At 35.0% G+C, this 72,089-nt stretch overlaps 2 protein-coding genes and 2 pseudogenes across 3 annotated transcripts; 3 read left to right on the top strand and 1 right to left on the bottom strand.

The window, feature by feature from the left end:
- The first annotated feature begins 19,529 nt into the window (after positions 1–19,529).
- On the top strand, positions 19,530–26,657 carry LOC120184869 (annotated as a pseudogene).
- A 14,358-nt stretch (positions 26,658–41,015) lies between these two features.
- On the top strand, positions 41,016–49,935 carry LOC120184866 (imidazoleglycerol-phosphate dehydratase 1, chloroplastic-like). 2 transcript variants are annotated; one of them, XM_039189235.1, is made up of 9 exons: positions 41,016–41,338; positions 41,443–41,564; positions 41,654–41,758; positions 41,836–41,928; positions 42,216–42,290; positions 42,477–42,539; positions 42,666–42,775; positions 42,881–42,913; positions 49,925–49,935. In XM_039189235.1, the coding sequence occupies exons 1-8, from the start codon at positions 41,083–41,085 to the stop codon at positions 42,906–42,908; spliced, it is 852 nt and encodes a 283-aa protein (XP_039045166.1). In that variant the 5' UTR covers positions 41,016–41,082; the 3' UTR covers positions 42,909–42,913; positions 49,925–49,935. The 2 variants fall into 2 exon arrangements, with proteins under 2 accessions (XP_039045166.1, XP_039045165.1); XM_039189234.1 differs by lacking the exon at positions 49,925–49,935 and having other exon boundaries at positions 42,881–43,287.
- Positions 49,936–61,695: 11,760 nt separating this feature from the next.
- LOC120184870 (FRIGIDA-like protein 4a) lies at positions 61,696–64,626 on the top strand. Its single transcript, XM_039189236.1, has 3 exons — positions 61,696–62,658; positions 63,637–63,812; positions 64,074–64,626. The coding sequence occupies exons 1-3, from the start codon at positions 61,764–61,766 to the stop codon at positions 64,563–64,565; spliced, it is 1,563 nt and encodes a 520-aa protein (XP_039045167.1). The 5' UTR covers positions 61,696–61,763; the 3' UTR covers positions 64,566–64,626.
- Positions 64,627–67,298: 2,672 nt separating this feature from the next.
- Positions 67,299–67,754, bottom strand: LOC120184868 (annotated as a pseudogene).
- Positions 67,755–72,089: the final 4,335 nt, after the last annotated feature.

Raw genomic sequence — 72,089 nt, 5'->3', positions numbered from 1 at the left:
AACACTCAAGGATAAATACAATTGAGTACAAAAGTGTTCTTGAAAGCAAATGAATATTGGATGAAAAATAGGCTTGAAATACTCAAACTTGAGGTTTGATGCTTTCTCTTTGATTCTCTCTTGATTCTAGTTGATTGATGTTTCTTGTTGTTGATCAATGGCTCCAGAACTTGTTTAAATACCCCTTGAATCAATTCTGAACGTTGGTGATAATTAGTGGGGATAATAGAGCCGTTTAAGTGTGAAAACAATTAATTTTTCTAGGTGGAGCGTCTCATGCATCGATGCATGATCAAGTATGCATCGGTGCATTCGTGTAAAATTCAAATATTTTGACCGTTGGAACACTTGATGCATCGGTGCACCAAGTGTGCATCGATGCATGAAATGCATTCGATGTTTGAAAAATAGCCTGATGCATCGATCATGGCTTGTGCATCGATACATCAAATGCATTCGATGTTTTGAAAATATTCAGAGTACATCGATGCATGGAGAGTGCATCGGTACATGGAATTCATTCGATGTTCAATTAATTCATTGATGCATCGATGCATATACTGATGCATCGGTGCATGCCTTTGAATAATTGATTTAAGGCTTGTTTTTGGTTCAAAATACTTTGTGAAAATTGTTTCAAAAATAGTTTAAGTACAAATCACAATTTTACACATTTAGTAAGGATTAAAATTGATCTTGAAAAACTTGGAGTAATAATTTGATATTCGGTTAATTGAATCGAATATAAAATTGTAAAATCATTTGTAAAATCTTAAAATTCATTTAACTTAATTTGTTATATCGAAATATCAAAAATGTTTTCAACAGTAGGTAATTACAATCGAGGCAATAACAATCCATATTCTAACACTTATAATGCTGGATGGCGTTAGCATCCTAATTTTTCATGGGGAAATCAAGGAGCCCACAATGTTAATCAACCTACTCGGCAGCAGAATCACAATGAGCCTCAAGGTTACCAAAATGCTATGCCATGGCATAATGCCAACAAAAGAGCTTCATCTTCAACAAGCATGAGTTCATTGGAAGATACAATTCAAAAGTTCATATCCACTATGAAGACAATGCTGCAAGACTATTCTACTTCAATTAAGAATCAAGGAGCTTTACTTCATAGTCAAGACACCCTACTTCAAAGCCATAGCTCGTCTCTGAGAGCTTTGGAAGGTCAAGTTGGTCAGATTGCTACGGCATTGCAAGAGCGTCAGCAAAGACGTTTACCAAGTGATACTGAAGTCACTAGAGAACCTGGAAAAGAGCACTACAATGTGTTAACTCTTAGGAGTGGAACACAAATCAATCGACAAGTCAAGGATAGTGGGCCACAACATGATGATTCTAATCCCACTACTGAAGTTGAATTACATGATGATAGAGTTACTGAGAAGGACAAGGAGGAGAATTCTGCTAAGATACCAGATTCTGATGCCAAGGCAAAAGCAAATTCTATTCCTGCAGCTAAGGAAGCTAGACCTCCCCCACCCTTCCTGCAAAGATTGAAGAAGCATAATGATGAAGTTCAGTTCAAGAAGTTCGTGGATATTCTTGATCAGCTCCATATCAATATACCTCTCTTGGAAGCTGTTGAACAGATGCTGATGTATGCCAAATTTCTGAAGGAAATCTGTACCAAGAAGAGGAAAGTAGAGACTGTTACCACGGCAACAGAATTTTGTTCTTCATTGAGTAAGTTGCCGCCAAAGAGAAATGATCCGAGCAGCTTCATTATTCCTTGTTCAATTGGAGCTAATTTTGTTGGAAAGACACTGTGTGATCTTTGTTCAAGTGTCAACTTAATGCCGAAATCGATATTCTTGAAGCTTGGCATAGGAGATGCAAGACCCACCTCAGTTATTTTACAACTTGCCGACAGATCCCATGCGAAACCTGAAGGGAGAGTCGAGGATGTCATAGTAAGGGTGGATAAGTTTGTGTTTCCAGTCGACTTGTTAATTCTGGACTGCGAAGTTGATGCCAAGGCACCAATCATTCTGGGAAGACCTTTCCAAGCCACTGGACATATCTTGATAGACTGTGAAAAAGGTGAACTCACCATGAGAGTGGCTGATCAGTGTGTGACTGACAATGTTTTTTGAATGCTCAAATATGTTGATGACACTGGAGAATGCCAAGGCATTTCTTAATTGAACTCAGTGATTGAAGAAGAGACTGAACATCTTTGCCAGAACAATTTTATTCAGCTAGCAGAAAATGAATGTTGGGTGGATGATGAAAGCTTATTGGAGTCCGACAACTTTCTAATTTTAGAGGAGGAATCTAGCTTACTACAAGCTAGGTCAGGTATAAATTTTGAACCTTTGAATTTTGATGAATTTATTCCTCCTAAGCCTTCATTAATGCATCCACCCACTCTAGAGTTTAAGACTTTGTCAGGGCATCTTAAATATGTATACTTAGGTAGCGATGAGACTTTACTGGTGATTATTTCCGCTAACCTTACTGCTAACCAAGAGCAAAGTTTGTTAAGTGTGTTGATGCAACATAAAAAAGCAATTGGTTAGACTATGGTCGATTTGAAAGGCATCAGTCCCACGATCTGCATGCACAAGATTCTGCTTGAAGATTGCCATGGAAATTCAATAGAACCACAAAGAAGACTCAACCCTGTTATGAAGCAAGTGGTGATGAAATAAATTCTGAAATGGCTTGATGCTGGAGTGGTCTACCCTATCTCAAATAGCTCATGGGTGAGCCCTGTCCAATGTGTTCCGAAGAAAGGAGGCACGATGGTGGTTACTAATCAGGATAATGAGCTATTACCCACTCGTACTGTGACCGGATGGAGGATATGCATGGACTATCGAAAACTCAATAAAGCTACAAAAAAGACCATTTTCCTCTACCTTTCATTGACCAAATGTTGGATCGATTAGCCGGAAAAGCATTATATTATTTTTTGGACGGGTACTCGGGGTACAATCAAATTGTCATCGTACCAGAGGACCAGGAGAAGACTACATTTACTTGTCCCTATGGCACTTTTCATTTAGGAGGATGCCTTTTGGACTCTGTAATGCCCCGGCAACATTTCAGCGCTGTATGCAAGCCATATTTTCAGACATGGTTGAGGATTTTCTGGAGATTTTCATGGACGATTTTTTTGTTTGTGGGGACGATTTTGAACGATGCCTCAATAATTTAGCAAAAGTTCTCAAGAGATGCGAGGAGGCTGAGTTGGTCTTAAATTGGGAAAAATGTCACTTCATGGTGACTGAAGGCATTGTATTAGGCCACAAAATTTCTCACAAGGGTATTGAGGTTGATAAAGAGAAGATTAAAGTGATTGAAAAGTTGCCACCACCAACTTCGGTCAAGGGCGTAAGAAGTTTTATTGGACATGCTGGATTCTATAGAAGGTTTATCAAAGCCTTCTCCAAGATTTCTAAGCCCTTATGCACATTGCTTCAACAAAACCAACCCTTTGTGTTTGACGAATTATACCTCGTCGCATTTACTGAGCTGAAACGACAACTGATCTCGGCACCCATTGTAGTCCCTCCCGATTAGACATCACCATTTGAGCTGATGTGTGATGCAAGTGATTATGCCGTAGGAGCTGTTCTGAGGCAACGCCGAGGTAAAAGGTTTCATGTTATTTATTACTCTAGTCGTACTTTAAATGAAGCACAATTGAACTACACCACCACTGAGAAAGAATTACTTGCCTTGGTATTTGATTTTGATAAATTTAGACCTTACCTAATAAGCACTAAAGTTACTTTTCACACTGATCATTCGGCTATAAAATACTTAGTGAACAAAAAGGATGCCAAGCCTAGACTTATTAGGTGGATCTTACTTTTGCAAGAATTTGACTTAGAGGTGGTAGATAGAAAAGGAACTGAAAATCAAGTTGCTGATCACTTATCTAGGCTAGAGAACAATTCTGAATACCATGACACTGCATATATCCAAGAGGAATTTCCTGATGAGAAAATTTTATATGCCACGGCAATCCCGTGGTACGCTGACCTTGTTAATTTTCTTGTTAGTGGAATTGTGCCTTTTGATTTGAATAGTCAGGCTAAAAAGAAGTTCAAGCACGATACAAGGCACTATTTTTGGGATGAGCCATATCTGTTCAAGCATTGTGCCGATCAGCTCATTAGACGATGTGAACCTGAAGAGGAGCAAAGTGATATTTTGTACCATTGTCATTCGGCCCCAACTGGAGGCCATTTTGGTGGAGCAAGGACTACTGCTAAGGTCCTGCAATCAGGCTTTTACTAGCCAACTCTGTTTAAAGATGCCCAAGCATTTTACAAAGGATGTGATCTATGCCAACGGACTGGAAACATCTCCATACGACATGAAATGCCGCTGCAAAATATTTTGGAGATAGAACTGTTTGATGTGTGGGGCATTGATTTTATGGGACCATTCCCATTTTCTGAAGGAAAATTATATATCTTGCTTCCTGTGGATTATGTGTCAAAATGGGTGGAAGCAATACCAACATCAAGGAATGACTCCAAGACCGTACTCAAGTTTTTGCACAAATATATTTTCACTCGGTTTGGAGTACCTCGTGCTATCATTAGTGATGAGAGAACCCACTTTGATAACAAGTTGATTGCCAAGGCATTGAAGAGATATGGAGTTCGACATAAGATTGCCACGACATATCATCCGCAGACAAATGGCCAAGCAGAGATATCTAATCGAGAGATCAAGCAGATTTTAGAGAAAGTGGTGAACCCAAGGAGTAAGGATTGGTCACCAAAGTTGGATGAAGCACTTTGGGCGTACAGAACTGCATTCAAGACTCCTTTGGGGACGACACCCTTTAAGTTGGTGTATGGTAAAGCTTGTCATCTCTCGGTTGAGCTTGAACACAAAGCTTATTGGGCCATCAAGCGATTAAATTTCGATGCTCAACTAGCTGGGGAGCAGAGATTACTTAAACTTAACGAAATGGCAGAGTTTAGAACACAAGTATATGAGAATGCTCGGATATACAAGGAAAAAACCAAGAAGTGTCATGACCAGAAACTGATGCCACGACATTTTCATGAGGGGTAACAAGTCTTGCTTTACAACTCCAAACTCAAACTCTTTCCTGGGAAACTCAAATCTCGATAGTCAGGACCATTTGAGGTGCATTATGTCTATCCCCATGGAGCTGTTGACATCAAGAGAATAGACAACGGGACAATCTTCAAGGTCAATGGCCAGCGTCTGAAAGCATACAATGGAGTTCCACCACCACACAACAAGGACGTGTTACATCTGTACGATATTGAAGCGTTCCCAGAGGAGAACCAAAATTCGATGCCACGGCATTGAATTTGTGTCTGTGCATAAATAAAAATTTAAAATTTAAGTTTTTCTTTATTTTTATTTTTATTTCATTTTGTAATTAATTTTTGATATGATTTGTAGGTTTGATATGATTTGTAGGGACCATACCGTGCAAGGAGAGGTTACCAAAGGGAGGAAATGACAATGCATTAATTAGAGAGATATTCTTTTGATTTGTTTTATTTTATTTAATTTAATTTCTGACATTTCTTTTTCTCTTTCCACAGACTTGTCCTATCACCATCATTACCTTTTGGCAGTTTTTCTTCTTCCCCATACACGCATAACCCCCTCCACCCACTCAATACTCTCTTAATTGTCCTATCACACCTTTTCCCTCTTAAATTTTTAACTTTTTCTTTTCTCTTTCTTTTTTAATTTTTCTCTTTCATTTTAACTTTTACTTTTTCTCTTTCTTTTACTCATCTTCTTACCTTATTCTCTCCATAGCCAAAATACATCCAAGTTTTTAAAGCTTTCAAAAGTTTCTTCCTTTATCATTTTTCTTGCTTCATACATACACGAAAATGGTGCGTTCAAGACCGGCTCCAACCGATACTACCGCTTAGCAACAGTTCGAAGATGACGAGGCCAAGGCTCGGTTCCAAAACTTCAAGAACTGAAAACTCTTTTTTGAGTTAGGATTTATTTTTACCGAGGAAACCAATGGTGGTTTTAGACCCGATGTTATAGACATCGTGACACCATTCAAGTGGAAGAAATTTGCCCGTCATCCTGGTTCGGTAAATGCCTCGGTGGTTAAAGAGTTCTACGCGAATATTTCCAAGCCCAACCAACACTCTATCTTCATCCGAGGTAAGCAGATTCGTTTTACACCCACTGCGATTAACTGGTATTTTCATTTACAGGATGTAGTAGACAGGCATGCCACGTTCAAAGAGGAGGTTGATAGCACCACATACGATGGGGTCTTGGATGACCTTTGTTTCGAAAACACTGAGTGGAATGGGCGTCAAACGAGTCGATACTCGGTCAACCGAGAAGGTCTTTAGCCGCGCGCCAAGTTATGGAATCACTTCCTTAAGCATAAACTCATGCCCACTTCCCACAACACTACGGTATCACTTTCATGCTTACTGCTTTTACATTCGATAATAGTGTCCCGTCCTATTGATGTTGGGCGTATTATTGTTCAGCAAGTTCATGACTGCTTAAGTAAAAAGGCAAGTGCTTTAGTGTTTCCTAACTTAATTACTGCCTTATGTCGTAAGAAAAAGGTTGAGGAAAATGCTTTTGATGAAATTTTACCTGGATTATCGGGCATTACTAGAGCCAGACTCCCACTGCTATTAGGACTTGAAAATCCTAAATCTAAAGAATCTGCTCATGAGCAATCTGCAGGTACTACACAATCAAATGTCGAGGCAAGGCTAATTGATCTCGAGGAAGCTGTGATGCAGACTCAGACACACATGCATGCTTTACACGGTGATATCCGTAACTTCTTTGGATAGTGAAGCATAGAGATGTTGTGGTGGAATCAATGTTTCAAGAAATTATTCCCTACGGTCAACGGAATTTCCCTGGCTTCCCAGACGAAATTCTGCCGGCATTTAATGTCAAGGCATCTCCAGAGCCCGAATAAGATGCAGCCGATCCTCCCGCTGATGATCCGATTCCTGTTCCGCACCGTTCTGAAACTCCTGAATATCTGCCCACTGTCCCTGTCGAAGAAACACCCAGCCCTGTCCCAACACCCAATCCTTCTCCTGCACCACGTAGTGGTCGACGCACCAAGACCACGGCTGGACGCATTATGCGTCATTACTCCACTTCTTCCGAGTCTAGCCCAGCACCAATATGCAAGCGCACCAAGTAAGGAGCTGCTAGCACCTCTAAGGCACCACCACCACGCAAATATTGAGGTACCTCCTTTGCATTCATTTTAATTTAGTTGCATTTCATTACATAGCATTTAGTTTATATTTAGTTTAGTATAAGCATTGAGGATAATGCTTCCCTTAAGTTTGAGGGAGGTATTGTTCTTGGTAGTTCATATGCATGATAGCATTAGTAAATGGTAGGGTAGTTAGATAGAATGTTTTTAGGATACCCGATGATGATGATTTTGTTAGGCTAGATTCTGAATGTAAATGACTGTTAAGAATGATAGAACTCACTCTAGGGCTTGATGCTTTGTGAAAATTTTACACGATTTGTATGCTTTTTATACTTAGAAAATTTAGAAAAAAAATTTATGAAAGAACTCTAGTTAGTTTTGGCATTGAAATATAGTTTTGTGCTTAAAAGAAAAAAAAATCAAAAACAACTCCCTTGGAAAGGAAACTGTGAATAAATGCTTAGGCATAGCTGTAAAGGGACACTCCTCTTTGTCGTGGCATTGCCTGAAACTTTCTTTAATAAATGGCAGCCTTATGCATATGAGTGAATGAAAGTAGTCACGGGATAACTCTACTTAACTAGCTCGGGGATAGAAGGTATGCTCCCTTTCATCTAGAGTGTAGGAGAGTAGGTGTGATGAGCTGACTCCCTTCATAACAGCAATTAAAAAAAAGTTCAGAAAAAAGGGAGTAAAAATGTGCTTAATGAATAAGTAAATGCTTTGGCAAAAACTAGAGGACTAGATTAGAAATTGTCTAAGTTTGCTAAGTATAGATTGGATACAATAACGCACACACACTACCACAAAGGATCTTGACCTAGGGAAAAGTACTTGAATTCTTGATAAGTCTAGCATGTTGAAGCCTATTTTTTCTGAGGGTTGAAATTCAATTTTATCCTATTATCTTACTGTCGAACATTGCCATGACATTTTACTTATGTAATTGTTATCCATTGCTTGAGGACAAGTAATAGCTTAAGTTTGGGGGTATGATAACTTCCTAAAAAGGCTACTTTTAAGGCCTTTTTCACTTAAGTTATTGTATGTTTAAAAGCTCATTTTAGGCATTTTAGGATCATGTAGTTGCATATAGTTGCATTTGTGGTGGTAGTGTTATTTTATTTCTTAATGGTGCTGCTTGAGGAAAAGGTGCAGTTTGTTTGTGGTGTGCAGGGAATAGCAATAAAAAGGATTCTTTTGGAAGCAATTCCGCGGCATCACATGATGCTAAAGCAGAATGAAATGCCTCGGCATTTCTGGCGCAGAAAAAGACAAAAAAAAGATATTTCTACACAAGGACAGCTGGCACTAGACAGCTGTCTCTGCACGTGAAAGACTGTTGTAACCGCCTGCCAGAGCTGCCAGAGGACCACTTCCACTTGGAGGATAAGGTTCATGCACAACATGTGATTTTAGGGGTATCAGGGGTATTTTGCACCCAACATCACCCAAAAACCTCATCATTACCCTAGATATTTTTTTATTATATATGACACCTCATGGGAGAGAGAAACGAAGAACGCACACTGTAGCAAAAATCAGATTTTTATTTTTCCTTTTCCCTTCTTCTTCCTTGGGATATTCCTCCATTGATAAAGCTCCAAGGAGTGGCGAGCTAGGAGCCAAAAAGAGCTAGCGAGCTAGGTGGTTCACGGTGGCCGAGAGGAGACCTCTGGTGGCGCGTCGAAGGCTTCTTCTCAACTTCCCTTTTTATTGCTATTTTATATTTATTTGTGGGTTGTTGGAACAAATATTTTCATGACTTTGTATTTGGATATTTTGAACCCCACCATGAACTAACTTATTTGGTGGTGGTTGATTTAATGGTTGTTTGAACTTTATTTTTAATGGTATATTTAAGTTTATTTTGGTTCTTTATTTGCTTTGCTTATGAATGATTCGCCATCTAGGCTTGTAAGAGGCATGGAAATGTCCATTTCTTATATGAAGGTTAGGTATTCGGAAGAATCCTAGACTAAAAATACTTGTAAGTATTCGAAAGAAACGCAAAGATAAGATCCTCATAAGCAATGAGTTATAGTATTTTCAAGGGGCTTTGAACCGGCCTAGGAATATTATGACTTAATCCCTTAGATCTCGGAAGAGGCTAGGATAGGATTTCAACGACTAAAAAGGGTGTCTTTATCAATAGGGTAGGCTGGCCAACATCGTTGAGTAAGAGCAGATGCCTTGGCATCCTATTCTGTTAGGTTCTTTTGAACACTTTATGAAAGCTCTGTCGAGTAAGTAAAGACAATGTAGCTTAAATATACTTGAGAAATAAGTTTAGCATCCTTAGATCAATCCCTACTATTCATTCTCTTGGAAGCTTGTCACGTAAGGATTATTTTATTTTTATTCTATTTTATTTTTATTTACTGTTTTTACCATTTTTCATTGCCTTGACATTTCACCATACTCAACATTAAACATCCATCATTGCCATTACATTTCCATTTGCTACACCATCAGACAGTCACCCCATATCCACCAGCATACACATGGCAAAAACTTGTTCGTGTGTTGTGAGTACTATAAATTATACGCAAATAAAGTGCAAGTATACACAATCGCTCAAGTAATATAATGATGAGTGAGTATCATCTCCACAGGGATTGGGTGAAATTACAAAAGTCTAACCAAAGCAGTGCACTATTCTATCTAAGTATAGTTAGTCTTGATATATACAAATGTCACGGCAATGTAAATGTGTATGCTGATGGATATGGAGTGATGGTCTAATGGTGTAGCAAATGGAAATGCAATGGCAATGATGGATGTTTAATGTTGAGTATGGTGAAATTTCAATGCAATGAAAAATAGTAAAAACAGTAAATAAAAAGAAAATAGAATGTAAATAAAAAGAAAATAGAATGAAAATAAAATAATCCTCACGTGACAAGCTTCCAAGAGAATGAATGGTAGGGATTGATCTAAGGATGCTAAACTTATTTCTCAAGTATATTTAAGCTACCTGGTCTTTACTTACTCGACAGAGCTTTCCTAAAGTGTTCAAAAGAACCTAACAGAATAGGATGCCAAGGCATCTGCTCTCACTCAACGATGTTGGCCAACCTACCCTATTGATAAAGACACCCTTTTTAGTCGTTGAAATCCTATCCTAGCCTCTTCCGATATCTAAGGGATTAAGTTATAATATTCCTAGGTCGGTTCAAAGCCCCTTGAAAATACTATAACTCATTGCTTATGAGGATCTTATCTTGCGTTTCTTCCGAATACTTACAAGTATTTGTAGTCTAGGATTCTTTCGAATACCTAACCTTCATCTAAGAAATGGACATTTTCATGCCTCTTACAAGCCTAGATGGTGAAGCATTCATAAGCAAAGCAAATAAAGAACAAAAATAAACTTAAATATACCATTAAAAATAAAGTTCAAACAACCATTAAATCAACCACCACCAAATAAGTTAGTTCATGATGTGGTTCAAAATATCCAAACACAAAGTCATGAAAATATTTGTTCCAACAACCCACAAATAAATATAAAATAGCAGCAAAAAGGGAAGTTGAGAAGAAGCCTTCGACGCGCCACCGGAGGTCTCCTCTCGACCACCGTGAACCACCTAGCTCGCTAGCTCCTTTCGGCTCCTAGTTCGCCACTCCTTGGAGCTTTATCAATGGAGGAATATCCCAAGGAAGAAGAAGGGAAAAGGAAAAATAAAAATATGATTTTTGCTACAGTGTGCGTCCTCCTTTTCTCTCTCTCATGAGGTGTCATATATAATAAAAAAAAATATCTAGGGTAATGATGAGGTTGTTGGGTGATGTTGGGTGCAAAATACCCCTCATACCCCTAAAATCACATGTTGTGCATGAACCTTATCCTCCAAGTGGTAGTGGTCCTCTGGCAGGCGGTTACAGTAGTCCTTCATGTGCAGATACAGATGTCTAGTGCCAGCTGTCCTTGTGCAGAAATATCTTTTTTTGTCTTTTTATGCACCAGAAATGCCGAGGCATTTCATTCTGCTTTAGCAACATGTGATGCCGCGACATTGCTTCCCAAAGAATCCTTTTTTCTTGTTATTCCCTGCATACCACAAACAAACTGCACCTTTCCCTCAAGCAGCACCATTAAGAAATAAAATAACACTACCACTACAAATGCAACTATATGCAACTACATGATCCTAAAATGCCTAAAATGAGCCTTTAAACAAACAATAACTTAAGTGAAAAAGGCCTTAAAAGTAGAATTTTTAGGAAGTTATCACACCCCCAAACTTAAGCTATTACTTGTCCTCAAGCAATGGATAGCAGTTACATAAGTAAAATGTCATGGAAATATTCGACAGTGTGACAGTAGGATAAAATTGAATTTCAACCCTCAGAAAAAATAGGCTTCAACATGCTAGACTTATCAAGAATTCAAGTACTTTTCCCTAGGTCTAGATCCTTTGTGGTAGTGTGTGTGCGTGATTGTATCCAATCTATACTTAGCAAACTTAGACATTTTTCTCTTTGAAAATGGTCTCTTGACACCCATTCCTCCTAATACTTATTTGCATCCAAATTGGAAAAATATCAAGAATCCATGTAATTACCATTCTGGAGATTTTGGTCATTCTATAGAAAATTGCATAATGTTGAAATTAAAGGTTCAGAACCTTATGACAGAAGGGTTACTATGTTTTGAAAATAAGAAACCTAAGCTCCTCATAAATTCAAAGCTGATTGAGAAAGAGAAATTTTCAAGTCATCATCTCTTTCAAGACGATGGTCAAAAGTCAAACGTTCAAAGCAAACATTTTCAAGAAGGCAATAGTAAAGAAACGGTCATATTAAGGGAATATCTACCCTGTTTTCCTTCAATTTCAAGTAGCAAGTTATATGCCAAATTATATGAAGCCCAACTTATTGCCCCGTGTCTGGCTAAACCTTTGGTACCTCATTACCCAAGATGGTATAATAAAAGGGTCTTTTGTGAGTATCATGTCGGAATATGAGGACACTCTATTGAAAATTGTGGCAACTTCAAACGACGAGTTCAAGATTTTTTGACTCATGGAATTATAAAAGTGGATGCCAACAGTCAATCCATTTTGATCAAACATTTGGAAGTCAACCCCAAGAATAAAGTTGATAGTGTCAATAGAGGACCATGCAAAGCTAAGAAGGATGAAGTATGTATGGCAGATCTAACTCTCGATACCTTTCTTAAGCTAAAAGATGATGCAAAAATAAGAAATTAAAAAGCAAAAAGAAAGGTAATTCGAGACTGGCCTACAGGTTTGGAAAGACCCATATCAGAACTTCTGAAATCAAGGGAAACAGGGGATAATTTAGAAAATGCTACTTCAGGTATAGTTGCAAGAAATATCCAGAATCAGGATACAACCATCGTCACCAACGAAATTGAACCTAAAATGCAAATTAAGCCCAATTACCAGTCAGGGAAGGTAATAAGGAAATTTGACCAGGAAATAGCTCAAGAAAAAGCTGAGATTTGTGTACCTAAAAGCTTATCCAAAGAAGCTACTCAAGAAATGATCAAGAAATGGGGGGCAAATATAGACAAAGATTATGGTCTGATTATACACTCGACATCCAAAGAATAATGGGGCAGTAGAAGTTGTTATCTACCACTATTGCACCTTTAATTTTGTAAACATCTTGTTTGGATATGTTTTTATTCCTTTCTCCGCCTTTTGAAATAAAAGTGTGTTGATTTTAAGGTTATTAGCATTGAATCAATCTTGTAATCTTGAAGTTCTTTGAATATCATTAGATTAAAAACTCTTTACAATTAGAGTTATACATTTTTGGCAAAGTATCAAGATTGAAATACCAGAAAAAAAGGAACTTGACCTTACCTCAGAAGAAATGCATCCCCCAAATACTACCTTTCCATAAATATGAGAGAGCTTTCTCCAATGTAAAGAATTATACAAAAGGCTTGGTATTGATATTTAGAAGCATACAACGTGGGGCATCTTTCATGACATTGAAAAATTGACTAGATTACCCTTTTATTAATGAGATTCAACAAATCTAGTCTAAAATCAGCTGCTGGTAAATTAAAATTTGATAATGAGATTTTCCGAATTTTATTTGACACATAGACTATAACAGGTTCCCTGTAAAAAGTGAGAGTCATATGTAAATAGCCCAATGATGGCTAATGTCAAATAAAGCTGAATTCAGTAAGCTAAAATGGCAAAAGAAGTTGTTATAAAGTGAAATAAATACATGTTACAGTCTATTTTACACACGTTCACACAAAAATTTCATTATTAGATCGATGTTTTCACACTACTTTGAATAGGATCAAAGATTTTAGAGAATCAAAGATTTTAGAGAATTGAAATGGAGGTACTTTAAAAGGTCTAGTAATTGTTATGCTAGATTGTGTCATTTTGTATGCATCCGGTTAAAGATACCAAGTCAAGAAAGTGAGGCATGTTACAATGTTCACAAAAGAGCGAGAGATGAGTGACATCTTCACTAAGATGCAACCATAGAAAATAGGAAAGCCCACCTGAAACTAACCTCTCAATCTTGATACTTGTCAAAGAACTATAACTCTGAAATAGTAAAAGTTGTTGATTTTTTCGATATTATTTGAATTCATGCTTATGATTTGATTTTATTGTGAACCTGTAAGGGACAATATTTTACAAAATTCTTTCATTCATTGATAAGAAAGGAGGAAGAACATTTTCAAATAGGATGGTCTCAAATAAGGAAGAATCTTGAGTCAAGTTGATCTTACCTTCATTGAAAAAATGAGTAAGGCCAGAATGATGAAACATTTCACATTTTTGAAAGCAAGTGGCCTGAGAAATCAAATATTTGAAGAATTGGACCTATAACATTCCTTTGTGACAACTTGTCAAGAAAAGATGATTACCTCATTTAAAAGAGGAATGATAGCATTCAAGATCAAGAGATTTGACACCAAGAGAACTACGAGTATCCACGATGGGGCAGTGTTAAAGTTGGAAAGTTGGACCTTGTGAGAAGCATGAGATTTAGATCAAATAAACTTTAAAAGTGAACCTTACGAATCAACAAAGGTTGGGGTATATTGAAGACCCATTCCAGTCAGAAATAAAATGTGGGGCATGCTAAAGGCCCATTTTATACAAAAATGATTTAAACGGGTATTTTGAACAATCACAACAGTAGCATTTGTATTAGCAAAATACTAGGGCATGATGAACTCTTATCCTTCTAGAAAAATCATTCACCTAAAATAGAAAGGTATAAAGAATGAAAATGGTGAAACAATGACAATAGAGTTGATCATACATTACTATTTGTCCATCATACGATCACATCATCCCCACAGAAGTCACAGGAAATGATGAATGTGTGGTCAAATGTTCCTTGAAATGATGCTAACAATTTAAAGTATCCCATTTGTATTTTTACTGAAGTATCACTGTGACATCATATAAAAGCTTCGAATATCATATAAAGAAGGCATTGGTTGAGAAATATAGTCAGAAATCACAGGAAAGGATAAATGTGTTGTCAAATGTTTTATGAACCAGTGATTATGGTACTGAACCAATGTTGCGATCAGGTGGTTGACCTAACATGAAATTTGTCTTCAATTCCAAGGTTAGAGATAAGAAATGATGACGATTTCTTTCCACAAAAAGAACGTTGGAACTTTAACAACAAGAAACTAGTGGAGCCAACTAAAATTGAACGATGGGTTGTTGTTAAGCATCTTGACATGATATGGTTTGAAGAACCTTGTTCGAGATTTGATTAGACGTGGAGACATGAAAAGAATTAGGATAAATCCTTCTTGTGATGTGTTTCATGAGTCAAATCAGAACAGACGTGGCTGATATCCTGATTAATTTTTATTGGATTTAACATATATATCTACATTCTGCAAGGATGATGGATTCTATTTTTAAAGATGATAGATTCTCTTTTCAAAGATGAAAGCTTTATCGGATTTCTACTCAAGTTCAGATAAAGACAGATGGTTTTATCAAAGAGAAGTGAGGCAACCAGGTCATAATCCTGAGTATGGAAAAAGCCCATAAATGAAACAGTTCTTCTGAAGGCAAAAGAAGACATGAAGATATAAGTTGACCAAATGGTTATTCATAAATGGGAAGGGATGATCAAGTGGAAGAAGATCAAACTTTGGAGTCAAACGAAGATTGATGCATTCATAAGAACATCATTTGTATAAAGATCATGTATTTCATTGATACATTTGATTGCATTTGCATAAATGCATTTCTTACATAAAGATGCAGAGACAAAATACCTTACGAGTATAAGGTAAAATCTTGAATACATGAAACATGTTTGGAGAGGCAAACATCTGAAGAAGAGATAAACACAATCCATATATAAGAAGTATTGGGGCATGCCCAACCAACAAGTTGTTTGAAGAATGATAAAATGAATTTCAAAGTTTCTCATTCAATTTCAAGAAAATGAAATTTTTGAAAATATCTCAAGCAAACACAAAAGCAAATCTGAACTCCACGAAAGAGTAGTGGAACATATTTTTCAGCAAATTATAAAATCTTCACGGAAGAGTAGTGAAGTAAAAGCAAATTTGAACTCCACAAAAGAGTAGTGGAACAGATTTTTCAGCAAAGTATCAAATTCCACGGAAGAGTAATGGAAGCAAATTCAATTTTGAATCTAATATTCACAGAAGAGTAGTGAAATTAGATTCTTGTCAAGTTAATCATTTTCAAACTTCATGAAAAAGTAATGAAGTAAAAGCAAATCTGAACTCCACGAAAGAGTAGTGGAATAGATTTTTCAGCAAAGTATGAGAACTTCACGGAAGAGTAGTAGAGTAAAACAAGTTCGAGTTTGAACTTCACGGAAGAGTAGTGAAACATATTTTGTTTAAGTTATTCAGATGAAAGCTTCAGAAAAGAATAATGAAGTCATGCAAATTTAGCCTTCACGAAAGACTAGTGAATCATATCATTTTCAAGTCATCCTCAACCTTCACAAAAGAGTAGTGAAGCAAGAACAAGATTAGATCAAAATTCGATATCCATGAAAGAGTAGTGGAACGAATTCCCAGCAAAACAAGAGGTTCACTCGATGAAAACTTGTCTTATTATCTGTGCTTTATTCTTGTTTACACAAAAATAAGCAAAGAGGGGCAGCTATCGACGGTCGTTTTCGTCCGAGTGATATTTATTATATATGTTTATTATATACATTTACATATAATAATAATATTATTATTATTATTTAAGCCCGAAGGCCCGGTTACAAAGAGAGGCACACATGCCCAATTCAGATCCAGGCTTAGCAACCCGAGCCAGGACCGTATCTAGTAAGCCCAACAAGGATACCCATTAGCTGCTAGGGTTTCATCTCAACTCCAGCGCCGCCAGAAGCTCCCAACCGAATGATTAGGAGGCAAATCCCACAGTCATCAGTGCAACCAGTAGAAACCCTAGGGTATCATTGCGACCCTAGGGTCTATTCCGGCCACCGCCTTCCACAGCTCCAACTGAAGGTTGCTATGTCGTTGTCACCTCTCTAGAATCCAGTAGAGTTCTCTTGAAGCCTCTAGAAGATCAATATCAGTCGTACAACGCATCACTCTAGGTGAGTCACCGCCATAGCCTTGGTGACTCACCGGAGTATACCTTTGTGATCGGTCCGAAAAAAGCATCATTGAGCCCTATATAAGGACTCAATCGTTTCTGCAAAGAAAACAACAACAACAAACCGAGAGCAAGATAGCAAGCAAACTACCCAATACACAGCAACCTAAGTCCAGAAAAATATAAGGAAGAGAGTGAGAGAAGTCTTACCTTCATCGGAGCACTCACGTATCTCCACACACCACCGGAGAAGTTAAACTTCGAAGGTATATTTCCTTATATCTATTGCAATTTAGGGATTTTTAAAGGGAAAGGGTACTGGAATCGTGTTTAGGGAAAAAAAAGGAGTTATTTGATATATTTTGTTGATATCCGACCACCGTGGATGGTGGTCGGCGGTGGCAGATGACGACGAAATAGGGCGACCGATCGGTGACTGGCTACTCTCCGGTGGAGAGTTTAGAGAGAAGCGAGAGAACTCTCTCGGTTTAGAGAGAGAGAGAGAGAAAAACGAGAGAAATATGAGAGATGGTCCTTAAAGGACCGACGTCGTTTTGGGATGGTATCTTTGTAATTTTTTCATGGGTAAACTATATGTGCGATCCCTCTGATTTTGTAATTTTGCAATTTGGTCACCGAAATCAGGTTCCTTCAAATTTTAATTTGGTTTTTAAATTTTAATTATTTATATTTTAGTCACTATCATATTTATATATATTTAGGTTAAATTACATGTTTAATCCTTAAATATTAATAAATTTATATTTCGACCTAGATACAATAAATAAGGGTAAATTACATAATTAATACATAATTATAGTATTATTTCGGATTAGTTATTTAATTTTATTATTTTATTATTTTATGTTTTAATCATTAATTATTATTATTTATATTTTAGGATTAATCATAAATAATTTATAATTTAATCAATATAGTTATAATGTTTTATATTTTAGGACTAGTAATATTTATATTAAATGTTCTTTAGCATTTACCTATATAATAAATATTTGTAAATTTAAATTTTAAATACAAGTTTATAATTTACTACAAAGATCATTAATTAATAAATATTGGTACCAATTTTGGGCGTTGTGGGAATGCTAATTCTTTTTCATACGTAACCAACTCCCAAACTCATTTGTCTGGTAAAGCAGACCCGAGTTGTATTATTTTAAAACTATTCTTAGGATTTTTTATTAAAATAATTTGACATTTTGGTGACCAATCTCACCGAATAAAATATTGGTGACGACTCTACAATTTGGTGTTTTATCTGATTCATGGAAGATAAATACTTACTTTTTTTAGACTAGTTACACCGTCTGGGGTGTACTATTTGCACTCTTTGTCGCCAGGGCAGAGAAACGTCTCGACAGTACTGATACTCACCCTCGAAAATGCCCTGTTTGGGCAAGAATTTGACACTTAACTCGCCCACATTGTTATTTTGAGGTTCCCAATCATTATTAATGTTTTATGTGATCATATGGGGCATAAATAAGACTTTAAAACACGGAATCTAACATGAAAATAATCAACATGTTTTAAACTCAATTTTAATGCTAGAATGTATTTCTAACGGCCCACAAATGGTATGAAGAAATTGTGAATACGTTACCTATGTTCTAACTACTGGAACCTCCTTCAAAATCAACCAATTTCAATTTCTTTTTTCCCTTAGCTTTAGAGCTCTCCCCCCACTTCTTTCGCTAAACAAAACAATAAATGAATTATTAACTTATCTAGGGGATTGGATTAAAGTCAAGAACACTCTAAATAACATATATCCACTGAAAACAAACTTGGACCACTTAATTCCCTTAAACCTCTTTAAAACCCATTTTTGGTTTCTATAGCCAAAACTTGTAATATGAGGCTTAAAATGAAGCTTGAAGGATGATGATTAATATTTTTATCTTGGTTAAGCCAAACTAAACATGAAATCCTTAAAACTTTGGTCTTTGCTTCACTTTGGAGAGGAAAAAGAAGAGAAAAAGGATGAAGAGAAAGAAAAAGTATTTGGTGGGATTTTGGTACACATGAAATCATCAATATTTAAAGGAAACCAGCTTTTGATTTGAGCCATGAGTTAATTGCACTTTTGGTATCTCTTCTTTTATCTCATATTAAAATCATCACCAATCTCTAACTCTTGGGCCAGTTCAAGCCTATTTTCAGCTTAATTTGGTCTAAACTATTCTAATAGGTCCTTTAAGCTCAATTTATAGGTCTCGAGTTAACCCCAACTACTAATCCAGGGTTTAGGGCATTATAAATTAATTACTTATTCTAGTTAACTTACATAATTTCTCAATTTCATTATTTTAAGGGTAAATTACATCTTTCTTTATTGAACTTTACTCTTTCTCATATTTCACTCGTACTTTCATTTTTTTTCAATTTATCTACTAAAATTTTGAATTGCTCATGTTTTGGTCACTCTGAATTATTTTATTATTATTTTGATATGATGTGGAATTTTTTATTATCATTACAATATAAAATAATTTAAAATAAATAATAAAATATATATTATTATAATTATTAAAATTAAAAAGATTTAAAATCATCACTATCCATGTCGACTTTCAGAACTGGCAGTCTTTCGATCTCAAATTTCAGGGGTCGCTTTATCTCGACCCTTGGGTCCGAATATAGTGGTTGTTTCATCGAAAAATATCCCAAAACTCGTGAATCTCAACTGTAACATTTTTGGTTTCCTCATTTTCGATCTCCTATTCATGGACTTCGAAGCTAGGGATGGAAATGGGTTAGGTCAGGTCAGAGTTTTACCTCCTCCGATTTGGACCGGACACAATGAATCTATAACTTAACTCTAATTTTAATAATATTTAACCCGATTCGACTTCGAGTTCGAAAGTAAAATAAATATCTGATTTCAACCCGACTCGAACCGAAATATATTACTGAAAATTAAAAAAAACCTGAAAAAAACAAATTGAACAAAAAAAATCCCCAAAAATAACTCTAAAAGTCACAACAACATTTCCAATTCATCCCCAATTCATCAATCATCAGCAACTACAAATGTAGAGAATCACCTTTTTAACTTTTTTTTTTATTTAGCTTTAGAGGGCTTAAAAACAAAATGAATTAAAAATAGAAATTAGATTTCTCGTTTTGATTATACATGCATAACATTTTCTTAACAGAAATTAAAAAGCAAAATCTTCTACATATAAAAGTAAAGAAGGATTAGAACTTTACAATAAAAACTAAATAAAATTAAGATAAATAAAAAATCAAATAAACACCTTTAAAGGAAGAGCATATGACAGATGTCATCTGGGTGATGAAACAAAATAAATAAATAAATAAATAAAGTTAAAATTATTTAGCATCGAATTGGAGAAAGGATTTTAGAGAAGAAAATGAATAAAACATTAGAAATATAAAAAGCTAATGGGAAAAAATCCCAGACATTTTAATATATATGGTGGTATTTTTTGTAAAAAAATTAAATTAGAAAATATAATTAGAAAAAAACCAAGTCGGGTCGGGTATAGATTTTTTTCATCTTAAATCTGACTTTGACCCAAACGTGAAATTTCTACCCACTAAATCTGACTTGACTCGACCCGATCTTAATCCAAATTTTTAAAGAAAAATCGCTCATATCGAGTTAGGACGAGACGAGTCAGAACCTATCGAATTCGGGTCAAACTATCGTCCCTATTCGGAGCATGTTCCAACAAAATAGAGGTTGGATTCGAACTCAGTGGGTCAAGGCAAAGTGATCCATAAAATCTGGGGCAGAATGACCCCATATATAGAGGTCGACGACGACCGATGTTTCAATTTTCTCATTTTTTATCGGATTCAAAGCATGTTCCGACAAAATAGAAATCAAATTCGAACTCAAAGGGTCGAGAAAAAGAGGCCGATGAAATATAAGACCGAACGACCACCATCTACGACCGTCGATCATGACATCCAACGTCGGCGAACAATGGACGACCACCTTCTATTTTTATTTTATATATTTTATAATTAAATTATTATTATATTAAATAATAATAAAAAATATCACGTCATATCAAAAATAATTTGAAAATTTAGTGAGTAAATTTAAAAATTTGCAAATACAATAAATAAAATAAGAGAGAGAGTAAAGTTCAATAAAGAATAGTGTATTTTACCTTTATTTTAATTATGCACGTTTGATTGATGATTATTGATCTGTCAAAACATTATTTGTTCTCACTTTAATTAAAGTTAATTATGTAATGTAATCCAAATATTTGATATTACACCTATGTGTTTCGCATATTAGAATTATATTTAAGATATATTAATAATGTTGCATAAAATTATATTAATAATGTATACTATATAGATTTTATAAATGTTTATTTATATGTATTTGATCATATTTTCTATATCTTTTATATTCATTTTACTATTATTGTTCAAAGTTCATAACTATTCATTTCAATAATATTATTTTATATTTATTTTATTTTATTTAGATATAAATATTTAAAATTAAATTTATTATTATATAAGATAAGATCATCTAAAGTTGATAAGGTGTAATAGCCCTCCATTTTTATATTACTTGATTCCCAATTTATAGCATGTGAATCTCTTATTCGACCTGAAGGAATAATTCTGTAATATTTCTCTCTATAGTTTTTCTAATTATATCATTATTTTTACCGAAAAAAATGAATTTTTTTATATATTTATATTAGGTCGAATCAGGTCGGATGTAAGTTTTTATCCTGAAATTTAGGTTAGGTCAAGCTTAGGTAGAAGGAATATGCTCTTCAGGTTGGGTCGAGTCGATGAATTGTGTATGATTCTTGAGTTAGGTCGAATTTGGATGCAGTGTATATACTTTTTGAATCGAATCAAGTTGACCCAAAATTTAATTCAACTTTATCCGTTGTCATATCTAATGATAAAAGATAACGTTGATCTCCTTATCCACTCCGCAAAAAAACCCTCTCACTAATTCGTATTGTTCACATTCATTAACTAAAGTAGAAAACTTTAAAACGATAAAAAAGTAACAACGAAATTAGTTATTTAAGCATTAGCATTTGTTAAGTTTGCTCTTAACAAGTAAACAATTTTTTTTGAAACATGTAGAAAGCCTATTTATTAACCAACAAAGTAGAACACAAGCTCTCACAGCTAGCTAAGCTCAACAGACAGAACCAAAGAGCAAAACCGCTAGTGAAAACAGAAACTTGAAAACAAAATCCAACAGGAAACTTAAATAAACATCGGTTTATTTAAAATAAAATGTAAATACATAATTGAGTCGGGTCTATATATTAGTAAGGGTTCCAAACAATAAGTTGAAACTGAAATAAACTAAAAATCTAAATTTTTGTGGTTGGTTCAAAACCACCGTTTCTACCCGAATCTTTTTTTATCCGTTTAATATTGATTTTATATTCAAAACTAACATTTTACATTAAAAAAAATGCTTTCAAAAAACTTTACCAAACGTACCCATAAAAAAATCAAAAACGATAGTTAATGATTAGTTTAAAATCCACAGCTTGTGGTCTGGCCCAGCCTTGGAAAACACTTTTCCAGTTAAAAAGCTAATAGAGCTTAAACGGAAGCTTAGGGCCCACACCCCCACTTTATATATAGAGATAGGCATGAAAATTCGAATTCGATGAATTTTGATTTGATTTAACTTAATCGGGGTTAGAATTTTAAAAAAAATTAGATTTGAGTTGAGTTTTTTAAAGGTGATATTTTGGTAAAGTCTGATTTGAATTTAGGGTGCGAAATATCATACCCGACCCGAAAAATATAATTTTACCTTATGTATTTAAGAATAATTATAATAATACACCTTTATATATAATATTTTTCAATTAAATCACTGTTTTTATTAAATAAAAATAATATTTTTTATTATTTCGAGTCGAGTAGGATCAAGTTCTGATTTTATCTCAAAAAATCAGGTCGGATTTAGGTCGAGTGAATATATATTTTTTTAAATCGAGTCGGATCGAGTGAATGATATAAAATTTTCAGATCATATCGGGTTGGATGAAACCTAACCCAAACCCGACCATACCCATCCCTGCTTATATATGGACCCTTCTATTAAAATCTACCTTATTAACTAGGTAAAATAGGAATAATTAATCAGTGAAATAGAACACTTTTAAATATATTTTGTGATTTATAATATTCATTGTAGTGCTTTGAAATTCGTTATGAAAGTACGATAAATTTCAATAAAATAAAATTTTTATTACAATTGTCACAATGACATTATAAATTTTAATAAAAAATATATTTTTATTAGAATTTGTCATACTCATGTGATCAATTTTAATAAAATATATATATATTATCGAAACTCTTCATGTTTATATAACAAATTTCAAAATACTATAATAAATATTATAAATCCTAAAATAAAATTTAATCAACAATATATTTTAAAATATTTTATGTGTCATTATTATTACGCTAATTTTACCTATAAGGGCATTGGAAAACGGTGGTTTTATAAAAAAATACTTGAAATATATTTTTATTGATGATTTAATTATTGTATTTATTAATATTTTATAATTTTATATATTTAAATTATAATTTTTTTTAATTCATATCAGGTATAGATTTTTTTCCCCATTCTCTCGACTAATTTAACTAAGATCTGCTAAAAATACTTCCCATTCTTTCTTTGGATTTTTCTTTTTCTCTCTCTTGTAAGTAAGATTACTAAATTTAAAATTTGTAAACAAATACATTAAACAGATAAATTATTATTTATAAAATTATTATTTTCATTAAAGTACATTAAATAAATAATACATTATATAAATAGATAAATCATTTAGTAAAAACAAAAAAAATTGAATGTTCAACTCAGTTGGTAGAGCGCAAGGCTTTTAAGCTTGTGATCGTGAGATCGAGTTTCACGGTGAGCAATTCATAATTACTGGAGGTCTTCCACGAAAGTTGCTCTCAACCTAGCGTTGGACAGCCTACTACCCTACTTCCCTTTATCCTATTACATATAAGAATATGATCAACTAATTTTTTTTTTTTTAGTAAAAAACAGAGAAAAGTGTATCTCTCCAGCAAACTCTAGAACCTAAAGCAGAGCAGCATCGCATTATATTTCCATGTCTCTCTCAATTCTTCTCGCCTCTTTGACTCTCTTCATTCTATTTCTTTGCCACCTTTGCCTTCTCCCCACAATTCAGCATTCTCTAAGCTTCCCAAATTTTGCTTTTACCATTCTGCAGTTTTCTTTGATCAGGTTTGCATTCCTCGCTAAAAGTTGATGCTTTATTTGGTAATCACGTTATATATAGCCTTGTATTGGAAATTCAAGAACTTGGTTGTCAACCAGATTGTCTTTTATGCTAAGAGATTTCAGCTTTATGATATTTTTGATGGCTTATTAACCATTTATAGGGAAATTTCGTTTGTTGGTTTTTATAATTTTAATGGCTTTTGAATGAAATTGTTACGAGTTAGGAAAAGAAAGAGGCAGCCATTTCACTTTGCTTTATTGATTTAAGATGAGCATTTGAATGTAAATTTCATGTTGATGGTGGGTTTTTTAGGTTTTAGTTTAGAAAATCTCAGAATTGCAGGATTTTGATCATTGATATATGGAGCGACAGCGCATTTCAAGTGTTTGTAAAAAGACCTGCATGAAGAATTTATTTGTATAATTCCATAGTGTTGGAGGCTAAAATGGTATTCTACTGTTTGTTTATGGGTGTTAAGAATGTTTTCGAGGCAATCTATGTTTCATCTGTTTATGAATTTGGGTTTTTATACAGGGGTGTAATTATATTCTATATCGAAGAGTTTCTCCAAATTTCTTGTTGTAGTTAACTCTAAAATGTTTCAGGATCATGAGATGTTTTTCAGCGAGTTGTTAGACGGTCTAATTCGTTAATCATGAATCTTCTGATAAATATCGTTGTTGTTTAATTATTTTTCCAGTTTGAAGTAGTGGCTGAACCGGCATACACCGTGGCATCCGACAGTGAAGCTACAGGGGAGGAGAAATCTTCGTCTGCTTTTCCAGAAATCGCGGTCGGAATTGATATCGGAACTTCACAATGCAGCGTTGCAATCTGGAATGGCTTGCAAATTGAGCTTCTGAGGAACACCAGGAACCAGAAGTTAATGCAATCGTAAGTCACTTTCAAAGACGAAATTCCTTCGGGCGGAGTGACCTGCCAACTCTCCCATGAGAATGACATGTTATCCGGAGCTGCTATCTTCAACATGAAGCGCCTCATTGGAAGAGTTGACACCGATCCGGTTGTTCATGCAAGCAAAAGCCTTCATTTTCTGGTTCAGACGTTGGACATTGGTGTTTGTCTGTTTATCGCGGCCTTGGTGAACAATATTTGGAGATCCACTACACCTGAAGAAGTTCTTGCGATATTTCTGGTTGAACTCAAAGTAATGGCTGAATATCAATTGAAGCGGCCTATAAGAAATGTTGTGTCGTCCATCCCGGTTTCATTTAGTCGGTTTCAATTGACTCGAATTGAACGAGCTTGAGCGATGGCTGGTTTTCATGTTCTTAGATTGATGCCTGAACCAACTGCTGTTGCGTTACTGTACGCACAGCAGCAGCAACAGTTGATATACGATAATATGGGCAGTGGAAGTGAAAAGATCGCTCTCATCTTTAATATGGGTGCTGGCTATTGCGATGTTGCTGTTACAGCCATGGCCGGAGGAGTTTCGCAGATAAAAGCCTTAGCCGGAAGTGCAACCGGAGGTGAGGACTTACTTCAGAACATGATGCGTCATCTCCTGCCAGATTATGATAACCTCTTCTCGAGCCGCGGGATTAATGAGATCAAGTCAATGGGGCTACTTCGAGTTGCAACTCAGGATGCCATCCACAAGCTCTCTTTTCAAGAAAGTGTATAAATTGATGTAGATTTGGGTAATGGGTCGAAAATACGTCAGAAGGTCAATCGTGACGAATTCGAAGAGGTAAACCGGAAGATATTCGAGAAGTGTGAGAGTCTCGTAATCCAGTGCTTACATGATGCAAAGGTAGAGGTAGATGATCTGACGTTCTGACCGATGTAGTAGTCGTGGGCAGCTGTTCGTATATTCCGAAAATAAGAAATCTGGTCAAGAGTATATGCAAAGGAGAACTTTACAAAGGTATGAACCCACTAGAAGCAGCGGTCTCCGGTACTGCACTGGAAGGAGCAGTGGCTTCTGGTATCAGTGATCCTTTTGGCAACTTAGACTTACTTACCATTCAAGCCACACCTCTTGGGATCGGGATACGAGCTAACGGGAACACTTTCATGCCAATCATACCTAGAAACACTACAATGCCTGCTCGGAAAGAACTGGTCTTCACGACCGTCCACGACAACCAGACAGAGGTGTTGATAGTCGTCTACAAGGGAGAAGCAGATAAGACAGAAGAGAATCATCTGCTTGGATATTTCAAGATCACCAGGCTTCCTCCGGCACCTAAAGGAGTTCCGGAGATAAACGTCTGCATGGATATCGGTGCATCGAACATGCTGAGAGTTTTGGCCGGGGTAGTACTGCCGGGTTCTCAACAACCTGTTGTTCCGGTAATGGAAGTAAGGATGCCGACGGTTGATGACGGGCATGGTTGGTGCGCTGAAGCTCTGCATAGAGCGTACGGGTCTACTCTGGACCTGGTGACGGTACAGAAGAAATAAACTTGATGCACTCCTTGTCGCATTCGATTTGAGTGTTTACGTTTTTTCTTTTCGTCTATTAGATCTGGGTTACCAAGAAAAGTTGTGTGATGTGTTTTCGGACTTGGAACTATAGTTTGATACATGTGAGCTTGCTGTAATGAAATAAAGCATGTAGTTGAATCCACTTTAGTGGTGTCTGTATGTTTGGCCTATGGATTTTGATTCGATTCGATCATGTTAAAGGATGAGATTGGATTTAGTTTAGGGTGAAAAATACTATATTCAAGATAATTTGAGTTGGGTAAGAATTTTTACTTTAAAATCAGATAAGATGTTAATCCTAAACCAAAATCTTCTTAAATTTGAATCGAGCAGGGTAGTTCATCGGGGTGTAATATTTTTAGCGGTTAACGTGCAATTTTACCAATTTAGGGGCCATGCGGACGGCCGTTCCCCTGCTCACAATCCTTGCAATCTTCATGGCCAGATAGGGTAGCTTTTGGCTCTACTAAAATGGGAAAATTATTCTGTAGTCCCTTGAGGAATCATGGAATTCTTAAGGTTAAATGCTAAACTAAGATCTCTAATGTTTTCATATCTACATAAACGAAGGTCTAATCTATAATTATTATTAAAAACATGTATTAAACAAAAGTGTCAACTTCTGCATAAAGGAAATTGAAGTCCAATCATTGGCTCTTTTCAAGTACTCATCATACTAATGATGAGCATAGTCCAATTTCATGGATCAGCAAACAATGCCATTATCACACTTTAAAGTCTCGGATTCAACTAATTTTGATCATACGAAACCATTTATCTTTGAATACCATAGATGCCATAGATATAAGGTGTGTGAGCCATCAATATCGAAAGGTTGAGAGTTTATCTTTGAACAGATATTACTTAATATATATATATATATATAGGATCAAATGAGATGTTATTCTAAAAAATAGTTGAGTTTTGAGTCGGTTAAAATCTTATATAATCCATGTTCATCTCTATTTATAATTGATTTCTCATCTAGGGTTTTCCTCAAAAGAATCATCATATCCTTCTATCTATTTATGTTTTTCAGTTGACTCTCTATGTTCTCAAATAAAAATGTGATTTATATATATACTTATGTCGGATGAGATGTTGTTATATAATTTTACCTCAAAAATCAGGTTTGATTTCAGATCAAGTGAAATCTCCTCAAACCTGGATTGAATGATGGATGGAGGAATATAATACCGAGTAGACAAAAATCCAACTAGACTTTCTATATGTTCATCCCTACTTGTAACCTACTTCTCGTCTAGGTTATTACGGTCGCATCAGAATTTAATCCTTTTACGGTTGAGTTTGATCAGATTTTATAATATTTGAAACCGATATCTTGTTTTAAAAAAATAAAAATTCTTATCACGTGACGTGAGAGGTTAAAAATATACGAGTAAAGATAAAGTTAAAAATGTATGGGTAGAGATAGAAAGAAGTAACCCCACAAATGGAGGAAAAAGCAGTGGCTTGAAGCACAAGTGAAGTGAAGTGAGACAAAAAAAAAAGCAAAAATAAAGGGTTCAGCAGAACCCTAAACCCAAACCTTATTGGTGGGGTGGCTTCTTATTCCACAAGGGTTAAAAAAATAGGGTTTCGACAATGACACTGCAACAACATCAAAGTCAATCATAATTGGCAACCAAGAAATTAGTAAAAAAATTCCCATTAAAAGCAAGAAAAGAAACTGAAAATTTTTCCCATTACAGTTCATTGTTTTTCAGTCTGCAGGAACTTCTCTTCTTGCCACCTGCATGAGCCAAAGCCACTGCTTCTCCAAATGGGGTGGCTCCAATCCCTCTTCTCTCCGTTGAAGAAGCTCTGGTTTCGCCTGCACTCGGCTCAAAAGAAAAGTACGTTAATCCGTGCCCTCTTCTCCGTATAAATTCCTACGTCTGTCTCTGATTCTCGTGTTCATATGTTTCCGTAATTCTTAGACTAAGCTACCATTTTCCTTTTCCTGCAGGGAGAGGGATATACATTTTGTACGAGGATGTGAAATCCTGCCCTTGTGAAGATGTGCATGTTTTATGGTCAATGCTGATGGAATCAAATGCCCCCTCCTTGCCTGCTAAACATTGATCAACATCATGTGTACGTCGTATCCGACAATCTCCGGCGAATGTTCCGACGGTACGGATACACGTATCTGAATATGTACCGGATGTAAATATTTAAAATTATTGCGTAGAGTTCGAAATTCGAATAATTTAATGTAATTATACATGACTGTTGGTGAGATAGGTTGGGAATTTTTCGCTTTCTTTTTGTTGGTTTGTCAGTTTTCAGCGGTTGATTTCTTGTTTCCAATATCTCTGTATGAGGTTGACTGTGGAAATGGTTTGAATGGATGTAGTAACCTACTTGATTTTTCAATGTCTTTACTTGCACTTAACAATTGGATAAAATGTTCTCACTATGTACACATTTTGCATGTACATTGGTCGGCTCCAACCTTTACGTAATAAGATATATTTTAATCACATTGATCAATCCATTCTAAATAAGATTTAAAATGTCGTTGTAGATGAGATAAATTAAATTATTCATTCGATTTAATGAATTATATATAATTCGGATTCGTAATATAGGTTAGTCCGCTTTTTAACATGTATTTCGGACCGGACTAGGCTACTATGTATAATAAGTACGGACTTGAACGTCTACTCGAATTTAAATATGAAAGAGATTTTTATCGAGATCTATCTTCCTTTCAAAGAATATTAAACGTTTGGGGTTAAATGTTTATGTATGTATTTGATCACTCAATTAAATCTTATATTTTAACGTAAAGAAGTGATAGTAGTTGATCATTTCATATAAAAGAAATGTACATACATTTTTTATATATTAATTATTAATATATAAATATAACATATTAAAGAAAATAGTATGAGATATGAAAATATATAAATGAATAATTAGCATTGACAAATAAAGGGTTAATCATGTATAAACTTTGAGTGAAAAATAGATTAATTATAAATAAAAATAATAATGAAATTAAAATTCAATCTAAGTAAAGATATAAAATTTTTCTGTAGATCTACTAATCTTGTGTTTGAACATTAATGATTTACTTTTAGTTTTTTTTTCCTGATTTGATGACGATAAAAATTATAAATCGAGAGTGAAAAAAGTATATTAGCAGAAAAAAACCTCAATGTTTGTTTTCTTTTTAATTTCATCCTTAACATTGTCATACTACACGAAAAAAATGTTGATAGTTAGTTGACCATAAAATAGATTTATTTGAAAAATATAAAAACTTTTAATATTTAAATTTCCAAATAAAAACTTTAACGGCGCATTTAAAAAGGTAACAAATATTGAGGTGATATGTGTAATAAGTGGCGAATCTAGAAAAAAATTTATAGGTTGGGTTAGTATAAACATAATAAAAATATTATCTGAAAAAATTCATATATATATTTTGATCATAACCTACAATTAAAAAGTAACAATGGTGTTAACATGACATTTTTTTAATTATTTTTCAATCATGACATATATTATCTTATGATGATACATCAACGCTAATTTTTAAAAGATGAGAGACCAAAACATAACTAAAATGTAATATTAAGAGTGATTTAAAATAAATATTAGTTGAGTGCTTAAATATCAACTAAATAATAAATGAATGGTTTAATAAATAATTTGCCCTTTTTGGTTATGGGAGCCCTGGATACACCCCCTTTGTGCAATTAACCCAACTAGTAATCATTAAATCCATTATACAATTTCATTACAAGGACAATCTCACTTCAACCAAGAATACAATCTTCCTGTCAAACAAACACGACCTTAAATACCTCCCTCTTTATTCATAAAAAATCCTCCTTAACATTCTTCTACATTTCAACTTCAGCGCCGGCCGGACAAAAAATCTTCTCTCCTATGGTGGTAGAGAGGTTTTCCTCGAATCCGTGATTCAAACTCTACCAACCTACGCTATGTCGCGCTACCTTTTACCGGACGGTGTTCTGGAGGATATCACTTCGAGTATGCGTTCTTATTGGTGGTCCGGGAAACATAATGCAAGAGGATGGCTTCTCATTGCTTGAGAAAAAGTTTGTAAGGTAAAGAGAGACGGGGTAATGAGATTTCGTGACCTCAAACTTTTCAATCTTGCCCTTCTCGATAATCAAGTTTGGAAATTCATCCAAGATCCAAACTCTCTCCTCTTCAAGGTTTTTAAAGCTAAGTACTTCCCTTCTTCCACCTTCCTCGACGCTAAGCTTGATGTGAAAGCCTCATTTGCATGGACCAATATTTTCAAAACAAAAGAAGCGTTAAAAGAAGGCTTTCTCTGGAGAATTGGTTTCCATAGAAAAGCAAGAGTTCACTTTGATAGATGGGGAGGTTCCTCTCCGATGACGTTTTCCTCTATTTACTTGAACAATTTTGATTCTTCCTCCCGATGTGGTGATTTCATGTTTCAGGGAATCCCTCGGTGGGATGAGCACAAAATAACCGTTTGTTTCCCTTCTAAGGATGCAAGTGCTATCCTTGCCACGCTTATCGCCCCAACACCTAACGATCGCCTCATTTGGGAGCACCACAACTCTGAATTGTATTCGACCAAGTCGAGGTATAATTGTTTGCTCATGAAGAAAGGAACCGAGAGAGGCTTCTCAAGAATTTAGAGGCTACTTTCCAATCTTCCCACTCTCCTAAAGATTAAAATATTTGGGTGGAGGATCAGTAATGACGCTCTGCCTACAGGTTCAAAGCTGGTTTCTGCTCGATTAAGTGATGGGGGTTGCTCGATGTGCCTCTTTGAACCGGAATCCACCCTTCACGGTTTAAAGAATTGCCCAAATTCGCGCACCATCCTTCTCCTCTCAAGACTTCCCTCTTCTATTTTGGACTGGGAAGGTTCTTCCTGCAAACAGTGGCTTGAAGCGGCTTCATCTCTTATAGATCTTTCGGGCCTCACTAGAATGATTACACTTCTATGCAACATTTGGAATCTAAGAAACAAGTGGGTGCACGATGAAGAACTCCAAGATGACGGTAATACCCCAAATTTTGGCTAGTGACTAAAATATAAGTTTTGAAAGTTTAGTAGCTAAAGTATAAACTTTGAAAAGTTTAAGGACCAAAAATATAATTTTGAAAAGTTATATATATCATATTTTTTAGTACAAGATTTGTGTTAGAAGCTAGAAAGCGTTAAGTTCGGTGTAGAAATCGGATAATCGGATCGAACCGAATTTTTTTTAAAATTGGAAGGATGTTAGATAATGTTTGGAAATATTATTTCCATATTTTAGATCAGAGAAATTTAGCTCAGATCAATGTAATTTTTCACATTTGCCATAATAGTGAAATTTTAGTGACTAAAATATAATTTTTGAAAATTGCATGACTAAAGTAGAAAGTCAAAGCTAAATTGATTCATCTTTAACTATGAAATATTTTAATGGAAGATTATGCAATGCATTTGATAATTATCAAGTTTCATTAATGATAATTTTGGAACTTCTCATTAATTGAATTTTAAATTCAATTATATTATAAATAAGCCATATGTCTAGGATTATAATACTAGAATAATCAATAAATTTAGCACATTTTTAGCCATCTTCAAGCTTGAGGTCGAAACCACCATTGCTTCAAGGTAAATATTTCATTTTTTTATTTTTAAGCTTGTATGAGTGATTTTTGGACTAAGTTGTGAAATAAAGAATTGTCTTACATCAAATTCTCTATAATTTGGTATAAGAAATTCATGTAAAGCATGCTTGGATGTTGAGATTTGGTGATTTGGGTTTATGAAGGGTTTATGGATTTTGAAGATTTAATGGAAGATTATTTATATTTTTTATATTGGAGATTAATTCTAAGGCTTGTATGATGATTCAAACTATGTGTAAAGCCTTGTATTGAATTCGGCCATGCTTAGGGTTTTAGTTGATTGATTGATTTTGATTCAATTTGATATTATGAAGGTTGGAATTGCATAAATTTGATCATAGGAGGTTGAGTTCATGCTTGAAAATGAATAAAATCCTTGCCTTAGTGCATTAATTAGGTTCAACCATAAGGAAAATTTAGGGGAAAATATTGAAAATTTTCTTTTGGTCTAGAATTGATATTAGAAGTATTCTATGTGACTTGAAGATCAATTTGGATCAATTTGGAGCCTTGAGATAATAAAAGGTCTTATTTGCAAGTTTTGAGAATTGTGAGACATTATTGATTAAATGTGAGATTTGGGACGTTCAATGTTAAATTTTAATATTTAAATGCTGGAATTTCAAGTTGGGAAATTGGTTGGAACCAAATTATAAGTTTGGTAAATTTTAGGGGTGGAATTCGAAAAGTCTCAAAATTTAGGAACTTGTTTATTAGCTTTGAAAACATGTTGATATTATTTTAAAAAATTTATACATTAAACTTTTTTTGTCACTCAATTTATTCACTCAATTTATTCACTCAATTTTATTTATTAAACTTTTTTTGTCACTCATCCGTTAAATAATTAACGATGTTATGACAAGAAAATTTATACCAAAACGACGTAATTTTGAATCTCTAAAAATATTAAATTTTAATCAAAACGACGTTGTTTTGATCTAAATAAAAAATTATATTTATTTTTTCCCTTTCCCCTATTTATTTCTTCTTCTTCTTCTCATTTACATTTTCTACCGTGGAAGATGAAATCAAACAACCAGAAAATGGTGTTCAAATCTGAAAAGAAAAATGAAAATGAAAAACAATCATTGGAATCGTTCCTATTCATTTTCTTCTCCTTTATCTTTCTTTGTCGACCGGACAACACTTTCGGAGTTTCTTGACCGGAGAGTCCCTGCTAATGTGAATCTAGTTGGTGGGATTTTCTCATTCGATATCCTCATCGATCGAGCCACCAGCCTCTTGAGTCGGGTTTATAGACCGGCTATCGGTGAAGAGCTATTAAACTATATTCAGTTAAGTAGTTAAGCGTAGAGGTTAATCGGTTGTAGTTAGTTGTAACCAACTATGCAACAGCTCATTAGAGGCTCTAAATAGCTGCTTAGCCTGTGTAATTCACATCATGAAATACATTCATAGCCAATTTAATCTTTTCTTGCCTTTCTCTCTAAGATACCTCTATAGTTAACATGATATCATTCGCCTTTTAGATCCTGAAACAGGTTCATTGTGCGTTTCTCTTCCTTCCTTATTCTTCTTGCCCTCTGGATCTTGGTTTCTTGTTCTTTTTTCGAGAGAGGTTATGGTGCAAGGCATGTCGATAATAGCTGAGGATGAGCAGTTGACAGAAGATAGCTCACATACCTTTGCTAATAAAAGAATCAACGTGTGCTTAACTGACTCGAGCTATCTCTTATGGAAGCAGCAAGTGATTCTCATAATCAAAGGGCTTGGACTTAAAGGTTTTCTTGATGAATCCATGGTGGTTCCGGTGAAGCTGGCTCTTAACAATGCTGGTAAGCAAGTTATTAATCCAGCCTACCTCCGTTATGTCAAGCAAGATAACTTATTGGCTTCTTTCTACTGTCAGTGCCAACATTTTACCTCAGTTGGTTGGTGTTGAATCCATATCTGGAGCCTGTAATGCTATCACTAGGTTATATTCCAAGCTGTCTACAACAAAAATAATGGCCTTGCATTGTCACCTTAGATCAATGAAGAAGGGCTCTCGCTCTATGAGAGACTACACCATGGCTATTAAAAAATATGTGATCTTTTAGCCACGTGTGGTAACCCTATTTCAGATATTGATCACATCGCCACCATTCTTAATGGTCTTCCAGTTGAATATGAACCAACAGTTGCTACGATCACTGCGAGCAGAGAGCCATTTGCCCTCGATAATGTGGTATCAGTTCTTATTGATGCTGAGTCACGCCTTGATGACTCATCGAGGTTTCCAATATGGGTAAATTTCACACGCTACAACACCAACCAGGTTTCAAATACTCAACACTACAAGAACCGTGGGACTTCTAAACCTAACAATACCACAAGTACAAGGGGAGACCTAAGCAGCAATGTCAACTATGTGGAAATTTAGGTCATTTAGTTGACAGGTTATGGCATAGATTTGATCAAAACTTCAAAGGTGTTACTGCTCAATAAAGCTCATCGACTACTAACATGCAGGCAAACACTTGTTCATGCTTTCCTCATACATCTGACTATCATTACAGTCCCTTTATAAGTACCAGTACAGGAGATGAAGATTGCACTGCCATTTAGCCAAATGATAATGTGCATGCTAATGCATTAATGGTTGATGGTCCTTTAACCTATGCAAAATGGTTCTCTGATTCAGAAGCCACATATCATGTGACTGGCACCACCTCTACAATCTCGAGCAAACAAGCTTACACTGACAGTGGTAAGGTTCATCTAGGAGATGGTTCCACTATTCCAATTACTCATATTGGTAGAAACGTTTTAAAAACTGCCTCTAGGGTCTTTTGCTTGATCAGATGCTATATGTTTCAAAAATTAATAAGAATCTCTTGTCAGTTTCAAAATTTACTCAAGATAATTCAGTTTATTTTGAGTTTCATGGAAGTGTTTGTTAAGGATTAAAGCACATGAGTCGTGCTGCTAGAAGGAAAGCTTGATGGAGGGTTGTACAACTTTGACTGCCAAACTCTGCAAGAACCAACAATAGTTAGCAACATTGTTGTTAAAGATGCTAATGAGTACTGGTTGTGGTGTAAAAGGTTAGGTCATCCAGTAGCTAAGGTGGTGATGAAAACCCTTAATGAAAAACTAAATATAGATAGAAGCGAAGTTTGTGCAGCCTGTCAGATGGGAAAAAGAAAAGCTCAGCCCTTTTATGTGTCACAAACTGTGTTCAAACAACCATTTGAGTTAGTAGAAGTTGATGTATGGGGCCCTGCTCATATTTTTCTAGTGGTTTTAAATACTTTGTGAGTTTTGTAGATTTGTACTCAAGGAACAATTGGGTTTATCTATTAAGAAATAAATGTGAGGTTGTTGTTTCTTTTGAAATGTTTGCTACCTTAGTTTCGAATCAATTTAAAAAGACTATCCTGGCATTACAAACAGACAATGGAGGAGAGTTTCAGTTCCTGGAGGCTGTCTCACATAGACTTGGTGTTAAGCTCAGGAAATCATGTCCACACACCTCACAACAAAATGGGGTGGTGGAAAGGAAACACAAACATATAGTAGAAACTGCCTTAGCCCTACTAGCACAAGCTTCAATGCCCTTAACATTCTAGTCTCATGCGGTTCTCAGTGCAGTGTATCTCATCAATAGGATGCCCTCCAAGATTCTTGGTAATATCTTTCCATATCAAAAACTATATGATAAGCCTCTTGATTACAATTTTTTCAAAGTATTTGGATGCCAATGCTTTCCTAATCTTAGAGTGTTCAATACACATAAGTTGGATTTTCGATCCAAGACATGTGTCTTCCTAGGCTACTCTCCAATACATCATGGTTATCAGTGCATGGATGACAATGACAGGATTTATGTCTCGAGAAGTGTGGTATTCAATGAGAATGTTTTTCCTTTTGCTTACAAAGCAGCATCCCACAGTAGAGATTCTAATGAAGTAGTTCGATCAAGAGTCATACCAGTTGTTATCAGACAACACGAGCATGCCAGGGCTGTGCAAAGGTCAAGTGTCAATACTGATGGCAGTACTGATCAAAGACTAGAGGCAAGTAGTGCTGATCAACCTGCAGCCACAGGCAATGAAATGGATGTACAATATGAAGAGCAACCAACAAATAATGTATTTGGTTCTCCTCATATTGAATCTACTGCTAATGCCTCTTCTCAGCATGAACAATATGCCTCTAGTGAGCAAATCCAAAATTAAAAAAATGTTCTAGATACTAGAATGAGCAACACTCATGCTATGATAACTCAAAGCAAGCATGGGATTTTATGCCAAAAATCTACTCCATTCAATGCAAAGAAGTGCCTGGAGATATTCAAGTTGCACTTAAAGATGCTGACTAAATGATAGTTGTTATAGCTGAATGCAATGCACTTATCAGTAATAACACATGGGATATTGTGGAATTACCAATTGGTAGAAAAATCATTGGCTGCAAATGGCTCTTCAAGGTGAAAAAGAATGCTGATGGTTTAGTAGAAATGTTGAAAGCTAGACTGGTTACCAAGGGGTATTGTCATATACCAGGTTATGATTTTATGGATACATTTAGTCCTATGGTTTAGTTTTTTACAATAAACATATTGATCTCATTGGCTGTTTCATGTCACTAGCAAATAAGGCAGATGGATGTGAATAATGCCTTTCTAAAATGTGACCTAAGTGAGGATGTCTATATGCAACAGATTCTTGGCTTTGAAGAACAATCCACTGATGAAATAATCTTGGTGTACAAGCTAAAAAAGGCATTGTATGGGTTATGGCAAGCCCCAAGAAACTGGTTTCTTAAGTTAAGAGACTTTTTGCTTAGCTTGAGGTTCAAATCTTTAAGGACAGACTCTTCATTGTTTATTCGCTGAGAGGATCATGAAGTGGTGTACATGGTTGTGTATGTGGATGACATTCTCATCACAGGGAGTTCCCAGTTGGAAATTAATCAAATAATTCATGCATTGCATGAAAAGTTCTCTTTAAAGGATCTTGGGCATCTTAAGTACTTTCTTGGTATAAAGGTATGTCGATCAGATAGTGGCTTGTTTCTCAGTCAAAAGAAGTTTGTTACTGAGTTACTGCAAAAGAATCAAATGTTGAATGTGAATTTAACCTCCACTCACATGGCAACAACATCCAAGCTTAGTAAAAATGATGAGGAAGTGTTAAGCAAGCCACAACAGTATAGAAGTGTAGTTGGGGCACTGCAGTACATTTGTAATACAAGGCCAGGCATTTCATTTGCAGTTAACAAAGCTGCACAGTTCTTGTAAGAGCCCACTGAGGTACACTAGCTTGTTGTCAAGCGTATTCTGAGGTACTTACGAGGAACACTAGAAACTGGCCTTTGGTTTTCATCTCAAGCACAAAAATTGATGGTGCTTAATGCTTTCTCGAATTCTGATTGGGGTGGAGTTACTGATGACAGAAGATCAATTTCTGGATATTGTGTTTACAATGGAAACCATTTGCTGGCATGGAGTTAAAAAAACAACGTGCATTATCCATATCCACTGCAGAAGCTGAGTATAGGAGTCTTGCAGATGCTACTTCTGAAGTTGTATGGATAAATGTTATGTTGCATGTGATGAAGATTACACTATCTTAAAAGCCCAAGGTGTGGTGTGATAATATCAATGCAGTAGCTATGGCTGTAAACCCTATATTACATGCAAAAAGCAAGCATATCGAGCTAGACTTGTATTTTGTGCGAGAAAAGGTGGCAGCACATGAAGTTCAAATCAACTATGTACCAACTAATACTCAAGTTGCAGATATTTTAACAAAACCTCTTCCTTTGGTCAAGTTTGATTTGTTTAGAAGCAAAATGTGTGTTTTTGAGTTGAAGGAAGTTTGTAAGAAGCAGAGTGAATATTAAACCATATTCGATTAAGTAGTTAAGCACAAAGGTTAATCGGTTGTAGTCAGTTGTAAGCAACTATACAACAGCTCATTGGAGGCTTTAAATAGATGCTTAGCCTATGTAATTCACATCATGAAATACATTCGTAGCCAATTTACTCTTTTCTTTCTTTTCTCTCTAAGATACCTCTATAGTTAACAAGAGCCTCAGCCGCTTATTGTTGATCTTGAGAGGCTTGCTACGGATGAGGTTGTCTGTGTTATAATTTTCTTTCACGGCGGAAGCTTCGCGTATTCCTTGGAAAATAGTGTTATATACCCCACTAACAGGGACTCTCCAAACAATCATTTCGTTGCTGCCTTCGATGATTTGCTTGTGAAACTCGCCTTGATTAATAGTTCCTATTCATCTTCTTCTCCTTTATCTTTCTACACTTTAGCTTCCTCGTCTTTCTCTTGTTCATCATCATCTAATTCTTCAAATTAGATGATAAAGTTGAGTGAAGATGATAAACATAGCCAAATTTCATGAATAAAACTCTATTTCCATTTCCATCTTTCAATTTTCATATTTATCTGCTTGGATCCGGGGGTTGGGTATTTGTGGTTTTGCATAGGATTTGTTTTAGTTCACTCGATCTAAAAAGAGGAAGCGATGAAGTCTAGTTCGATTAAGTCTAGGTTTTTGCTTTGTCCGACCACTGTGGGTGGTGGTCGAAATAATGAACGTCGCAGATTGAAGAAGACAAATGGGTTCTTGATGGGTTTTGTCGAAGAAAACATGGGGGTTACGAAGTAAAAATCAAGGTTTTTGGTGTTGCGGTTGCTTTCGCGTCATGGTTAACGACGATTGGAGGCGAGGATGGCCACCAAAGTGGTGGCCGATGAGATGTGGGATTGGAGTCTTCTTTCGAGCTGAGTTTTAATATTATGAGGCATGTTACGTGGCTGAGTTTCAATATTAAAATAAGCCACGTCAACATCCTTTTAGTGATATAATGTTAGAAAAGTGATTAAAAAAGTCCAATATATAAAATTGAGTGGGTAAATTAAAAATTTTAAAAGTACGGTAAATAAAATAGAAATCGCATGAAAATTCAGTTGTCAAATTTGTAAATTTTAACTTTATTTTAGTTTCCCCCATTTCCTTGGGTTTTCTATACTGTTTGTTTACCGAGAAAATGTACGAAGAGCTTGAAGAATAAGAGATTAGACAAATGGTTTTTTTTAGAACATAACAAGTTGCCATCTTTATTTATTTATTTTTTTGTGATTTTGGAACAGGTTGTGGATGTTCTTCATCCTGGAAAACCCAATGCTTGAAAGGAATTTTAATGAGTTATTTGCTTAATTTAAAGTTCCCAATTTGATTGTGCTTCTTTACATTTTAACCCGTTTGAGTAATGAACTCGAGTGTAGGTTGAGTTGGAGGAGAAATTGGCCACGATGTATGAAGTAAAAGACCCGAATTCCATTTTTGTACTCACTTTGGAGGAGGGGGCTCATTTAAGACTCAGTTGAGAATGCAAAGAAGTATGAGCCTAAGTACAGCTTGATCAGGGTAAATCACTGCCATTTTGGGTCACACGACTAATGAAAATAACAGCTTCAAGCAACCTGCATGTGGTAATATGCACATACATGCTTTGCTTCATCGATACTGAAGCTCTTTTCTTCCGATGGCGGAATGGACTCGACACCAAGGTCGAAAAGTCTAGAAAGCAGATGAAGGAAAGGAAAAACAGGGCCAAGAAGATCAGAGGTATAAAGAAGGTATAATTCGGGGTGTTTCGTTTTCGACCGTTCTTTTCCCAGAATTGGTTTCGTTTATTAATGGTGACTTTGCCCAAATGTTGCAGACCAAGGCTAGAGATGCTGCCAAGAAGAAGTGAGATCTCATGGGTGGTTTTCATACAATCAGAGCTTATTTCCTGTTGTTTGCCATTGAACTTCAAATGAAGTACCGATGATGATGTTATTACTATATTTTAGCAATCAATCAATCAGGTTTAGGGGCCAATTTGAAAATTTGGTTGATGTTATATTAATAATTTGATTGATTGTTGAAATGTAGAGTCATTATATGTAATAAGTTGAATTTTTAGAAGTTTCCAAGTTTAGGGGCCAATTTGAAAATTTGGCCTTTTTAGCTCAAAAGGAGTTTCTTGCATCTCATGGCCTCAAACTATGACTCTCATTCTAAATTGGCCCTTGAACTTTTAAGTATTCTAATTTCACCCTCAAGTTATGATTCTAATTCTATATTGATTCTCAAGCTTGTGAGTATATATCAATTTTATCCTCAAACTATGGCCTTCATTCTAATTTGATCCTCAAATTTTATCTCAAATCTATTGGTATGTTTTAATCATGTCCCATGTCAATAAAACTGTTAGGTCAAACTATATTATTATATTTTTGGAAAAAAATAAAATTTAGGTTAAATTATGGTTAATGCTAATTTCATTAGATGAACTTATGGATGAAATTGGGACATTCAAAAGTTTAGGCATCAATTTAGAATAAGGATCATATTTTATGGATGAAATTGAAATGTTTAAAAGTTTAAGGACCAATATAAAATGAATGATAATTTTGGGATAAAATTATAATATTCAAAAGTTTGAGAACCAATATAGAATAATACTCATAGTTTAGGGATAAATGATGCAATTAACTCTTCAAAGAACATAAAAAGGGTAAACTGCGTCAGATACTACTGAACTTTAGGTATTATATCGTTTATACTACTGAACTTTAGGTATTATATCGTTTATACTACTAAACTTTTAATTTTACTAATTATAGCACTAAACTTTTATTTTCATTTCAACTATACCACTCAAATATTAAATCGCATAACAAAAAATCATGATCTAATGATTTGTTTAGTGATAACGAAAATCAAAGTTCAGTACTATAATTGGTAAAATTAAAAGTTTAGTGGTATAAACGATACAACAACTAAAGTTTCGTGATATCTATTGTAGTTTACCCAAGTAAAAAGTAACGACGCCGTATTCTCTTTCTCCCTGGCATCGCTCTCTGTATGTATTTTTTTTTCTTCCCACTTCCCCTCCGTACATCCACAAATGGAGCTTTCATTTTCCTCTCGCCTCCTCAACACCTCCTCCTCTAACGCAGCCGCCGCCGCCGCATTTACGCTACTAAAATCCAAACCCAGATTTCATCATAGACATACTTCAATCCCTCTTCTTCCTCTCCAACACTCACTCTCTCGTCTCACTTTGAAACAAATGAGTAACAATTCCCAGTCAACGCTTTCTTGTTCCTCTCTTCCCCAAAGCAACGCCTCTCCTGCCCCAATTTCCGCTTCAACTGCCTCAGGTAAACGAAACCCAAATCCCAAAATACCATAAAAATCATTGCTTTTTAATTTATATCATCCTTTTTCATTTTGGGTTTTTTCTTCTTCTTAGGGAGTGGTTTAGGTCGTATTGGAGAAGTGGAAAGGGTAACGAAAGAGACGAAAGTTTGGGTTAAGATAAACTTGGATGGAACTGGAGTTGCTAATTCCACTACAAGTATTCCCTTTCTTGATCATATGCTGGATGTATGTTTCTTTGTTTTCCATTTTATCTTTTTGGTTTCAAATTTTTGTTCTTTTGTGCTGTTAATTTGATTTACTTTATTTAATCTTAGCAATTAGCCTCTCATGGACTGTTCGACGTGCACGTCAAGGCTACAGGAGACATTTACATTGATGATCATCACACCAATGAAGATGTTGCCCTTGCTCTTGGAACGGTAGGTTTCTGTCAACAGGTAAAGATTTTGAATTGTATTGCTGGGTGGATTAAATGAGTTGACCTGTTTCCTTTCAGGCATTGCTTCAGTCACTTGGTGACCGGAAAGGGATTAACCGGTTCGGTGATTTTTCAGCTTCTCTCGATGAAGCATTAGTACGTGTTTCACTGGTATGCCATTCATTTCATGGTTATTTCTTAACCATGAACCTATGGTACTATTTTAAACTCAAAACCATCAATACTTGTTTTGAATCAAAGATATTTCCGCATATTATTAGGAAGATTTCTTGACGAAAGTGTAAATCTTCATACTTTTATAATGTGACATGATGTTGATGATTCTATGAAACATTACTGAATTTGAATTTGTCTTAATGTAATTCTTCAAAAATCGTGTTTCCTAGCAAATATTCGAATCCATAACCACGCTAAATTTCATATTGTTTTTGTTGTAGGATTTATCCGGCCGACCGCATTTAAGTTATGATTTAAACATTCCTACAGCAAGAGTCGGGACATATGACACTCAGGTAATACACATTGTTTATATCGTCTGGTTTAACCGTGCTTATTTTGTTGACTATGGGGGAAATTTGTCGATTTGGTTTCATCGTTTTATGTAGCTTTCTTGAGGGTAGCTTCCTTAATATCACCTTCTTTCGAAATATATTTATGCTGAATTTCACCAACACACTTTTAATATCTAATATTCACAGTTGGTGGAGCATTTTTTCCAGTCTTTGGTCAATACTTCTGGCATGACAGTACACATACGGCAGGTGGTAATACGTATTCTTGCATATACAAGTTATTTTCAGCACATTGGCTACCCTATTATAGTACTAAAAAAATTTGCAAGTAATTGAGCCGTAGAGCTTTTCGATGTTATTCTTTCTTGCTTGCAGCTTGCAGGAAAAAATTCACATCATATTATCGAGGCAACATTTAAGGCTTTCGCTAGGGCCCTTAGGCAGGCAACGGAGTACGATCCACGTCGCCTTGGGACTATACCGAGGTTCGATATTATGTTATTTTGATAAATTAAATGCTTATCCTTTTACTTATCATACAATTTCATGTGTGCTTCCATATGAAGTGTTGAAACATTTGTTTTATGCAGCTCAAAAGGGGTCCTATCAAGATCTTGATCTTTGTTTTAAGTTTGGAAGCTTTGGGTATTTGATGCTCAAAAGCTATATGTTACTTGGACTCTGTATATCGACATGGGTATGGTTATATTTTCTGAGATATTACGAGCATATAGAGGATCATTGGAGGTCATATCCTCGTATTCATGTGTCAGATACGTTTGTCAAACATGGATACTTAAAGGAAAATAAAGAGTCCGAGCAACGGAGCTCAAAAGTGTCACTTTTTTTTTGCTCTTTATTGGACATTAGTATGTATTAGAAGTTATAATGTATGTGAATGGAACCCCCTTGTATGTCATGAATTCATGATGATGAACAATGCTTTGTGTCGGAGTTCTTTGCAGTGAACCGATGTTATGCTGGCTTGGACCCCCAATATGATTCATGATTTAATAAATTTATATATTTTATTTAATATTCAATAAATATTTAAGTAGATACATGAATTTTTATTTTCTTTGAAGAACATATTGGCTCCTGTTAATGTCTTGGTGGAAGACCTGAATTTTTATTTTCAATGCACTTTGCATGCAGTATTACAGGTCCTCTAATGACTTCCCTGATAGGCAGGCATGGTCTGATAATGCACACATGCTACTTAGATAATGCTGACCTGCATGTAGGTTACTTAGGCTTACACAAAGCTCTGTGTGTTATGGAACAAGAGGTGTAGATGAACTGAATTTGAACGAACCAAGTTGTGTTCATGTTCATTTATTTATTTTTCAAAGTGTTCATGTTCAGTACATGTTCGTTTAAATTTTTAACACCATGTTCGGTTTGCGAACATGTTCGTTTAGTGTTGTTAATGTCGTAACCGTCTTTCGGTTGGGGACCGGAATTGGGCTTCGACTTAGGTAAATGTGGATTGGAGTCGCCACCGATCATTTATTTAAAGATAAATGGGTTGATCGGATACCCTATTTCTTACCTGATCTGCGTCTTACCAGAAATATGTCGGGCTCGGGAGTCGGTTACGGTCAAGGAAGGATTAGCATCCTTGAACCGCCCTTTCGGTACTACGTAATTTCCAGTTGTCTTAATTAAGAAAAATAACAAGTTAAATTAAAAGATAAAATAATGATCCAAAATTACTTACCTTTGATGGATTTACAAATATACCCTTTAAAAGTCAAAATATGGGTTAGAAGAGATGAATAAATGATAAATAAAGTAAAACAAATAAAATAAAGAGATTAAGAAAGAAATAAAGTAAATATAAAATGAATAGAATATATAAAATAAAAAAACAATAACACTAATATATGCATAGCAAACAACTAAATAAAAATAAAATGATAATGCAATAAATAAATAAAACAAGTAAAGAATATAAAAACATAAAATATAGGATAAATATAAAATAGATAAATAAATGAGTAAAATATATAAAAAAGTAAAAGTATATATATATAAGTAAAATAATAATAATAAAAAAAAGAAAATCAAAAGTAATATACATATATATACATGCAAAATAGGAAATATATAAATATATATATAATAACACTAATAATAAAACATATATACATATATAATAAAATTAATAGAAAGTAATATGCATATATAACAAGAATAATAAAGTAGGAAAAAAATGATTTAGGGGGGAGAATTAAATATTTTAAAAAATGAACACGCCTCGGGGGTGGATCTAGGTTCGAAATTTCGAAATCCCACCCCTTTTTAGTCATCGGCGCAACCCACGTTTTGGGTTATTCGAACCAAATCTCAAGAAAAATAACGTGCACATGCGAGAAATGAACGAACCAATGTAAAAAAAGATGCTACCTTTTATTTCCTTTTCGAATCGTTTACAACAACTTTGCCTTTGTATTTTCTGTGCTTTCCTCTGTGTTTTGTGTGTAAAATCGTGTCCTACAATAGTGAGTTACAATGGCTATTTATAGTGCTTATGGATCCTATCTTTAGGAGTTTAAATCATAGTAGAACTCTATCCTATTTTTAGGAGTTTAAATCCTAGCAAAATGTTATCCTATTTTTAGGAGTTTGAATCCTAAAATTCTATCCTATTTTTAGGAGTTTGAATCCTAGTAGGACGAAAAATGTGTGTTGACAGCTGCCCCTCTTTGCCCATAGTCGTGTAACGGAGATATGGCAAAGATTAAAAGACATACTTTTCGTTCAGTAGAGTTGAAAATTAACTCTTATGTTTCAATAACTCCCTCTCGAATTGAGTTACGGATGACTCCTCCATCGTGAAGTCGAGTTCATCTTGAAATGATATGAAATTAAAGCCGTAGTTCGGAATTTGAATCAGCACGTGGCTTCCCGTTACCCTTCGGTCTTCTTCTCGGTTTAAAGACCTTGGATCGGAATCGAACTCAGAAATCTTCATTGACAGATAGCTTTTTCTTGACTTAAGCTATGCTGTTTGAAAATGGTTGCTTGTCACTAAGGCACGGCTAACCCAGGTCCTCTTCTCGACTTGAAAACCTCGACTGCAACCGGAAAGTAGTGCGATTGATGTGTCATCGAGCTGAATGGAGTTGAACTCGACAATTTTGATGGCAGATAATCCTTCTTTGAGTTGGATATCCTTCGTCGTGAAGTTGAAATCCAAGTAGGTAGCATTGTTCCAAGTCCAATATCCTCCGTCGTGAAGTTGAAATTGGCTCTGGAACCGGGAAATTGTTTGTTGACAACCAACCGTCCCTTCGTTGTGAAGTTGAACTTGTGTTGTCTCGAGTCCAATATCCTTCGTTGTGAAGTTGAAATTGAATCTGAATGAAATTTTGTTGACAAGCAGCGGTCTCTTCGTCTTGAAGTTGAACTTGCGTTGTCTAGAGTCCAATATCCTTCGTTGTGAAGTTGAAATTGGCTCTGAGATTGGGAAGTTGTTGTTGACAAGCAGCGGTCCCTTCGTCGTGAAGTTGAACTTGCATTGTCTGGAGTCCAATATCCTTCGCTGTGAAGTTGAAATTGGCTCTGAGATTGGGAAGTTGTTGTTGACAAGCAGCGGTCCCTTCGTCGTGAAGTTAAACTTGCGTTGTCTGAAGTCCAATATCCTTCGTTGTGAAGTTGAAATTGGCTCTGAAATTGAGAAGTTGTTGTTGACAAGCAGCGGTCCCTTCATCGTGAAGTTGAACTTGCGTTGTCTGGAGTCCAATATCCTTCGTTGTGAAGTTGAAATTGGCTCTGAAATTGAGAAGTTATTTGTTGACAACCAGCCGTCCCTTCGTTGTGAAGTTGAACTTGTGTTGTCTCGAGTGCCACGATATCCTCCGTCGTGGAGTTGAAATCGCGGATGGCCCCTTCGCTGTGAAGTTGAGCCTTGACTTGAATATCCTTCGTCGTGAAGTTGAAATCCAAGTATTGTATGTTGCGGGTGGACACAATTCCCTTCGCCGTGAAGTTGAAACCGTAGAGACCCCTTTATTGTGAAGTTTGGCTTCGAGCTAGACATCCTTCGTCGTGAAGTTGAAATCCACTCTCGAGCAAATCGTGTCGCTTTGAGTTCAATATCCTTCGCCGCAAAGTTGAAATTGACTCTAGCTAAAACCTGAAAAAGTTATGCATACATGTGATGCTATGGATGCAATGCTCTTAGGTGTGCCTAAAATGCATATGCAACATATGTTATCTTGGGGATTTAGAGAGAAATCTCGATCTCCAGTTGTCTGTCTGGAATCTTGATTCTTGAATCTTCAAATTTTGATCCCTTATCTTGAATTCTTCAAATGTTCAAATCTGATGTGCACATTCTATTTTTGATTTGAGAAATGCTTCTCGACCATCTCAAGTATGTGCCTGAGCTGAGTGTAACGGTTCAGATGATGCTTCAAAAGAAGTTGTCTTGAAAGAGATAGAATTCGTTTCAAGGGAAACGATCTCAAAGATATCTGTTGTTTCATGAGAAACGGTCTCAAGGGAAACAAAATTATGTTTTAAGGGAAATAAATTTGAAGATTTTGTGTTTCAAGAGTAACTGTCTCAAGATAGACGAAAATTGATTCAAGAGAAACTGTCTCAAGAGAGACAAAAGTTAGTTCCAAAAGAAACTGTCTCAAGGGAGACGAAATTTGTTTCAAAGAAAACATATCCAAATATTTTGTTTCAAGGGAAACTGTCTCAAGATAGACGAAATTTGTTTCAAGAGAAACTGTCTCAAGATAGACAAAATTTATTTCAAGGGAAACTGTCTCAAGAGAGACAAAACTCTTCTAGTGAAAACGGTCTCAAGCGAGACAAATCTTGTTTTAAGAAAAACAATCATGAGTGAAATAAATCTTCTTTCGAGTAAAACAGTCCCAAGTGAGACAAAGTCTGTTTTAAAAAACCAATCTCAAGTGAGATAATCATCTGCATTAAATGAGACTGTCTCAAGCGAGACAGAATTTATATTGGAAATGTCGAATCTGAAAATGAATATCGATCTTTCTGTCTGTCGAGTTGGTTGAAGTGTAGTTTCTTGCTGCTGAGCTAAGCAACCGACATCAATCTGTAAAGGTGCTTTTGAATCGAGTATCCTTCGTCTTGAAGTCGAACTTGACTCTAAAGCTGTAAAAATTATGTACGTGGAAAGAAAATGATAGATATGACGCTCTAAAATGTATGCATAAGATGCATGTAACATGAATTGGTTATATTTTATCTCCTGAAAAAGGTCTGATAATTCGCATTAGGATGTTGAATCCCCAAAGATGCCTCAATATCAAAAAATACCCCAATATTTGATGTTGAATCTTCAAAGATACCCCAAATGTTCCTCATTTCTTGCTTCAGCATTGATTCTGAGCATGAGTTTTGTGTCTAAGAGTCACATGTCATTTACCAAGATCCACTCTAGAGAGACTGTCTTGTTTGAAAAAAATGTTTTTCTTTCTCTTTTATTTTCAAAGTTTTTGAAAATATCAATAAAGAGTTTTGAAAAATGTTTAATCCAAAGTTTTGAAAATATTGTCACTTTCATGGTTTTACAATTGAGATGAATCATAAAACTAGAGTTCATCGGATATCAAAGAATTAATTACAATGTCAATCCTTCAATAAATTATAGCTATTTGACATGCGCCCAGATCAAAGCTATTTCTGGGAAATGGTCAAGCAAAGAAAGGATAAAAAGTCTCAGGTTATTGTGTTTGGTCAAAGGTTTGGCATTTTTGTTCATTTGATGCTAAATGGTTTGACATTTGATGCTCAAAGGTTTGATGGGGTAGCTTACATGCTCATCTACTGGAAGTGTTCTCCGACTCCCAGCTTTTATGGTCACACTCGGATTGTGTGATGCCTTATCGATGAATTTGTGTGATCGCCTCAGTTGCACAATTTTTATATTCGAGCCGCCTTTTCAGGTTTTCAACTCGAACACTCCTTTGGTTTCAAGATGTTATTCAGGATTTACGTCTTGAACCCCCTTTGTTATTTTTCTCTATCATACATTAATTACATTGTTTTTTGCAAACAAAGATTAATCCTGATGGGCGGGATGAAATCTGAAGATAGTCTCTCCTGTTTAGAAATCCATGTATGATTAGAAAGGACTTTTAAGGCACTTAATGTAGGCCAGGGTTCATGGTTATGAAAGAAAAGGATAAATAGGCCCAAACAAGTGTTTCAGGATGTTGAACCAAGGATCAATTCATTTTGATGCCTTCAATCTTGTCTTGCTCAAAATGTCTCTTTCTCTTAATGCTCTATGATCTTCGAATGAAGTGATTCGGGAATGATTGTGCTTGATCAATCTCATAGTTTGAAGCTTGATGTGCCATTTGTCTTTAGGGAATCTTTGCATGTGCTTTTTGTCCCTTTTTCTTTTTGATTTTTGCTCTTTTTTTTTGTTCTTGTTTCTCTTTTTCTTTATTTTTTTTTTTTGCTTTTTTGCTTCTTTTCTTTTTTTGTTCTTGATTGGATCTTCGCACTTGCCATTTGGTCTACCTTTTGGTGTCTCCTTTTGATTGATGTCTTCACTCATGTGAGCAGATTTCTTCCACCTTGCCCCCCAATGTGGAGGGTGATCCTTGGTTAGGGTTGAATCAGAAGAAAAATACTACAGGCTCAAAAGGGGACACAAGGGATATATATTTTCTCCTGTTGTAAAGGGATAAAGAAAGAAAGTCGTTCATCATTTCATACATGGAAGTCCTCACAGAAGAGGTATCCCCAGGGGGATAGATTTTCAGGATTAATTTCATTCACATGAAAACAGTGTAGTTAATGCGTGATAGAATTATTTCGAATGAATTGTTTTTTTTGCTCCTTGCTCCCAACATATCTCAATGTTCAGGCTCCCGGCGAAATGCCCCAAATTGTGTCTTAGAAGAATGCTCATGTTCAAATGAACAACTCAATGCCTTGGGTATTAAAATGTCAATTGTGAGTCTAAAAAGACAATGGTGTGACTTTATTTGACTCAAAGAAATGTATGGGTGTATCAAAAAGATAAAGACAATGTTCAAGAATTTCAAAGGGAAGGTATGTCAAAATTTGGTCTTTTTGGTAATGATCAAGGTATTTCATTTTGGGGTTTGAGACATGATAAGAAAGGTCTAATCTTGTCATATGTCAAAAATCTATAATTCTTGAAGAGTTAAAAGAATCCTTAATTCATTTAATATTCGAAGAACTAAAGATTAAAATTTGTTCAATTGCTCCACCTTAGAAAGTAGCATAAATTCAATCGTTTAAAAGATTAAGCAAACATGAAATATCAGTGACGTGTTCAAACAAAACAATCCTCTAAGTGCAAATGGTATACGCTATGCCCCCTTCTTCGGCTGTCAATGCCCCTGAATCCATCAGGTTTTGGATCTTGCGCTTCAGCGCCTTATAGTTCTCAGAGGAATGTTTGGAGCATCCTATGTGGCAACTACAAATAGCTTCAACATTGTAGCCCTTAGGATATGTGGACTTTTTTCTCAGATCATCTTGGCAGGTTTAGTCGTACAACCAGCTGATTGGGCTCATTCGTTGTGATAGTTTTTTATGATGTTACAATCTTGCTTCCATGTGGTGTCATGTGGTTAAAACCACTTCATCGAATTCTCCATGAAGAGATTTCATGTTTATGAAAATACTTAAAAAATGAAATGTATATGCAAAATGCAAAAATGCATTAAATGTTCGAGGCATTGATCCAAAAACATGTATGTTATTGTAAATAACCTTTATTGGGACAAAAGTGTTTTATCTTTTAAGAGACAATAAACATATTTAAAGGTACATCCGGACTAAATCCTCTAGGCCCGGAACCGGTTGACTAGTCATTTGCCTTCGTCTTTCACCGGTTGAATAACCTGTCGAACCGCTCCGACCTCTCTGGATGAACCGTGAAAATGTTGAGTTTTTTTGTATTGGTTCCCAAAAAGTGTCGAATGACTTCATCTCTGGCTTTCATCCTTTGCTGAATCGGAAATTCCATTGAAATCCTCCATCAAAGGGATTATTCGAAGTTCATTTGCTTGTTTCTTGAATTTTTCGACAGTGACTTGCCATCTTGTTCTTGTTGTCTTTGAATGGACTCTCGAGGTCAGTAACCTTTTTCTCGTCTTGCCCCTGCCACATTTGTCAACCCATTTTTGAAAAGTTAACTTTTGATGTACTTGATTGTGGGCACCATGAATGTGACACATAGTTGTCTTGCAAATTGTCCTCATTTTCTTTCTGAGACCTTTTCGGACCATAGCCGGACCCCTGCGTTCTTATATCTTGTATTACAACCCCTTTGTCCATTAATGCAGATTATTCATGTTTTAACAAACAAGTTTTTGGTGGATCAACACCTCTTTTAAATGATGCAAATAATGAAAACAAAATAAAAGAGAACAAAAGTAAAAAAGAGTTAGTGAGATAAATCAAAACAATAATAAAAACGAAAAATCCTACCCCACATGATATCTACCCCGCATGCTTTAATTCCTACCCGGACATGATCTCTATCCCGCATGCTAATTTCACACAAATCCTAACCGTATATTTGTCTAGTTCGCATGCTTTGAACAGAAAGTAAAGCAGGAAATAATTCTGGCATCTTAGGGTTTGAAATGAGGTTTTGGGGTGGGCTCTAATTCTCCATCATCTCCCGGTTTAGGTTCTAAAAAAAACGGTACCCGAGTTCTCCTTGTTGGTGCCCCCTTGGGCTTACCAGACCCTTAGTCCTAAACCCATCACTGGCTTGTGTGGACTAAGTTAAACTCGAGAGGAAACATTCCCTTATGCCCATACGGAGAATAAATTCACACGGAGACATAAGGTATATGAATCCCGAAGGCTACTTGCTAGGCCCGCACGGTGAATAAATTCACACGAAGGCGTCGCTTTCACCCCCACTTAAATAAGGTTCGAAGCTCGGGTATAGAGCTAGAGATGATAATTTTGAAAATTCTGAGATCATTAAAAAACGTCAGTACAACTATTTACTTGAAAAATAATCAAAGGTAACTAATTAGAATCGAATAAATAAATTAAAATTAAAATTTATAACTTTCGCTAAAAAAGACAACCGAAAATTAATTTCGACCTGACTCACTTACCTGTCCCCAGCGGAGTCGCCAAGCTGTCGTAACCGTCTTTCGGTTGGGGACCGGAATTGGGCTTCGACTTAGGTAAATGTGGATTGGAGTCGCCACCGATCATTTATTTAAAGATAAATGGGTTGATCGGATACCCTATTTCTTACCTGATCTACGTCTTACCAGAAATATGTCGGGCTCGGGAGTCGGTTACGGTCAAGGAAGGATTAGCACCCTTGAACCGCCCTTTCGGTACTACGTAATTTCCAGTTGTCTTAATTAAGAAAAATAACAAGTTAAATTAAAAGATAAAATAATGATCCAAAATTACTTACCTTTGACGGATTTACAAATATACCCTTTAAAAGTCAAAATATGGGTTAGAAGAGATGAATAAATGATAAATAAAGTAAAACAAATAAAATAAAGAGATTAAGAAAGAAATAAAGTAAATATAAAATGAATAGAATATATAAAATAAAAAAACAATAACACTAATATATGCATAGCAAACAACTAAATAAAAATAAAATGATAATGCAAATAAATAAATAAAACAAGTAAAAGAATATAAAAACATAAAATATAGGATAAATATAAAAATAGATAAATAAATGAGTAAAATATAAAAAAGTAAAAGTATATATATAAGTAAAATAATAATAAAAAAAAGAAAATCAAAAGTAATATACATATATACATGCAAAATAGGAAATATAAATATATATATAATAACACTAATAATAAAACATATATACATATATAATAAAATTAATAGAAAGTAATATGCATATATAACAAGAATAATAAAGTAGGAAAAAAATGATTTAGGGGGGAGAATTAAATATTTTAAAAAATGAACACGCCTCGGGGGTGGATCTAGGTTCGAAACTTCGAAATCCCACCCCTTTTTAGTCATCGGCGCAACCCACGTTTTGGGTTATTCGAACCAAATCTCAAGAAAAATAACGTGCACATGCGAGAAATGAACGAACCAATGTAAAAAAAGATGCTACCTTTTATTTCCTTTTCGAATCGTTTACAACAACTTTGCCTTTGTATTTTCCGTGCTTTCCTCTGTGTTTTGTGTGTAAAATCGTGTCCTACAATAGTGAGTTACAATGGCTATTTATAGTGCTTATGGATCCTATCTTTAGGAGTTTAAATCATAGTAGAACTCTATCCTATTTTTAGGAGTTTAAATCCTAGCAAAATGTTATCCTATTTTTAGGAGTTTGAATCCTAAAATTCTATCCTATTTTTAGGAGTTTGAATCCTAGTAGGACGAAAAATGTGTGTTGACAGTTAACATGTTCATTTTGCGTTCGTGAACATATTAGTGAAATCATGCAATTAGTCCTTAAGCTCTTTATGCTTCAAAGCATAAACTTCAAAGTTCACTCTATGTTCAATTTAGTTCCTACCTACACAATATTCAAAATGTAAAAAAAAAAATATTAAGAAAAAAAAGGAGAATTGAATAAATAAACAAACTTTCAGACAAGCTTATTTGTGAACATAAATGAATTTGACACACATCCGTATGTGTTTGTTTATTAAATCGATTTTTTTAGATTGTGTTTGGTTCAAGCAATATATGATTATTTTTGTCGATATAAAATTTGGAATTATATTATTTGGTTTAATAATATTACTTGACGAAGATAATGTAGGATTTCTTAGTCAATTATTAAGTTACTGTAATAGTATGAACCAAACGATTACGGTGATTAAAATATTTGTTGTTATCCCTCGAGGTTTTAAGTTCGAGCATCGTATATATCAATGATATAATAGTTCATTGTCAAATGGAACGGATATTTTAAGTTTATTTTGATGTATGAAAATAAAACTACCATTGTTATTTTTGGTAAATTATAGTATATATGTCACTTTTTTTATTTTCTTTTAATTTTGATAATATAACTTTGAATTATTATTATTTCATCACTTACATTGTCGATTAATAATAATTTAGTCATTTGATACGTTAACTCTCGTTACATTGTGGAATGTTAACAAAAAATGGGATGAAATTATTGAAAGTCACAGGTGAATCACAAATTAGAATTAAGTGAAACGAAAAAATAAAAGAAAGCAAAGGCAAAACGACAAAAAACGTGTCATAAATACAGAGAAAAACATGTTATAAAGTCAGAAGAATATGTGCTATAAAAACAAAGTTATTAAATTAATAATAACAACAATAATAATAAAGATACGCTATAATAAAACAAAGAAAAAAATAATGAATACGGTGGTTGACTATCAACACCAAGATTAATATTGTCGTTGATCACAAAAATGAATAAAAAAAGATTAACGACGGATCAAGGAAAAAAGAAAAAATAGGACAAACTTTAATAAAAGAATATTTATTTAAATTATGGTTACTATGTTATTTTGTTATTAAATTGTCAATTCTTATTAATTGGATGACATGATATATTAATGACGTCAATTTTAAAATTTATAATTTGCTTCTTATTATCCTCTTAAATAAGAATAAAATATATATTTCATCAAAAAAATACTTTGACCTTAATAAATTGTAATTTTATTTATATTATGTATTCATGATAATTATAATTTAAGAAAAACATTTTAATGTATTTGATTTTTTTTATCATTTCTCTCTAATTTTAGGATCTGAATTTGAAAATACCATATCTAAATTTCAATCGGCACCCTCATCCTCGAGTGTCCAAACTTTATACCCCCAAATATTAATATAATAATATTAATATTAATTACATGATTAAACACTTTCATTCATATTTTCTCTATTTTTTTATTTATTTTAAAAAATATAATATAATATCATTTTAGATTTTATTTAATTAAGACGTCATCACCGAGAATTAAATGCTGTTAGATTTTTTTGTGTGGTAAAACTGGAAACAACAGCTTAGGAAGTGGGTAGTCCTTCTCGCCTAACTAAGTCTACCACCTCAATAGGAGGCTCGTCATAAATCACCATTCCAACTGTGCGTCCCCTGGCCATTGCCTCAAGCTTGTCCACAACCATATTGGTTCCCCGATGATAGTAGTTCACTTTAACCTCCCATTCTCTCGCAAGCATATCCTTTATCAACTTCACAATGGTGCATCCATCCCTATCACAACTCCGGTGGTTGATTGAGCTTAGGAATGGCAACGGGTCGGGTTCGGGGCGGGTTTTGCTCTTCCTGTCCTTGAACCCGAAATGAATCCCCATCCCCGACTCCGACCCGATCCCAACGGATTTTTTATCGAAGCGCACCGTCGGAGATTTTTTTTGCCCCGTCCCCGAACCCAACCCAAAATATTATATTCAAATCCGAACCCGAAAATATTTTATATATAATTAATATAAAACATTATATATATAATTAATATAAAATATAAAATATAAAATATTATATATATATATATATATATATATATATAATCGGGACGGGGCGGGGATACCTTGCCCCGAACCCGAACCTGACCCGAAAAAATCTCCGATACTCGACCCAACCCAAACTTGACCGGGTTTCGGGTTTCCCTGTCGGGTTCGATCATACTACCATCCCTAATTGAGCTCACTGCCTTCTTGCAAACGGACTCCACTTCCACCTTTCGGAACCCCATATTCTACGCCATCACTAATATATCATGGAGAGCCCACAACTCGGCTTTCAGAACATTACAGATTCCAATACTTCTAGAGAAACCCCGAATCCAATTGCCATGGTGATCAAGCAGCACTCCTCCTACGGCAGCCATTCCCAATGCCCCTCTCATTGCTCTATCGGCATTAGCTTTAATCCAATTCGGAGCAGGTCTTCTCCACCTGTCAATCGCCTTGTCCATATCGGATCTCCCCAGGTTCTCTATCAGTGTTGAGACAATACTTTCCTTGAAGCTAAAACGCTTAGCTAGAAAATCGGATTGTTCCACATAGCTACTATCCAGCAAAATGCTACATCTACGCTTCCATAAATCCCAGCAAACAACAACAAATAACAGGCCCCAGTGACGATCATTAAAGGAAAAATTACCTTGGCCGTGAATATTATTGATGAGCTACTCTTGTATAGGAGTATTCATGAACTCCCTCTGCTTGTCGGATTGGATTAGCGCCCTCCAAATGCTCGCAGCAAAAGGGCAGTGTCGAACCTTGCCATAGCCTTGAACTTCGCTTCCTAGTAATGGTTACCGGCACAAGATCATTCCACTTGTACAACTCTAATCCACAGCTTGTCATCTCCTTCAATTAATTGCATCCCTCTCTTCATTAGAAAGGCTTGATTTTGTCGACCAAGGTCTTTAAAACCTAGACCACCCTCCTTTACGGAGAGTTTAATTGTCTCCCATTTGACTAAGGCCAAACTCTTGGTCCCTCCATTTGAATTCCACACAAAGTTGCGGATCAGTTGTTCTCCATTCGCTTGTTAATAGCATGCGAAAGTCTCTCCATGAAGAGGACAAATAGATATGGTGAGAGGGGATTACCTTGCCGAATACCCCTTGTAGGGGTAAAAGCTTCCGAAACTTCCCCATTCTAAAGAATCTATGTGGAAACCGTCTTAACACAACACATAATCCACCCAACAAATTTGCTAGAGAGCCCTAAATTAATGAGTGTTTCTTCTATAAAGTCCCATTCCAACTGGTCATACGCTTTCTCTAAATCAACTTTTATTGTCATCTAAGCCTTTGTCCCAGTCTTAATATTCATTGAAGTGATCACTTCTTGTGCAAGGATTATATTATCCGTTATATTCCTCCCGGGAACAGAACTAGATTGACTAAGAGAGACCCAGTCCAGAAGTAAAGGTTTCAGTCGATTAACCAACAGTTTCCTAATTACTTTGTAGGGTACCGTGCATAAACTTATTGGTCTGAATTACGTTCTTTTTTCCGGATCCATCATAAACAGAGTTTGCCTCACCTCCTCGAGACTGACATCACGCGTTAGGGGCTTAAGACTTTCCTCCCCCATTTGCTGGAAACCACCCATGAACTCATTCGAACATATCCATCGAACTTCAGAGGTAAACAGCTTCAGAAAGAACCGAACTGCATGACTCTGAAGTTCATCTGGATCATCACACCATCTATCATCCTCGACCTGGAGCATAGAAATAGCGTTACGGTGACGTCTATTCAAAGTGATCGAGTAGAAATAGCGAGTGTTGTGACCCTCATTGCTAATCCATCGACTCCTCGACTTTTAATACCAAAGTTTTTCCTCTTGATCAAGCACCAAATCAAGTTCTTGCTTGAAAGATTCCTCCAAGTCCAACAAGAACGTTGACTATTTGTTTTCAAGAGCCAATTCAACACCTCGGATCCGGCCAAGTAGAAGAGACTTACTTCTGCCAATGTGTCCAAAAACTTCTTTGTTCCAATCACGACATCTCTCTTGCAAACTCAAAAAGTTATCAAACACTGAAATATTTCTGTTCCAGGAATCATCTAAGAAATCCCTAAATTTTGGATGATCATTCCAAGTTTCCAAGAACCGGAAAGGACGACTATCCTTGTGGACTCTTCACATTCGTTATAAGCATTATTGGTCGGTGATCCGAGCCAATCCTCTGAAGATGAATAACCTCAGTAGAATCAAAGTTTTCGAACCAAACAGGATTACACACACATCGGTCTAGCGTTGGTACAAATCACCACGCTGTCACGTAAAATGGGGACCGTTAAAAACCATATCCACTAACCCAGATCGAAATAAAAACTCGCAGAACTTAGGACGAAGTGTCTTCTTCCAGAGCCTCCTTTCATCTCCTTCATACTGCAAATTGCGTTGAAATCTCCTCCAAGGACCCAAGAAGTATTAGAATCTGGGGCTAAGGCTTCCACCTGTTCCCAGACCTGGCTTCGCTTACGACTATCGGGACTCGCATACACGAAAGTTATAAAAAAATCCCCTCTTGGTGAAAGAGCCCACACAGTAACCATGAATGAATTGATTAGAGATAACGAGAAAATCCTGGGAAACAGTACTCTTCCAAAGCACCCAAATACCTCTAGAAAAGCCATGTGCCTCTACTCTGAAGGAAGAATTAAAACCCGATTTTCGGATAAACTTATCAGCTTGAGCTCCACTCACCCTAGGTTCCAATATCACCATGATATCTGGCTTCTGATTCTTCAATAGCATCTTAAAATAGCGGTTAAAAATAAGGCAAAGAACGCCTTGTGTGTTCCAAAAAATTGTCCTAACCATGAATGAACAAACAGAAAAATAACGTCCATTGGCCAGACGAGTAGTATCCCTGTCCACCTCAAACGAGTCATTTTCTCTCCAATGAACCTGCTCAGCCATGTTCTGAGGATTTTTAGAGGCCTCTGGGAGTACACTCGAGCTTACTTTATTGAGGTCGTTAGATAACGTATTAACCGAATCAGCTAGGAGAATTTTAGATAGTTTGGATCCGTCTTTAGCCTTGGTTTTCATCCCTTTCGTTATATTCCCTTTCATCGCCATCACATTCCGAGCTTTATTCTTCAAAGCAGGCCCCTTCAAATTCCTTCCGTTCGTATCCTACAGAATATTGCGATGTTCACCATCAGTAATGACAACAACAGTGTGTTTGCCCCCATTATCCATCGTACGTACTTGCACAGTGTCTCAATTTTGCTCCATGGATGCTATCTCCACAACGCCATCATGATTGTACATTTCTATAGCTGCTTGGGAACTTCGCTCCACGTCTTTTCCATTACTGGAATTAATTCTAGTATAGATTGACTCATCTGCAAGGTTTCAAATCGCGGTCGGGGTCGCGTTTTCGGTTATTTCGGATTTACCATGATTGCGGCCGTCGTGGGTAACTCGAACGGCGGCGAAACCGCTATATCGTGGCCGAAATCGCGGTCGCGGACCGTTTTTTAAAACTCTGCTCATCTGCTTATTCATGTTTTCATCGGTCTCCGCAGTTCGTGCATTTTTATTCCTTATGGCATCCTTCTTAGTTCTCACAGATTTTCCCATAGTCACCTCCCTTGGACTAACTTCCTTCACATACTCGGCCCTCTCCTCCTTGGTAGGGATATCAACTGTTGCTGTATGTGTATCGGCCTCCATCATGCTTAACGCCACAAATCGTGAGCCACTCACTTGCACTCGATTATCTTTTGGATCAACCGTACTAAGGGTCTTCTTCTCCACAACGGGTTTCTTTTTCCTATGAGACACCTAAATCCATGGCCCATAGGGTTCCACCGGTGTTAGTGGTTCCTCTGCTGCCCCTTGCCTGCCATTTGTGTTAGGTTCATCATTCGAAGAGCAAAACTCCTTTGAGTGACAAATTGCCGAGACTAATGACTTCTATAGATTAACAACAATTGGGAGCCAAGCAAATCGCCCCCGCTTCCCTTCGGTAGTGCCACCGATGAATATGTAAAATTAAAAGCGATAAATTATACAAATGACCACTAATGTTTGAGTTAATTTTTATTTTCCCACAAAATTTTAAAATTAAAAATTGGTCCCTAAATCATCACATAGTCCTTATGATTATTCTATTGTCTCCTTACCCCCATCTATTAACCTTGTTGGTCAATAGTGTGTCGAAGATGGAAACATGGTTTTATGCCAGTAATAATGTCACCATTGAATAAGCTCTGGTTTTCTCGACTCAATGGGGCGGCGTCATGGTGGTGGTGTATCTTTTTAGAGTTTTAGTGACGAATATTCATCGTTCTTCCCATTGAATCTCTATCGCCGATCTAGAAAGTCACAAAGCAAGAGCCGAATATGAATATAATTTATATGATTTTCTTATTTTATTTGCTTTGAAGTGTTTAAGTTAATCCATGAACAGTAAAGCTAGGGATTTTAATTGAGATTTTCTTTTGCTTATCTTCAAATAATTACAATTAAGGGTCTGTTTGTTTGATTGTAATTAGTTTTCTGGAAATTGAATTCTGGAAAATGAATTATATTTCTGGAAAACGTTTTTCGGAAAATGTTTTCCGTAAAATGAATTACATTTTTTTGAAAAAAAATTTCTAAAAAAATGTTTTACGATATTTGGAAGATGTTGTTTAAATATTTTTTTCACTAGTTGATGAGTTTTTTTTTAAAAATTATTTATTACAAATATTAAATACAATAAATAATATTATTTATCATAAAACTTAATATTATTATTTTTAAAATATTAAAATAATTTATTTAATATGAAATATTTTTTTATAATTTTATTAATAAAAATATTAATATTGATATATATTTTATTGAAATAAAAATATATAAATTATATTAATTATTTATTAAAGTAATAGTGTTATATTATATTTTAAAAATATTAATTATATTTTAAATATCTTTATTAAAATATTATTAGATTATTATATTAATATTAAATATATAAATAATATTATTCATTATTAATAATTTAATAATATTATTTCTATTAAATTAATAAAAAATATAAATTTTATTAATAATTTATTATATATTATTAAAATAAAAATATAATATCTTATATTATTATAATATAATTGATTATTTTATTATAATATTAAAAATATAATATTATATTATTAGAAATATTAATAAATATATTTTAATAATTAATATTTTGATTAAAATGATATTAAAATATTTTATTAATATTAAATTCATAAAATAAAATTATTTTTAGTATTTATTCTTTGAAGTGAAAAATTCGGAAAATGACTTACGAAAAGTCAGATCATAAGTCATTTTTCAGAAAACACAAGAAATTCTGTTGATCAGAAAAATGTTTTACGTTGACCAACCAGTTTTCTTACAACCAAACAGTGGAAAGCATTTTCTGAAAAACGAATTATGTGAAACAAACAAGTGATTTCGGGAAAAACCAATTCCGTAATTAGTTTTCCTCCAAACAAACAGACTCTAAAATTCATTTTACTATGTTATTTTATTAATGGTTAATAATTAGAAATAAGAAGGTTACTGCAAAAGAGCATATATGATTGAAGAATAAGCAGAAACAAGTTGAACAACAATGGGAGCCTAGGAGAAAACATATTTTAAAAAGTGGGTAAATTGAAATTTTATCTATTAAAAAGTAGTATTTTATCAAAAGTAAAAAGAAGTTCAAAAGAAAAAAAATGAAGCCGTTAGTGACATTTTCTTGGATGCCAAACAGAGAGTGATTTGGCATAGGAAAAGTGAAGAAAGAAGTTTTAATGGGCGTTGTGGAGTAAGGGAATGAAGAAACTGCTTAGAGGGATTTATAGAATAAAATAGTATCAATCAATTTGTTATTTTAAAAATTTCAGTAAAAATTTAAAAATTTATTCAAATATTGTGAACATATGTGTAATTTATCTTTTTTTTTTTTAATTTAATCCATTTTCTAGGGTAAACTACATCAAATACCATTGAACTTTAGTAGATGTATTATTTATACCATCGAACTTTTAATTTTGTCAATTATATCACTAAACTTTGATTTTTGTTTCAACTATAACACTGAATCGTTCACTCGTTAACAGCATGATGACATAACTGAAGACGTGGTTGATGACTACTAATATAGACATCTCACTAAAATGACATCGTTTTGATCTGTTTGTTAATGATATTAACGGTCCAATGGTATAATTAAAATGAAAATTAAAATTTAGTGTTATAATTAATAAAATTAAAAATTCAATAATATAAATGATATAACGTCTAAAATTCGATGATAACCGGAGTAGTTTACCTATCTACTATGTCACATCAACAATTCGTTAAAAATCTAACGATAACTAACCATCAGTAACTGCATCACAATTAAATAAAAACTAAAATATCATATATTATAATTTTTAATCTTTACTTTTAACATTAAATAATTATACTTCTAATATCTATAATGTTTAATCCTTAACCTGTATAAAGTTAGAAAATAATAATAATTCATTTATCCATTATTTTCCCACAAGTGTTTTTTACTTTTTCCTGACGCATCCCATGTGGGTACGTGGACTGCCAACCGGGCCACTTGCCTTCCTTTTACTTTTCCCAGCATTTTCCCTCCTTCCTTGTTTGTCTCTTTACTTTTTTCCTCCTCCACTTCGATCTTTGCGAAAAGCACTCCACCCTCTTATGTTTTTTTTATCACTGACAACCAAACACCTCCTCATCCTTATCCTCATCCTTATCCTACGCACCCTTCACTCTATATGCCTACTCATTATCCTACGCACTATATCACTCATTGCTCGCCATCATTTTTTTCCTTCGGTGCCATTACACGTGTCTCCTTTTGAAGCTCCCACGTCATCGTCTCTTCAGCCTTTTTACTTCCGTTTTTTCTCCATTGCTAGGGTTTCTAATTTCTTTCTTTCGTTTTTTTTGGCTTTTCGTCTACCGAGTCACCGAACGAGTTAAGGAAAGAGGCGAATTTCACCAACAACCATGGGGTCGATCCCCGATCCTGGCGAGGTGACCGAGTTGGCGCAGCCGAGTTTCGATGAGTTCCAGCGACAGACCTCTCTGATGACGAGCTGCACTCTCCTCTGGAAAGAACTCTCCGATCACATAAACTCGCTCGAGCAGAACCTGTTGAAGCAGTCGGAGACCTTGAAACGCAAGATCGAGACGCTAGACTCGGAGACCAAGGCTTCACTCGATTCACTCAAGAAGCGCGAACTCAGCGTCGAGGAAAGCGTCAAGATCGCGCTCAGAAGAGTTGAGCTCAACACCAAAGCCGCCATGAGAACACTTAGCGACGAACTCGAAGAGAATCCGGACGGAGAGGTCGACAACGGAGACGGCCTATTGCAACACCTGAAGTCATTGTGCTTGAAAATGGAAGCTAAAAAATTCTGGAACTTCGTCGCCGGAAAAAAGAAAGAACTCGATTTGTTAAGAGAGAAAATCCCTGCAGCTTTATCGGAATGCATCGATCCGGCGAGATTCGTTATGGGGGCCATTTCAGAGGTATTTCCGGTGGATAAAAGAGGGAATGAGGCAGGAAGTGATTTAGCTTGGGCTTGTGTTTTAATTCTCGAAAGCTTAATTCCTGTGGTGGTCGATCCGGTGATCGGAAAATCAAGGATGTTGGTCACGCCTAGTATGAAGGAGCAGGCTAAAGAGATCGCGGAGACATGGAAAAGGAGCCTTGAAGAGAGAGGAGGAATTGAGAATGTGAAAACCCCTGATGTTCATACCTTTTTGCAGCATTTGGTTACGTTTGGGATTGTTAAGAAAGAGGATCTGGAGTTTTATAGGAAGCTTGTTGTTGCTTCTGCTTGGAGAAAACAAATGCCCAAACTCGCCCTTTCTCTCGGCCTCGGCGATCAAATGCCTGGTATGACTTTCCTTTTTTATGTTTAACAGTGACGGTGTGATGATAGTGATTATATTGGCTGATTTATTTGAACGCTATTGTTGTTGTGAACAGGGACAAATGATTTTATGTTAGGAATGAACTTATAAAATTTTATGGAGGCAAAACAGATTATCAATATAATATAAAAGACAAAGAAGATATCTAAATTATATGAGAATTTGACCTCAGTACATCTCTGGTTGTGAAGATAAGATTTTTAGAACATTTCATGAGCTATGTTTCATCTAGAGTCGGCCTCGGATTCCTGTTTTGTGTGCTAGATGTCTGTATGTTCACTTTCGTAGAAAGTTTTTCCATGTATTTTGAGGGTTTGAATCAGAGGTCTGTAGGCATAACGGTATGCTTGAGTAATAGTTGACTAGCATAGTTAAGTATATTATTGTCTGGGATGTGGATTAGCTTCTGGTTTTTGTTTTAATGTGTAGCTAAAACATGAGCCTGTTCTTTTGCTATCTTACATGCTTTCAAAATGGTTTGTGCTTGTGTAATTTGCTCATTGTTTTTTGACTGATTTGAGTATTGCCAATAGTTACAATATTGCTTTTGGTTTTCGGAGAATATATGGTCTGTATTCAGGTGACAGTTAGGGGAACTAATTTCCAGACACAATTTTAGCAATTGGAAACCTTATGCTGCATGTCGTGAAAAGTTTGAGATTAGTTATGATTCAAATAGATTAAGAACCGATACCTTATTTTAAGATGAGTGAAGCAGATGTTCATGGAGTTGAATATGTGTTATGTTTATTTTTAAAGCTGACAGTTGTGGTAGTTTGTTGGAGAGAGAAATGTGAATTCATCAGTGTTGGACTTGCAACCAGTGGTGTATCCTGCATAACTCAAACATGGATTTCTGCCGTATGAAATTGCAGTAATTTGTACCATTAATTTACAATTATAAGGTTGAGTTTATAACACTTTCGATTATTGTATATAGACATGATTGAAGAGTTGATCAGCAAGGGACAGCAGCTCGATGCTGTTCATTTTACTTATGAAGTTGGCCTTGTGGACAAGTTCCCCCCTGCACCCCTGCTGAAAGGTTTCTTGAGGGATGCAAAGAAGGCTGCATCTTCTATCTTAGATGATCCCAATAATACTGGCCGGGCTGTGGTACTCATTCTGATGATTTGTTTCTCTTTACGATTTTGATTATCCATTTTTTATTCGATTGAATGTTTGATGCAAGGGTTTTCTCCTGGGGTTTGCTGTAAGCTGTAAGCAGTTTTATTTCAGCCATATATTTGCCTGCTAACTGAAATAAACTAAAATGTGATTTTTTTTATATGACAAAGCATGTGCAGCATGGATTGATGGTGCTGTCATTGCATCTATCGCTTTTGTGATGACAATGTCTGTTCTTTATTTTTGCAGCAACTTGCCGCACGCAAAGAGCAATCAGCACTAAAAGCTGTCATCAAGTGCATTGAGGAGTACAAACTCGAGGCTGAGTTCCTGCCTGAAAACCTCAAGAAACGCCTTGAGCAGCTAGAGAAGAGCAAGACTGAGAAGAGAAAGCCAGTTGTATTCCCTGCTAACAAGAGAACACGTGCAAGTAATGGCGGTCCTATGCCTCCAGCTAAAGCTGGCCGTATGACGAATGCATACGTCTCCTCTTTTCCTGCACCTCCTCCATTCGTAAGGTCTCCCTCGCATACCCAGTACCCCACTCCAGTCCCGGGATACCCATCCCCGCCTGCCATGTACGGAAACAGGAGCCCACCCACCAACCCCTATGTTTACTCACCTGAAGCAGCCCCTCCTCCCCTCGCTTGTCCATACCCTGGAGCTCCCATGAACTATCCCACATACGGGGGCTACGGTAACGGTCTGGCACCGGCATATCAGCAGGCTTACTACCGATAGACAATGACGAAAACTAATCCGGCGATGGTAACCACTGATACGCTGACTACTACCCGACCAACCTAGGTTTATTTTTCTAAAATGGTTTGTTTGTAATATCACTAGCCGTTTTAATGGTAGCGATGTCTGTGTTTAATTATAACTGCTATGCTTCTCACAAAGAACTCTAATAGTAGGTGATGTGGTTAAGCATAACAATGTCTAAACTCGAGACTACCACGTAGGATTAGTTTGTAGGAAAAATGTCCCTACTGTTTATCTGATCTGATGAACCTTTTTACTTTCTTGTGTTTCCTAAGAGATGGCTTAATCATTGCTAGGCAGCCTTTGGTTCCATTGAAAGCATGCAATGTTGGATTTCAGGGAAGATGGGACTGTTGTGGGGACTTTTAAAAGGACCCTATCCTCTCTTTAAGCAAGGTGTGGTGACACCAGAACGAAAGTGAAAGTTTGAGGGCCTAGGGAGAATCACTTGCTCTCTGCTGTCCCAAAGCATTCAATTCTTTACTTGCAAGTTGCAAGTACTCTCTTCTTTACTCCAGTTTTCTCCCTTTTTTACCAGGTTGTTTGCACACATAGATCCTTTATAGGAACAACCTTTCTCCCTTGGTTTTCAAAGGCGTGCCTAGGCGTGAGTCGCAACCAGGCGATGAAGATGGTGCCCGCCTGGGATTAGGCGAGGCGAGGCGATTTACAAGAGGCGCCAGGAGGTGTGCGCCTCCTGCCTTTGATGAAAGTTGGTCCAGGAAAAACAAAATACAGGAGAAGTGGGGCTAGAAAATTGAAGGAAAACAGAATTAAACATAATCAACTTGGGTTCAATTTCAAAAGAAAAGGAAGATAGGGAGAAGTGTTCTGAGTAAGAAGGTGCGGGAGGAGGGACCACAGCAAAAGCTAAGGAAAGGAAGATAGGGGGACGAGGGTTGGAAAGTATTGAAACTAAAGAAGAGAGATCTTTAGAAGAAAACAATCAGATTAATTAAAAAAATGCCCAGAACAGGGGAGATGAAATACTAAGTCTCAACCTTTTATGATGGCAACTTTATCAAAATAGGGAATAGAAACAAATTGATATCAATTACACAAGGATTAAGGAATAGCATTAATCATCATGATTAATTGCAGGCACCAGCCGTTATTCCAAGAAGGAAGTTGTGTGAATCCATTTGTTTCAAAATTGGCAATAAGTGAAACGGCAGCTGAGAAAAAATTGGGCAAGAAAATTATGAAAATGCATGATAATATTGAAGAGAATGTAGGCCTTTAGACATTGGGGTCAATCCAATCTAATGGATTTTATATAATCTTATCAAACTAATAATATACTAAAGTTTGATATAATAATAACCAGTCAGGCTTAACAAATTTTTTAAAAAAAAAACTAACGATGCACCTCACATACGAAAAGCGCCCAGCGTCTAGGCTCCAGAGACCTTTCACGTCTCGGTGCGCCTTGTCCTGCGCCTTTAAAATCCAAGCTTTCTCCTTGCTCATCTATAGGTATGGAAAGATGGGAAAAGGCATGAGGGCCCAGGCTATATATTTTGTGTCATCAATGTTACGTGACGATTTTTTTTAAATGTTTGAGGTGATTTTAAGGTAGTATATGTTTAGAATTTTCTTTAATATATTGACAACACATGCATACCTTCTAGAACTTCAAGAGAAGATAACACTTATTTAAGCTATTGAGATTTTGATAGATATATCTAGTGACGATTCTGAATAAGAGAAAGATGGTGACAATTGCTAGGTGATATTAGAATCATCATGAACCTATTGATTTGATGGATAATGAGGAGCTAAATGAATACTGTACTCACATAAATGATCAAACGAACATTGTTGATGGTAACATTGAGGTTACGATGATTATAAGTTATTTATTATTTTAAAATTTGAACGGAGAGTTGTAATTGATAATTTAAAAAAAGTAATATATTGAGGATGATAGTTGTCTCTCGTTTAAAAAGACAAGTCTCTTAATTTGATATGTGAGGTTTATATAAAAACCTTTAGTATTAATGACAAATTTAGGATCATGAATGTTAATCATATATTGATAGATTTGATGAATATGACCTCTTTGATTCTAGTAAATTACTTAGGTTTGTCGATTGTTATATTAGAAAAAGAGGTAAATTATACAATTAGTATCTAAACTATCAGTTTCGATATATTTTAATATCTAAACTTTCAATTTTTAAAACTCTACCTAAAATTAAATTTTTGTTTCAATCTAGTACCATTATTCAAAATTTAACGTTAATTTTTTGGGGGAAAATGAAAGTTTAGATATTAAAACAGATCTAAACTAATAGTTTAAGTACTAAATGTGTTAAGTATTTAACGGTGAGATACTAAAACGAAATAAAAATTACACGGTAGATATGGTTTTAAAAAATTAACATTTTAGACACTAAAACATATCAAATTTTATAATTTAGATACTAAATGTATGGTTTATCCTATAAAAAAAAGTATGCAAACCCTCAAATACTATAATCAATAAAAAAGGTCATCGGGAGGCCTCTAATTCCGCACTGGTCATTAACGGGGATGTTCAACAAACATCATTTTCCTCCTCGATCTGCAAAACACAAGAATTTTCATGGAAAGTGACCTAGAAAACAATTGGAAAATCTATTATAGCCTGGTCATGATCAGGGAACATAAATCCTCAATGGAATGTTAACTTCTAAATACAAATCAAACAAGCTAACTCCACTTCGTTCAAGTCATCTCAATCATCAACTCCACGATGGTCTTAATACGGCAATTCGAAGTGGGATACGATACACAAAGCAAAGCAAACCCACTGTCCACAACATCATCACTGAGCATACCTTCGCTCTGATCAACGGTGCCGCTCACCAGCTTAGCCGGACAAGTCATGCAAACCCCCAGCTTACAGTCATGCGGCACGTCCAAGCCTCCTCCAACGCCTTCGATAGAATAGTCTCATCGTCTTCAACCTCTAGCTCCGTCGACTTGCCTTGGTGCTCCAATACCACTTTGTAAGAGCTTGCTATCAGTGCCGAGGATTTTCTAAGTGACCCATGGTGGTTTCTGGGGTTGAGCTTCGGGATTTTTGTGGGGTGTTTTGGTTTGATGAGGATTAATGGAGGAGATGGAGGTGGAGTGAAATGAAGGGTTGCCATTGTTGTTTAAGGACGAAGCTTGTTTTCTGAGTTGGGGGAGATTGGGTGTGTGCCGTGTAGGGAAAAAGATAAGGTTTTTACTATTTGGTTAAATTTGGTGATTAGTATTTGTATTGTGTATAAATTATGAATTTAGTCTTTATATTTTGACTTAATTATTTTATCCCCTATATGTTTTAGATTTTGAAAATCCAGTCCTTAAAATAAATCTGACATTACTAATTTAAACCATTATGTTCTATATATATATATATATATATATATATATATATATATATACACACAAAATGGATAGGGTTGGAGTTATCAATTACAATTAAATAATGTCTCTTATTAATAGACTATAAGTTTAATTTTCATGTAAACTACTTGGATGATCATTTAGGATTGAGATCGAAATAACCACCATTTTTAAATTTGTGTCAATAACACCATTTAACTATTTAAATAGGTTCAATACAACCATTAGTCGTTAAAATCTAAAGGAGGGATGACGTGGTAGCTAACAGAAATTTGTATAATTATACATTTGATATTTAATACTTATATATTCTATCAGTTTAGTCCTAGTTTTAATTTAATTCAAAAAATAATCCTCCAATCAACATGTGTCAATTGATTATTGAGATATATTTTAATAGTTACACATGTCATAACATGAACGGAGATTTTTTTAATTAATTTTAATATTTTAATTAAATGAATTTTCTCAATCGGGTGGTGACAATGTTTAAAGGAAAACAAACATAAGTGAAATTTTAGTGTCAAAAGGAATCAAACCTAGGATCTTGGGTACAAAATAGGCACGCCTCGACCATTGAAGCAAGCCCAATATTTGTTTGTCAAACCTTATATATATATATTGTTTTAAATATACATTAAAAATAATAATATTTTAATAAATAAATTATAGGATAAACTACTGAATGACTGCTTAATATTCTAATAAATAAATTATTAGTTAATGCAAGGTTTAAAAATAAAAATGAGTTTAAAATTTTTATATTTTAAAATTAAACTATTTTTATATGATTATTTTTAAACAAGTTTAAATTAGACATGTTTTTTCTTTCTTACAATATTTTTATTGATTTATCATTTAATTTTAGAATAATTATTTTTAAAAAAATTAAATTATATATTATTTTTTTCTTACAACGTTTGTTACATTTATCATTAAGAAATTTATAAAATAATTATTTTAAAACAAATTTATATTATATTATATTCTTTTTTACAATATTTGTTATTCATTTATCATTTAAAAATAATTGTAAAACAACTTTTTAAACAAGTTTAAATCATATATTATTTTTAATTGATAAATGATAACAAAAGACATAAGAAAGAAAAAAGTATATAATTAAAACTTGTTTAAATAATTATATAAATAAGTAATTTTAAAATACAAAAATTTTAAACTCATTTTTATTTTTAAACCTTGCATTAACTAATAATTTATTTATAAGAATATTAATTAGGTGGTTATTTAAGTAGTTTATCCTATAATTTATTTATTAATTATTATTATTTTTTATGTATAATTTAAAACAAGATATATACCCAAGTTTGATAAATAACAAATATTGAGCTTGCCTCAATAGTTGAGGCGTGCCCATCTTGTAGAGGTGCACAAAAAATCCGAATATTCGATTTTGTCTAAAAAAATATCTGAAACCGGATTTTGGAAAAATCAGTTTTTTTTAAACCGGATCGGATATTTAAAAACCGGATAGTATAACCGGTTTGGGAAAAAATTGAACGACCGGTTTTTTTACCGGATTAAAAACCGGTTTTTTTCAAACCGGATAAAAAACTGGTTTTTTATCCGGAAAAAAATCCGGTTTTTTAAAAAAACTGGATTTTTATCCGAAAAATTCCGGTTTTTTAAAAAAACCGGTTTTTTTGCAAACCGAAACCGGTTACACCGGTTACACCATCCGACCCTCCAAACTGGTTAAAATTCGATCCGATTTTTTTAAAATCCGATTTTTGGGTTGGGGGAAAAACCGGATCGGTTTTTATCCGATCCGGATTGGATTGAAATCCGGCTTCTGTGCATCTCTACCATCTTGTGCCCAAGGTTCTCGGATTGATTCCTTTTGGTAGTAATATTTTACTTATGTTTGTTTTTCCTGATTGGTTAGAAAATTTATTTAGTTAAGATATTAAAATTAATTAAAAAACCCTCCAATCAAATTATGATATGTGTAATTATTAAAATATGTCTTAATAATTGTTTGACACATGGTACATCCTGATTGATGGATTATTTTTTTGAATTAACTTAAAATTAGGATAAAATTAATAGAATATACAAGTATTGAGGATCAAATGTGTAATTATACAAATTTATGTGAACTGCCACATCACCTCTCTTTTAGATTTTAACGGTTAGTGGCTATATTGAAGCCATTTAAATAGTTCAATGATCATATTAACGTAAATTTGAAAATGATGATCATTTTGATACCAACCACATAGTTGGGTGGTCCAAGTAGTTTACCCTTAAATTTTTTTGGTATTTTTAATAGTACGATGTGATTAAAAGGTAATATCTATTTATATTTTTTTAACTTATTGACAACGGATATACCTACAGACACCGCTGCTCGAACCTAAGGTCTCTATAAAAATCAACGTTCTCTTTTACTATTGAGACCACTTTATGAATTAATAAATTATAAGTTTAATTGATTAGGAGATAAATTTGATTACATGTTAAATGATATAAAATGAAAAAAAATGTAGAAGTTTTTATTAAAATGTGATTGTGACATATTTATTTTAATAGGTATAAAATAACATAACAAATAAAAGTAAAAATATATATATATTATTTATTAATTTTTCTAATATAAAATTTTGAATGAGATAATTTTAAAATGAAAAAAAAGAATAAATTTAATGAGACGAAGGGAGTATATGATGTGTAATTTTAATTGTGATTATAATATGTAATTCTAATGTAAAAGGAATATGTTATTTTAAATATTTTAAATTCGAACAATATATTTTAAAGTGTATTTATTTAATTGATTAAAATCATGAACATATATATAATTTAATCACATTATTAAGAAATTTAATATAACTTGATATAATAATAATAATATTTAATCCCTAACACTTACATATTTTATCAATTCAAACCTAACTTGAAATAATTTAATTAATTTAGCATTTATATCTAAAAAATTATAGAAAGAAATACATTTGATCAGTGATTAACTTATTAAATTTTTTTCCTTTTTCATAATAAAATTGAGATTAGATTTATTAAAAAGACATATGAATTTAATTATTTTTTATAATACTATCAAACCCGAAAATGGCATGTAACATCTTACAATGAAAACTGAAATAGAGGTTCAGCCGAAAAAATCTTGGACGCCTTTACCGGCGAAAACCCGATCGGAGAGCTCGGCCAAAACGACATTAACAGTGAGTAAAAAGACACTAGATCCAGCAATAACACCAAGGACAACGCCGGTGGTCCCCAACACCTTGCCAAACACAGGTTAGTTTAGTCTATTGCCCTCGTCTCCTCCGCCAAGGCTATCGCTATTCGCTTCTCTCTCCTTCATCGCCTTCTTTATCTCTGCTCCAATCGCGCTCAAATTGCTTTCCTCACTAACTTCCACCTCTGGCTCCGCTTCCTTTGCGTTCAACGAGTCTTCGACACCCTCCTTGCTTTCTTCGATTGCCTTGACGGGAAAAAAAGACGGATGTTCGAAGTGTCGGTGGGAGGAGGTCTGGTTTTGGGAGCTACTGAGACGAAACGACGACCGACTGTTCCAAGAATTAAATTGGGTTAAAACACCTTTTGTAGAATATACGGTATTCTTACGTAGCGATTTGAAGGTTATTTTTTCAAATAAGCCAGGTGGAGGTTATTTTTTGTAATAAATTTTTAAGAATGTGATCTTTATTTACAAAAATCCAATATTAACACCATGAACACACCCAACTTTGTCTTCCCCCAAGAAATCATCCATGGAGGAACACTTAACAAGAAAAAATATTTCTACACCATTTTCTTTTCATGCTAAGCTATACAACAACCAAAACTACAATGTCTGTCTTGAGGCATCAAAAAGAAAGTCTTAATGTAAAAGATATATTAAATATAAAGACTATTAACACTTTTCCTCATATTACTGATATTACTCGACCTAATTTGCAGACCCAATTACGAGGAAGTCTGGTTATGAAAACCAAGCACAAGCTAGCCCAACAAACCCAAATACAAAACTGCATCAGAAACCCTAGAGAAACTAAACTTCATCCATTGACAAAGCAAGATAAAGTCCAGAAGAGTACTCGCGTGTGCTCTTCATGCAACAACCAATCAGCTCCTCCA

This window comes from Hibiscus syriacus, unplaced genomic scaffold (genome assembly GCF_006381635.1).
Source record: "Hibiscus syriacus cultivar Baekdansim isolate YM2019G1 unplaced genomic scaffold, ASM638163v2 tig00112959_pilon, whole genome shotgun sequence".
Lineage (NCBI taxonomy): Eukaryota > Viridiplantae > Streptophyta > Magnoliopsida > Malvales > Malvaceae > Hibiscus > Hibiscus syriacus.
This window is presented reverse-complemented; position numbering and strand designations above follow the sequence as displayed.

What these genes read in the sequence shown, in the direction of transcription:
- LOC120184866 (XM_039189235.1), top strand. Translation starts at nt 41,083, where the DNA reads ATGGAGCTTTCATTTTCCTCTCGCCTCCTCAACACCTCCTCCTCTAAC. An exon ending in TTCTTGATCATATGCTGGAT is followed by an intron (nt 41,565 to 41,653) that starts GTATGTTTCTTT and finishes ATTTAATCTTAG; the next exon opens with CAATTAGCCTCTCATGGACT. An exon ending in TTGCCCTTGCTCTTGGAACG is followed by an intron (nt 41,759 to 41,835) that starts GTAGGTTTCTGT and finishes GTTTCCTTTCAG; the next exon opens with GCATTGCTTCAGTCACTTGG.
- LOC120184870 (XM_039189236.1), top strand. Translation starts at nt 61,764, where the DNA reads ATGGGGTCGATCCCCGATCCTGGCGAGGTGACCGAGTTGGCGCAGCCG. An exon ending in CCTCGGCGATCAAATGCCTG is followed by an intron (nt 62,659 to 63,636) that starts GTATGACTTTCC and finishes TATTGTATATAG; the next exon opens with ACATGATTGAAGAGTTGATC. An exon ending in ATAATACTGGCCGGGCTGTG is followed by an intron (nt 63,813 to 64,073) that starts GTACTCATTCTG and finishes TTATTTTTGCAG; the next exon opens with CAACTTGCCGCACGCAAAGA.